This window comes from Juglans microcarpa x Juglans regia, chromosome 8S (genome assembly GCF_004785595.1).
Source record: "Juglans microcarpa x Juglans regia isolate MS1-56 chromosome 8S, Jm3101_v1.0, whole genome shotgun sequence".
Taxonomy (NCBI): Eukaryota; Viridiplantae; Streptophyta; class Magnoliopsida; order Fagales; family Juglandaceae; genus Juglans; species Juglans microcarpa x Juglans regia.
The window spans coordinates 15,900,205-15,972,293 of record NC_054609.1 but is presented as its reverse complement, the minus strand read 5'-3'; the positions used below and the strand labels follow the sequence as shown (position 1 = coordinate 15,972,293).

Here is a 72,089-nt window from a genome sequence, read left to right as displayed (position 1 = left end):
TCGCCTTCTTCAACCTTAGCTGATCTACTCTCTAATTGGTCCATCCACCAACTCCATGCGTGATCACCTTGTTACGTGCTATAGTTCGGCAAGGGATCGAAGTGAGGCGGATATGGCCGTGACATGCACTACTTCAAAAATTATAAAAAGTTCTTTAATTTTGATCCCTTCAAACTAAAATTTAAATGATCCCATTTCTATTATATATATGACTTTATTATATAATTTATAAATAGTTGTATTATTATATCTCGTCCTATTTCTTGTCTATATTGTTGCAATAATGCTTATTTAATTCAGAATAATAGACCATCATGATCCAATTGATCAATATTATATATATACTCCATAAGCTAGCCCAGAAAATTATGAGTTGGGCGTGTTTGAAAGAAATTCTAGAGTGCTCGGCATCACAGATATATTGCATGTGCACCCGTCCATGTGACATATCATACGTACGAACTTCCTAGTGGCTGCATGACAAGAGACACATTATTAAACTAAGACACGAGTACATCGATCCACATCTTTATTTGGTACGTAAGTGCTGCACGGATGCTGACCATTCATATATATATAGCACCCGTCAACGAAACAAATTACGGCGTCGATGGGAATTCATGAAACTCGCATCCAGTACTCCTGCTGATCAAAATTCTCCAAGACTTGCAGCATTCTTTCCCCATCATCAGAGAGCAATATGAGATTTCCCTGGCTCAGCACAATCCATCCGCTCTGATTATTTATCAAACGTCTGAATATGTCGCTAGCATCTACTCGCCTCCCATCTGCGTAACTTTTCGGTAATTGTGCTCGAACCTCTCTTTTGTTGTCGGATCGGACCGCAAGAACGTTTATGGAAATGTTGAGCGGATATTGTTGAAGGACCCGATGTTGAGCCACTCTATTTGCTGTCTCAGTAAATCTGCTCAACCAGTCTTCGTTTGAGCCTCCGTACAACAAAATGCAACTCTGGTTTGATTAATGAAGATGAAATAATATCAATCCGGCCTCCAATTTTTTTTTTTAATTTAAAATCTTCTCTTGCAAACATTTTAATTTAAAAGAACATAATTTTACATGTAATCAGATCAGCAAATGTCCTAATCTTGACCGTTTATAATGAGGTTGTTAAAAATGTAATATAAATAATTAAATCTATTTTTTTCATTAGCTTATGTTTTTAAGACGTACATGTGGTGATTTCACATAGCATTAAAGACTTAGGAATGAATGCCCGATCCAGATAACTGGGACGGTGTCCTCATGAATGCCAAACTTCGGAGCTAAGTTCATCTGGGATCAGGAGGAGAGTGCACCATTCTCTTACAAATCATTCACTCCATTTAATTAAATATTCTTCGTGGTGTGTGCATGGACTCTTTATTAAAGAGAAACCTAAACCACACATGAGTGGAGTATTAAGAACAATGAAACGTTTTATAGCCTTTTTTGGATAAGAACCGGTGATGGCACACATGATGAACATACTGTTGTTGAGGTGTGTACATGAATTGGCACCCAAAAGGCTAGAACCTCACTATCATTTTCTTGATAATTAATAATTTATGTACGCACAGCATGATGCATTTGAATTAGCTAGTGTGAAAATTACTCTTCCAGTGCCTGTGATAGCATAAATGCTAACATATATAAGCCGAGAACTGCACCACAAGCTCAAGACACAAGATAAATGATAACATGAAATGAACATTGGAAAAAAGAAATTGAGGAAAAAACATTATTATGTATAAATTAATTAATGTATTGCATGCAGGTTACTACAAATTAAGCGCAAGAGGTTTGAGGAAGAAATCATGATGAGGTTTGAGGAACCGAAATAGGGTGATCGATCAGAAGGAGAGAGTTGCTGATCCGGATGATGTGTATGGTTTCAAATTTACATAAAGCTATGTCACCTCATTTGTAGGCATAGTATAGTCTACTACACAGCATGAATCGTTGGAAATTCTTTGGTTGATCTAGTACTGAAGATCGAGAGAGATGTGACTTGTGAACTTTATACAAGAGCATATGGCTTAGCTTATTTATAGTTATCAGAAGTAGAATAATAAATAATTTCCCTATCTTTTATAAATCTTCATGAAGTGGCAAGAAATTTTCCAAATCCAAATCCATTAATTCAATACACAAAATTAGACATCCAACACCTGTGTCAACTCTTGTTGATGGAATAAATTAAGCACCCATCTTGATGTGTTGTGACGCCCCGACTCCCACATACAGATTCGCGAGAATCGTGATGTCGGGATGATGACAACACGGGTTATGCACGCATCCCGTAAAATAAAGTAAAAAGCTGAATACATAGGCAAAAGGAAACAAATTCCATAATTCAAAAGCAATCACAAGTCGTTCCCTTCACGGAGCCAATCCCTTAGGCTTTTTGTCCTCATCTGCATCAAAATCTGCAATACCATAAAACGATACTGCAGGTAAGTAATAATCCAAACAACCCTCAAGATAAAAATGCATTAATGCAACCAACAAACAGATCCCAAAACCTTATTTTCTCCGAAAATGATTATTTTCCAACACACGCCAAAAACTCCATTTGACCATAAACACGCCATGAATAATATCCATCATTTTCCTAGAAAATGTGCTCGTAACCGACAACAAAATCATTTATCGGACACTATAGGCGGGAATCACAAATGGGAATCTACCACCATCTCTGCTTATCACCATCCCTACCGCATGCACCGTAGGCGGGAATCACAGGCGGGACTACACCACCGTCCCTGCTTACCACCATCCCTACCACGTGCACTGTAGGAGGGGATCACAGGCGGGACTATACCACCATCCATGCTTACCACCATCCCTACAGTTCCTTTTCACACAAGAGGTACTTATTAGAGCATTGTAGGCGGGAATCACAGGCGGAACTCTATCACTATCCCTACCACGTGCACCGTAAGCGGGAATCACAGGTGGGACTACACCACCATCCCTACCGCGTGCACCATAGGCGGGAATCGCAGGCGGGACTATACCACTATTCCTGCTTACCACCATCCCTACAGTTTCTTTTCATTTTTCTCAAACCAGTCAATCCAATCATTTCAAATATACTCAAAATTATTTCTCACATAAAAACCCAGTTTTCAAATAAACACAAGAACATGTATGCAATCATGCGAAAACTCAATTTTCAGTTACAAACATGAACATGTGTGCAAATATGTAATGTACATGAAAAGACACAAATATCCAACAACCAACAAATGACAACACAATCCAATGACACAAACAACTCCATCCTCCAATCCATCTGACCCTCTTACTCCTCGGACTCAGTCCGGCATAACCAACCAGTTCACAGTAAAATGAGTTACTGCAAAAATACATTTAAATTACGAAAGTTATTTGGAAAAATACTTACAGTATTTTATTATAATTTTTGAAGGATCACGGATCTGCAAGAAGTGGCAACACAGCTACAAAACAGTGCAAAATGAACTATGGCCGTGGTTCTCAAAAACTCACTTTCAAACGTGGACAAACCAAGACCCGAAATTGATATGGTATGGCTCAGGGATGTCAGTGAAGCTAATGATGGTGGTGGTTAGCAGTGGGTGGAGGCGTAGAGGGTGGTTGAAGGCTAAAATGCTCAAATCGGAGATGAAGATAGATGGGCTTCACCGATGTCAGATCGGAGTCAAGGATGGGTGCATTAGGTAGCTGGGAGGTCGAGGATGAAGTGGTGAAAAAATGGTGGTCAGAGGTGGCGCGACGGCGGCGCGCGAACACAAGAGGTGCTGTGGCTTTGCGTCGTGCGTGGAGGAGAATGGCGGAACGAGAGGAGCTGGAATTTGGGAGGTGGGGTCGCCAGCTGGTGGGGAAGCGAATGGTAGGGGTGGTGACGGACACGAGCGGCGCAGGGTGGAGAACGATGCGGACGCGGGGAGAGAGAGGGAAGGCGTCGCACGCGGGAGAGAGGAGAAAAAAAGAAAATGAAGGAAAAAGAAAAGAGAAGAAGAAAAAAAAAAAGAGGGAAAAGAAAAATGGAGGGAAAGAAATAAGGTCCAATCCTCATATCTTAGGTCACATAAATGATCCAACGAAAAGAATTTCAAAACAGCAAGTTAATTAAAATAATTTAAACGTAGTGCTTAAATAAAAATATAATAATTAAATCCAACAATAAATTAATTTAAAATAAAGAGCAATTTAAATAATGAACAATAATTAATAACAAGAAAACACATTTAATTATCAATTAAAAATTTTAAAATAATATAACGTAAATCATCTAAAATTTAAAACAAAAAAGCTCATAATCTTAATAAATGTAATAATTTACTTAGTTAAAATACACGTAAATACGAGATATCACAGTGTGATCTTAAGCTAAAACTATTTTCACCTTTAAATATTTTATATCAAATCTCAAAGCTGAACGGCCTATCCGAAACCAAGACGTAAAATATGATATTTCGGAATGATCAAAAAGCATAAAGTAAGAATTAGAAACGCAAATTGAGAAGGCACGATAAAGCACGAGAAGGCACGATAAAGCATAAAGCTATTGATATTCTAGTGAGGCCCAAATTACAAGTAGTGCATGTTACCCACTATTCCATTGGGATGAAGCCATCGACTTTTAGCAGAAAGAGCATGCAATTGCTATCACGCGTTTATCGAATGCATCCCACTCGCACTGATAATAATGGAAATTTCGAAGCAACTTCAGTCTTCAAGGCCGGGGATGGCCGGTGTACACCACACGTGGAACCAACTCCAAAGAATAATAAATCCAAATCGCAACCATACAAAGTTTTTTAAAACCTGCACCCAAATTAAATCGTTCCGATATATATACGAAATTAAGATGGACAATGCTAGGGCATCGATAAAGGTGAACTTTAAATCGTACGGATTATTTTTCACTTTTATTTTTTTAATACATACTATTTTTAAAACAAAGAATCGATAGCTTCTTTCGGTAGCTTCTGATCTCAAGAGGAGAAGCATTTTCCAATTAAGAAATGTACCAAACCATATATGTATAAATTAACCAACCAAACCGTGTTTTTTGTGTATTTATTACGAGAAATGATATTTACAATCATAAAATATGCAAGTGTCATGCACTTCTAAAAAAAATAAATAAATATGAGATTCAAATAGAAAAAAATTATTTTAATAGTAGACTTTACTCTTTTTCAAAAAGAATATACGACGCTTACACAGCCGATAACTATATTTACCACTACTCATTTATTACTGCCCTAAATTGTTTGCTTTGAGTTGGAAAGATACACTTACTGGAGATGCGCAATTTTTCTTGAAACTAGGGCAACTTAACCTGACCGGCCGATTAATCCAGCCGGGCCGATTACGCTGATAAAATAAATATCTTTGTGACTATATATATTTATTAAAAGAGACTATAAATACAAACTGCATCGTTTGTATGCAACGACGACTGATCTAATCTTATAAAATATTATTATTAATAATCTATTCCCATGCTCCTCTTGATCTTTTTGATGATCATTTCGGAATATTATTTTTGGCACGTTGTCTCAGAACAGAATTTTCTTCTTGGTTTCGCACGGATTCGTTGAAGTTTGAAATAAAATATTTAAGAGAAATGATATTTACAATTGTGAGTGTGCAAGCGCCGTGTAATCATTTTAAAAAAATGAATAAATAAAGAACTCACATGAAAATAAATTAATTTTTTAATATTAAATCTCACTCTTTTTCAAAGCGACTGCGCACTGCACGACTGTATGTAGTACTCAATATTTAAAGGTGAAAATAGTACTGTAATTAGTTTAAGACACAAATTTAGGATAGAGTTGGTACTATGTGGAATATTGAGTACTCATATTCTCTTATTCCGGCTAAAGAAATCATGTACTGTATGTACATTAATCCAATTCTTAATTTATTTGCGGTATAGTACATGATTTATTAATTGAGATCAGACTATAATTCCTTATAATTCAAATTAGCCCTTTTATTAATTTCTAGATTAATTCTATAAATAAATTGGAATCATGGACTCCCACGGCCTCTTTAGAAGAGAATTTATAAAGAGGTGGGAACTATATATATCCTTTTAACTGGTCGTTGAACGTCTATAAAAATAAAAGAAATATTAAAAAAAAAATTAATCTCACACAATCTGGAGAAATTTCTCAAAAGTTACTTTTGTCGGTGAGTGAAATTTAGGTCCTATTGGTATATTGGATTTAAATGATTTTATATTTCATATTGTATTCAGGTCGTTATTGTACGTAATTCATTTTTTCTAACGAATGTGGATTTTTAAAATCTAATCACTGGTATTTATAGTATATTTTTTCATTGCTTTATTTATTTTTTCTTCTTTCATTTATTTGCATTTTGAGGCGTTAAATTATTATTACTATTTTCTTCGTCTCTTCAATTATGTATTCTACATTCACTCATGATTCCATGAAATCTGTATGAAGGAGAAAAATATTTTTTGACATGAATAGTGTAGACATGAGTAATATTTGACATGTTTTTCAAATGTGTAAAAGAGCGAGTGTGAATTCTGAGAATTTTTGTATATGTTATATGAAAATATTTAATTTGAATCTATTTTTTATCATATAAAAATGATATGAATATGTTCCACACTTTGTTTGATATGATATGCATCTGAAAAACCTTTGGCATGACTTTCTATTTCTATTCTAATTTTAGTACTGGTTCTGATATGATATTTCTGATTCTGTTATATAGTTGGTACCAACACTTCTAATATGATATGAGTGCACCCACTTTAAAAACAAATTGATTTTTCTGGTATTCTTTTCTATGTGCACACTCGGAGTTTCAAGAATGAATAATAAAAAGTTTCATATTCTGATACTGCCTAGTTTGGCCACCGAGGATAGCACAACTCTACCACGGGGGTTAAACATAGTATATGATATGACATGGTGATACAAGAACATGATATGAAATGATATGATAAGATGAAGATGTTCAGTCATGTTATGCCAAATGGTCTTTGAATATGAACAGTTGGTTTTTGAATATGAATACTTTGAAATGTCGCTTTGATAATCTGATAAAACATTTTTTGAGATATGCATATTGAAAATTGAAATGATTTGTTACTGCATTATGAAAAGGCACATACTTATTACGGAAGACTGCACAAAATCTGCCTAGCATTATTTCTGCCTAGTCAACAGAGATTTCCATAAATCTGCCTAGCATTATTTGTGGCGCCCCCAAACCCCCTTATATAAAATACACGGGGATCGAGACGCCGGGATGAAGACAACACGGTCACGCATCCCAACGAAAGTGCCAAGTGTGTGTACATGCAATATAGTACAATAAAAATGCAGCGGATAATTAAGTCTACTAAGTACCAGAATTTAAAATACAATCTAAATATCAGAAGAGGTTTAAAAGCATTTATACAGTCATCCCAAAATAAAGTTTAACACATGTCCCAAATACAAATGAGTAAAATAAAATAACAAAGCCAGTGATCCCAGATCACTCCTCGGGCGGAGCCGTCTCCTCAGGCTCGCCCTCCTCCTCCTCATCTGTATCAAAATCTGCGTTACCACATAATGGTACCGCAGGTAAGTATAACCCAAATAATCCTCAGGAATAAAATGCATTTAATACAACCAACATGCATGCATATGATGAAATATGCATTTTCCTCAAAACATCATTTTCCCTGAAAATAGATATTTTCTCCAACACACGCCAAAATCCCATTTGGCCCAAAAATAGTCCGTAAAACATTTTCCCAGAAAATGATTTACACAAAATCCAACGCACACTATTTTTCCAGAAAATAGACAATTAATTCGTTATTACCCTATGCACTATGGCCTCCCCTATGGACCATCCGCATGTCCTGGCTTCGTAGCGGTGCTCAGTTCCACGCCCGACGCGTACATGGCCAAGCACCCACACTACGCAACGAGCGATGCCCAGTTCCGCGCCCAGCGCGTACGTGGCCAGACATCCTCTAGTCCTCGCCAGCAGAAGGACCACAGAGTCGGCACGAATCTCTCGTCCGATCCCATTGTCGCCCGGCGATAATCTAGGGGACGTAACTCAGTATATTCCGCTCCCGAGTAACCAGAGGAGCTCCACCGAGATAATGTCCCATCTCGGCTTGGGGTCGTGATACACACGCACCCAAATTCCATACTCATATGAAAACCCAGTTTTCATAAACACATGAACATGAATGCAATACACGAAAATCCAGTTTTCCTTTACAAACATGATCATGAGTGCCAAATGCAATGTACATGAACCAACACAATATCCAAACCAACAATTACCAATCCAATCAAATCCAACCAAACAACTCCAATCACCAATCCATCCGACTCCCGTACTCCTCGGACTCAGTCCGGCAAAACCAATCAACAGTTCAAATACAGTGAAATGTGTTAGTGCAAAAATACATTAAATTCACAAGAATTCTTTGAAGAAATACTTACAGCGCTATATAGCAATTTTCGATAGATCACGAAGCTGCAAGAAATGATGTTTGAGCAACGTAACAGTGCAAAATACACTGTGGCCGTGGGTCACAAATACCCACTTTCAAACGAGGACAAACGAAGACCCAAAAATGATAGGGTAGGGCCTAAGGAGGTCGGTGAAGCTAGTGGTAGTGAAGGTTGGCCGTGGGTGGCGGCGCAATGGGCGGTAGAAGACCAAAATACCCAAATCGGAAATGTAGATGGTGGAGCTTCACCGGTGGCGGATCGGAGTTGGGGTTGGGTCCAATGGGTTGCCAAGAGGTCGAGGATGAAGTGGTGTGAAGGTGGTGGCCAATGGTGGTGCGACGGCGGCGCAGCGGCGGAAAGAGTGCCGCGGCTTCAATGGGCTCGTGGTGGCTAACGGCGGCGCGAATGGAGGTGAGGTTGGTGGGGTAAGGTTGCCGGCAACTGGGGAAGCTAACGGGCTGGGCAGTGTTGACCACCGCCGACGCACGGCGGCGCTGGGTGGTGAAGAAGGAACGGACGGAAGAGAGAGGGAGGGGGGACGAGCCTCGCGTGCGGGAAGGAAACTGAAGGAGAAATAAGGAAAAGAAAAGGAGAAAAGAAAAGGAGAGGAAAGAAAAAAATAGAGGGAAAAGAAATGAGGTCCAATCCTCATAACTTGGGTAACAAAAATGATCCAACGGAAACGATTTTAAAACCATAAGTTAAATAAAATAATTTAAACGTAATGGTAAAGTCAAATTAAATGCATAACAATAAATAAATATTAAGAAAGCACATAAAAATAATTTTCACCAAATTAAAATCATAGAAATAAACTCATTAAAAATCCAACCATTTTAAAATAAGAGGATAAATTTTTGAACAAATAAAAATAATCCTTCAGTAAAAATACACTAAAATACGGGGTGTTACATTATTTCTGCCCAGTCAACAGAGATTTCCATCCAAATTTAGAATTCTAGTTGTTACGAATCTTTTCATTCATTGTAAATTTATATTTTTCCATAATTACAGCAACGTACATATGTATTAGTTACCTAAAATAGGTTCTGCTCTTGTATATATTTTATTCAATGGTTAATGGAAAGTGTGGTGGTTTTTCCATTGAAACCGTGTGTGTGTCTTGAAATTTTATATGGTATCAGTAGAGCCTTTCTCCAACGAGCGAACAGATTCTTTTTTTCTAAAATGTCGTCTTCTGCAAATCAAACATCCCATTTCCTCCACCGAAAATGCCTTCATTGCTCTCAACATCACCATACAAATCAATGAGAAACTGACGCCATCCACCTTTCCTCAATGAAGAGCACAATTTGAAGCTCTCCTTATAGGATATAATCTCATTGACTATGTTCATGGAATTTCTCAGTGCCCCTCTCCTGCTGGCATCTCTCAAACCGAGTTGAACAAAACTCATTGGGTTCGTCAGGATAAATTAATCCTGAGCGCCATTTTGGCTTCCACCTCAACCACCATTACTCCTCTCATCGCCACTGCCAAAACCTCTCATGAGGCTTGGAAAAAACTTCATCACATGTATGCTATTAAATCTAGAACCTGAGCCATGCAACTCAAGGAAGAACTTACCTTGATTCAAAGAGGAAATCGCTCTATTCCTGACTATTTGCATGCGGTGAAAGCCCTTGCCGATGAGATCGCACTCATTGATCATCCAATATCTGATGATGATCTTACCCTTTATATTCTTAATTGATTGGGTTCTGATTTCAGAGAAATTACTGCACCAATTCGCGCCCGTGAAACATCTCTGGCCTTCGAAGAGCTTCACGACATTCTTGTGGGGCATGAAAGTTACCTGCGGCGTCTGGAGTCTTCGACTCAGCAGCTTGTGGCCTCTGCGAATTACTCTCATCGTCACAAGCAGAATGCTGGCTCCTATGGTGGGTCTCATTCGAAGGGCTCCTATAAGACTAATGGGCCTTCTCGGTCACTAGGCCAAAATAAAATTCCTCAAGGCCCATCCAAAGACAATCGCAAGTCTTCTACAAATCGGTCCACTCAGAGACGTTATCAACCGAAATGTCAACTTCGTGCTCAAATAGGCCATACGGCTAAGTCTTGCCCACAGCTCCATCAATCAGAAGTCATGGCTAACTGTGCAACTACTTCCAGTCAACAAGATCAGAAATAGCTTCTTGACTCTGCTGCTTCTCATAATATAACTGGTGACTTGGCGAATTTATCTATTCATTCTGAGTATGATGGCACTGATGAAGTTGTTATTGGTGATGGGTCAGGTTTGGCAGTCTCACATATTGGTTCTTTGACTTTAAAATCACCAACACAGACATTTATCCTTCGTGATACTCTTTGTGTTCCTAATATTTGCAAAAACTTAATTTCTGTTCATCATTTCACATCTCAAAATAATGTTTTTCTTGAGTTTCACCCCTTTCATTTTCCTGTGAAGGATCGGACTACGGGGGCGACCTTACTAAGAGGTGCATGTGAAAGCGGTGTTTATCATTTTCCGAACTCACTGGTGGGCTCCTCCTCTAAACTTGTTGCAAATGTTCATGAACGTACATCATTTGATGGGTGGCACAAGCGTCTTGGACATCCGTCCTTCAAAGTCGTTCAAAGCCTTGTCAATCATTTTTCTCTTCCTATTGTGAACAATAAAATGAATTCTCTGTATTTCTTTTTGTTCTATTAATAAAGCCCATCAACTTCCTTTTCGGCCCACGAGTTTTCAAAGTCATGCTCCTCTTGATATTATTTATACTGATGTGTGGAGACCCACTCATTGTGTTGGTCTAGATGGTTCACGCTATTATTTAATTTTTATTGACCATTACACAAAATATATGTGGTTTTATCCCATTAATGCAAAATCTTGTGTTAAGAGCATTTTTCCTCAATTCAAAAATCTTGTTGAGAAACGGTTTCAAGCAAAAATAAAAAGTCTTTACTCAGACAATGGGGGTGAATATGTCAGTCTCAAACCATTTCTCTCTCTACATGGGATTAGTCACTACACAACTGCCCCTCACACACCTCAACAAAATGGTGTATCTGAACGTCGTCATCGTCACTTAGTTGAGACTGGTCTCACCTTACTTCACGATGCCAATCTCCCTCTCTCATATTAACCTCACGCCTTTCATATTGCCACATATCTAATCAACCGTCAACCCACTCCTCTCCTTCAAAACAAATCACCCTTTGAGGCTCTTTTTGGACAAAAGCCTAATTATCTCAAATTAAAAACTTTTGGGTGTATCTGTTATCCCTTAACCAAGCCTTACAGTACACACAAAATCCAGCCCAAGTCCGTTCCGTGTGTCTTCATTGGATATTCTTTAACCCAAAATGCTTATCATTGTCTCGAGCGCACAACAAACAGAGTCTATCTCTCTCGGCATGTGCTTTTTATGAAGAAAAAACCCTAGCCTCCATCGGGTCCTCATTCTCTCTGTCTGCGCCATCTTCTTCAAATGTTGCCCAGCCCGCATACACTCCGGTGGCTCCTCCTCCTGCTGCACCAGTGGTTTCAGAATCTGCAATTGCCGAGGACCCGTCTCCTCCAGGTAATTCTCCTCCAGGTAATTCTTCTCCCTCTTACTCTCCGATTTTTTCAAATCCTTCGGATCATCTCAATACTTCATCTCTGTCGGTCCCATGTGTGATTGAAAATACTTGTGAATCTGCTCATTCCCCTCACCCTGTTACACAGTTAGGTCCGATAGCTACCCAAGTTTCCTCTTCACCTCACTCTGTTTCTCACTTAGGTCCGATAGTCATACCACCATCCCCAACTCGCCGAACCCACTTCATGACTACTCGATCCATGAATAATATTTTCAAACCCAAACAGCTCAATATTGTCACAAAACATCCTCTTCCTCAAAGTCTAGAACCAACGTGTGTGACTCAGGCCTTATCCATGCCACAGTGGCGTGAAGCCATGTCTGATGAGCTCACTGCTCTTATGAGACATGGCACCTGGGACTTAGTTCCACCTCCAGCTGGTTGTAATCCCGTGAGTTGTAAGTGGGTTTTCCGTGTTAAGCGAAAAGCTAATGGCTCAATCGATCGCTTCAAAGCTTGACTTGTTGCCAAAGGGTATCATCAAAGGCCTGGGATTGATTACACAGAAACCTTTAGTCCAGTTGTCAAACCAGCAACCATTTGGTCTGTGCTTATTGTTGCTGTCATGCAAGGTTGGATTTTAAGGCAAACAGATGTTAATAATGCTTTTTTGCACAGTGAGCTTACTGAGGATGTTTATATGAGCCAACCACTAGGGTTTAAGGATCAGTCAAAACCAAATCATGTGTGCAGGTTACGTAAGCTGGTATTCTACTCTTAAGGATGCTCTTATTCATCTTGGCTTTCATAACTCTAAGGCCGACTCTTCATTGTTCATTTATCAAAGTAGCTCACTTATATGTTATTTTTTGGTATATGTGGATGATCTTGTGTGCTCACTGGGAATGATTCAAGTTTTGTGCAATCTATTATTCAGCAACTTGGTGCTAAATTTTCCTTAAAAGATATGGGCAATCTTCACTTTTTTTTGGGAGTGGAAGTTATCCCAACTCGTGTAGGTTTATTCTTGTCACAGCATAAATATGTTCGTGACTTGCTGTCCAAAACAAACATGGTTGGTGCTAAGGATGTCTCAACTCCGTTATCTACTAGTACATCCTTAAAATTGGTTGATGGTATTGCTTCTTTTGATAGTACTGAATTTCGTCGTGTCATTGGGAGTCTTCAATATCTTTCACTTACTCGTCCTGACATTTCTTTTGCCGTTAACAAGTTGTCTCAATTTATGCACAAGCCCACAAATACACACTAGACAACAGTTAAAAGACTACTTCGTTATCTGAAGCAGACTATATTTCACGGTATTCAGCTTAAAAAGGATACCTCTTAGCATCTCACAACGTATTCTGATGCTGATTGGGTTGGGAATGTTGATGATCGTACTTCTACTTCCGCTTATATCAGCTTTCTCGACCACAATCCTATTTCCTAGAGTTCCAAAAAACAATGGGCTGTTGCATGCTCATCTACAGAAACTGAATACAGATCATTAGCAAATGCAGCCTCGGAAACAATGTGGTTATTAAGTCTTCTCAATGAACTCGGATTCCCCCTCAAAGCTCCACCTTCACTGCTCTGTGACAACCTTGGAGCCACTCATCTCAGCTTTAATCCGGTTCATCACTCTCGAATGAAGCACATCCAAATTGATCTTCATTTTGTACGTGACTTGGTTCAAAAAGGCACTCTTAATGTCAGACACGTTCATACCCAGGACCAGCTTGCGGATTTGTTGACCAAACCTTTGTCTAGGCAGCGTTCTGAAATTCTTCGATCCAAGATTGGCCTTACCGATGGAAGCTCCATCTTGCGGGGGCGTATTACGGAAGACTACACAAAATCTGCCTAGCATTATTTCTGCCCAGTCAACAGAGATTTCCATCCAAGTTTAGAATTCCAGCTGTTAGGAATCTTTTCATTCATTGTAAATTTATATTCTTCCATAATTACAGCAACGTATATATGTATTAGTTACCTAAAATAGGTTCTGCTCTTGTATATATTTTATTCAATAGTTAATGGAAAGTGTGGTGGTTTTTCCATTGAAACCGTGTGTGTGTCTTGAAATTTTATAATACTTACATACTAGTATATGTGATTTGTTTACTAAGTTGTTGATAACTCATTCCCTTATCTTCACAATACTTTTCAGATGATGTTGATGGTTTGGCGGGGGATCAGAAATAGAAAAGTGAGCAAAGCTAGATGAGGATAGGGGAGTTGAGTACCTAAGGGTACCATTGCTAGAGTTTCGTTTCATTATTTGGATTTCATTATGTTATTTGGTTTAGTGAGACTTATAGAAATTACTAGTTTATTATGTAGAAGTTATTTGGAGATTGGGGAAACGTTAATTTATGTTATTTGAGTTATTAAGTTGATGACCTTATGGAGAAAATTTGTGTACGTATTGAGTTGAAAAAGAGGAATTTATATTTTTATTGGAACTTTTGGAGATTATGTGTATTGGGGACATGATTATAGAGTGACAGGTGGTAATTCTCCCACCGGCCTTCCGGGTATGGGGCGTTACATTTACGGTACCTCTCGCGCAATTCTCGAAACAGTACTTTGGGACTCTTGCAAATTTGCAGTACCCAAAACCAAGTTGGTTGTGAGACTCTTATTTTAGATTCTTCTTACTGTTTGGCTATTCTTTGCTCATTTTCTTGATTCATTTCCTCCTTCCGAAGAGAACAATGGTTTTCGTAGAGGTCATTCTTGGTGCATCCGTTGGTGCATGCCTTCAAGTACTGTTTGACCGGTTAACGAAGCTCAAATTGCCGAACTTTGCCTGCCGAGAGGGAGTTCAAGAATGGTTGGAGGATTGGAAGGAAAAGTTTTCACAAGTTCAGATGGCGTTTGAAGATGCACCTGAGGAACATTACACTAAAGAACTAGTCAAAGCATGGCTTACTGATTTCAAACAATTGGCATACAACGTGGAAGATATTCTGGATGAGCTGTCCACGGAAGCTAATTCGCACCGCATGTTGATTGACGAAAATGGGGCTGCAGGCACGAGTAAGGTACGGAATCTTGTCACTGCTTGTGTTACTGGTTTGTCTCCAAGTACTGGTGTTCATTTGAAGAGTGTGATGAGAAAAATGAAAGAGGACATCACTCCTCGATTAGATGAACTTATGGCACGAAAAGATAAACTGAACTTAGATAAAAATGTTGTTGGGACGGCAAACACAAGAACAAAGAAAACGCCTTCAACTTCTTTGGTGCGGACCACAGATCACATGTATGGCAGGGAGGAGGATGCAGAGGCTGTACTTAAATTATTGCTCAGTGATGCTGCTTCAACTGAAGTAAACGTGATTTCTATAATTGGTATGGTGGGTATAGGCAAGACAACACTCGCCAAGTATATATACAATGATAAAAAAGTGAAAAACTTTTTTAATCTGAAAGCATGGGTTTATGTTTCTAAAGATTTTGATGTTGAGGCGATTACAAAAACAATATTACTCCAGGCGCAACCTGAAATCAACTGTAACAACATGGATCTAAATCGGCTGCAACTCAAACTCAAAGAGGCAATACGTAGGAAGAGGTTTCTAATTGTTCTGGATGATGTTTGGAATCGTGACTCTTTTCAGTGGACTCTCCTGTGTGCTCCTTTCGAAGCAATGGCTCCAAGAAGCAGCATTATCATCACAACTCGTGATCAAGAAGTCTCGTCACGGATGACCGCCTTTAAAGTTAAACCTTACAGGTTAGGATCATTGTCAAATGATGCTTGTTTGTCTCTATTTGCCCAACATGCATTGCATTCAAGAGATTTTAGTGCACATCCGGAGCTTAAAGATATTAGTGAGAAAATTGTAAGAAAATTTTACTGCTTGCCTCTAGCGGTAAAAGCAGTCGGAAGCCTCTTACACAATAAGGAAGAAAGTAAGTGGGATTTAGTTTTAAACAGAAACATATGGGATACATTGGAGGAAAGTGGAATTGCTTCAATTCTTATGTCGATTTATCACCATCTCCCCTTACATTTAAAGAGGTGCTTCGCATACTGTTCTATATTCCCAAAAGACTATGAATTTGAGAAGACTCAGGTGGTTCGATTATGGATGGCAGAAGGTTTGATTCAACAAGAAGAGAACATCGAAATGGAAGATTTGGGTATGGAGTATTTTGACAATCTGGTTTCATGGTCAGTTTTTCAACAGTCTGGCAAGGACAAATCAAGATTTCTAATGCATGAGATCGTCAATTATCTTGCTAAATTGGCAGCAGGAGATACATGCTTTAGAATGCAGGAGAGAGCTGAGGGAAATGAGCAAGATCAGGATAATTTTGAAAAGATCCGCCACCTGTCTTACTTGGGTGGTGAATACGATAGTTTTGACATGTTTGACGTAGTTTCTAGACTCACTAATTTGCGTACCTTCTTACCTCTTACTCCAGTCACTTGTTATCTGGATTTCCGTGTTCCTCTTCAATTGTACCCAAGATTACAAAGGCTAAGGGTTCTCTCTCTAAGGGGGTACGTCATAACTGAGCTATCTGATTCAATTGGTAAGTTAAAGCTTCTAAGGTACCTCGACCTTTCCAAAACTTCGATCAGAAGCATGCCCGAATCAATGACTGATCTCTACAACTTACAGACATTGCTGTTAGAGGATTGTTTTCATTTAGAGAAATTGCCTTCGATGTTTGGGAACCTGGTCAACCTTCGCCACCTCAATATTCTAGGAGCAACTAAATTGAAAGGAATGCCTAGGCAAATAGGTCAATTAAAATTTCTCCAAACACTGTCTAATGTGGTTATTGGAGACGGTGGTTGCTTCGGAATAAAAGATCTAGCATCTTTGTCACATCTTCAAGGGACACTCTGCATTTCAAACTTGGAGAAAGTGACTGAACTCCAACATGCAAGGGACGCTGATTTAATAAATAAGACCAAAATTAGTGTTTTGTCGTTGGAATGGAGTGAAAGCATGAGGGATGGAACAAATGAGTTAAATGTACTCAACGTGCTACAGCCTCACAACGGTTTGAAAGTGCTTACTATTAGCTGCTATGGTGGTACAGAATTTCCGAGTTGGTTAAAAAGTCCTTCCTTTCATGATATGGAGGTCTTGACAATTGAGAATTGTAAAGAGTGCGAGTCATTGCCACCAATTGGGCAATTACCAGCACTAAAAGTCCTTTCCATCCGCGGCATGGATAAAGTGATGAATGTTGGTCCTGAGTTTCATGGGGCTGGTGTCTCGCCTTTTAGATCGTTGGAGACTTTGCATTTCGAAAATATGAAAGAGTGGAAGGGCTGGAGTTCTTGTGAAGAATTCCCAAATTTATGTGAGCTTTCACTTAGAAGTTGTCCCAAGCTATTGGGATATATACCGAAACACCTTCCTTTGCTAAAGAAGGTTCAGATAGATGGTTGTGGGAAGTTACGGATCTTAGTTTCAAACTTTCCGGATCTCTGTGAACTAGAAGTCGAGGGATCAAAAGGAGTGGTGGGCAGAAGTATGGATGGCATCAGCTCATCAGAACTCGGGTTTCTTTCTAAAAGTTTAAGATTCACATCTCAAATAGAAGGGTTTTCAATGCAGTGGCTCACAAATGTAGAAGATCTAACTATTTTTGCATGTGAGGAGTTAAAATGTTTGTGGTCTGTCGTTGAGGAACCATTGCCACATCTCCAATTTCTTCGTCTTCTGCACATTGATAACTGTCCCAAACTAGTTTCTTTGGTGTCAGAAGAAGTAGAAGCACGCCTCCAACAGGGTACGCCATCCATGCTCACAGAAATCGTGATCAAGAATTGCATGGTCCTGAAATCCTTACCAAAGGCAATGATGTATAACAACAATTGTCTTCAGCTGATTCGAATTGTAAAATGTGATTCGCTAAAGCATATTGCAAGAGGCCAGCTACCACCAACTGTAAAGCGATTAGAGGTAAGTTACTGCCAGAACATGGAGATAATTTTGCTGGTGGATAGTGATACCAGCAGTTGCAGCAGCACCACATCTCAACTTCAATACCTGACAATTCAATACTGTCCCTCTCTCAAATCCTTGACATCATGCAGAGAGTTACCTAGATCACTCAAACACCTCAATTTGTTGGGGTGTCCACAGCTGGAGTCAATTGCGAACAGGTTTCATTATAACTCGTTTCTTGAATGCATTAAAATCTCAGATAGTGAAAACCTTCAGTCCTTACCCACTGGCATAAACGCTCTCAGCACTCTACGTGATATTGATATTAGGAATTGTCCGAGTCTTCATTTGTCCTTGGACCGAGATTTGCTCCCTGCCAACCTGAGAGTACTTCATATATCTGACTGTGTGGAGGTGTCGGCCCTACCCGAAGCCATACACAACCTCACCTCCCTTGAAAAATTGACAATGCACCATTGTTCAGTAGTTCCTTTTCCGAAACCAAATCTTCTCACCAACCTAGCATCACTTACGATATCTCATGTCAGAAACAGTACTGATGCCTCTTTTGGGTGGGGGTTGGACAATCTTATCTCTCTTAATAAACTTGAAATTAGAAAATTTGAGCCTGTGTCCTTTTCAAAGATCATGTTTCCTGCCTCTCTAAAAATCCTCACCATCTCAGACTTTCCGAATCTGAAACATCTATCTTCCAAGGGCTTTTCAAAACTCGTCTCTCTTAAAGAACTGTATATCTCTGAGTGCAGAAAGTTAGAGTTCTTTTCAAAGGATGGCCTACCTCCCTCACTTCTGAAACTTTGTCTCATTAAGTGCGAAAAGCTACGGTCCTTTCCAAAAAAAGGGTTGCCTCTCTCACTGCAGGAACTTTACGTCTTTCAATGTCCCAAGCTGGCAAAACGTTGCAACAAAGATCAAGGACGAGAAGGGAGAAAGAAAGCTCACGTCCTTCGCGTTCAATTTCATACAAATCTCAATCGAAGGCCATCCGATCCCCTTTGAATCATGTGGATATTGAAGGCATCCAGTCGCTGCTATTTATTGCTCCCAAGTCTGATTGGTTTTGCCCAAAACAGATCCAATAATTTTTAGTCATCACACCCTTAGCATTAAGGGAAAACATGAAGATAGTCTTCCTCGACTAGATATTGATGGTATTTGCTCTTTCTTCTTTTCTGGTTTGTTTCTTTGGGTAGAAGGGGGAATTATTATTACTCCTATGATTAACTGGTTACGTTTATCAGATCTCCTTTGCACCGAACTGCATGATAATGAACTGATCATGAAGCAAATGAATAAGAAGAGGTATGTTTTGCTGCTCATGCAACATCTTGTATAGTAGTCTTTAAGATTAATTATTGCTACTGGGGTCGGGAATCCAACTTTGGAGGACGGCCGGATTAGTAATCTTGCTAATAAGATTTTTTCTTTTTTTTTGCATAATAAATACTCTGTTTATGATTTTTAAAAAATTATAAATTATTTCTTCTTAATGATCTAAGGCTAAGGCTGTGTTTGGATTAGAGGTGGCAATATGTCATGACACAACCCACATGAACCTAATACGAACACGATACGAAATTAGTAGATTTGTATTTGATGTTAACGAGTTCGGGTCAAAACAGGTTGACTCATTCATACATGATTTCTAAATAGGTCAATAAAGGGTTAAACACGAAATCAATCCGTTTTGACCCATTTCGAATTTATTTCAAAATTAAAATTTATTATTGTTAAGTTGTAGTATTGATATTTCTTAGTATGCTTATGTTTTTATTGTTTTTATTGTAATTTTAGATCTATATTTATATTTATATTTGCTATTGTATGGTTTGTAATATTAGTGGTAGCCAGAAATTGAATCCTGTGTAATTTTGATTTTTTAAAATAAGTTTTTAAGGGGTCAGTGTGTATTTTATGGGCTTTTGAAACCCTGAACTCAGACAAGAAGTTGAGGATCCTCAATTTGTGTCTGTGATCCCCATGGTTACCTGTATAATGAATGCTAATTGTTATTAATTGTTTGATGCTTGTAGATGGTTCAAAACACTGGTGCAAGTGCCATCTGAAAATTGCAATACGCGGAAGTACTACACTCACCGTCTTTGCCTGAAGTGATCATAACCTTCACTTCAAATTTGATACTCAGTTGTAAATACTGTGGCGAAAGGGTGCGTATGTTTATGCATTTATGCCTATTCTGATATTGGAGGTTGCCTGTTGAGACTCGACAGATCAGACCTCTTTGTTCATGAAATAGACATCCATTTAGAACATTTCCTAAATATCCAGAGGTGTGCAACTCCAGTAGTTAATTTGCTCTGTTAATATTTGCCTATATTGTTTTGTTTTTCCTCTGTTTTTTATCTGAATGATTGCATTGCTTCGTTTTCTGCCAAATGGTGCACTAATTACGAAAGAATTTATTAGCACTTTTATTGAAAATCAGCATTGCTGATTACTGGTTCTTTTTTTGTGATTTTTAATCTAGAAGTGAACATTTTTCTCAGTGCATATATGCATGTCACGAAGTGCAAGGTGTTACGACAAATATAAATATTAAAATCTAACTCAGTGCTTCCACCATCCAGTTAATTAGCTAGCTCCAAATAATATCATGTATCATGCATGCATATGATCCATTGTTGGAAAATCTTGTTATTTTAAGTTTAAAAAGAGTACTGAAAACGGAAAACCCATGCTTTCAGTCAAGAAATTAACATTACTTAGTTATATTAATATTTCCATTCGAATAATGGAAACTAAATCTATATAGATTCACAATATAAATTTACCTGTACGTATATAATCCAATGCTCGCATGTAATCTGCAGAATCCTTGATCAACTTTGGCTACTGATCCAGCCCTGAAAGAATCATGTCCTATTCATCATGTTGCGCCCCGGCCTGGCCCCTGCTTGTGTTTTGGCTGTAATCGTGATGCCGGGATCTAGACTACTTGGATCACACACCCCTCGCTTATTGTGACAAGCGTATGCTCACATATTTAAATAATGTTTACAGTTATATCGCAACAGAAAATAAAAAAGGTAGTTTTAAAAATTTAACTAACAGTACCAAAGAAATTTTAAATTCATCACAATCCAAATAACCAAAAGCCATAAGTCTTCAAACGATAGATAAAAGATTATTACAGTCATCCATAATTAGTCCAAAGCCAAAATAACACTTAAATACATAGGGAAAATAATCTCAATCTTCACTCCTCCGATAGAGGCGAACCTCCATGCTCATGCCCCAGATCATATACGTCCTCTGTTTCAAAATCTACAGTTTTAAGGAGTGGAACCCCAGATGGATCATCACAATGAGATTTCGCAAAATCTCAATAAGTGAAATAAGTCTAACCCTCAAATACATGTAGATGGATGGGCAAAGTTATGCATACAATTTACATAAGCAAGGACTTATAGTTAATACACACTAGACCCTAGACATCTATACCCTTTGAGTCCAATCATTTCACATGGCTCGAGACATTTCTAACCTCTAGAACCATTTCAAGATACACATTGGATCCAAGACATTTATACCCTCTAATTCCAATCATTTCACATGGCTCGAGACATTTATACCCTCTAGAACCATTTCAACATATATACCAGACTCGAGACATTTATACCCTTTGAATCTAATCATTTCACATGGCCCTAGACAACTATACCCTTTGGAACCATTTGAGTTGGTCTATTCGTAGTCAGCCAAGGAAATTTCAAACATGCCCACATACACCGACCACGACCTCTAACACTAGCCAACAGCTCCACCATTTTTGGTGCCCCTTCACGACGTTCGCACTGGTCCAGTCGCGGGACTCTGCAGACCGATGCACACTCGATCATCCAGATTTCCCGTTTGCGTTGTAAGTAACTCTCCAACGCGACCCTTGAGTTTAAGATGTGGATTTATCACTAACATTGTTTGTAGTCTGGTTGTGTTGAGATGAGCCTTGGGCCCGGTGAAGTTTTCGGAATGAAAATCGTAGTAGTGGTTGGAAGTGGGCCATGGGCCGGATGAACGATGAGATTTTACGTGTAGTTGGGTTTGTTAAACTGTGCACTTTGTGACTGTTGTGATGATGTATATTGTTTGATGTGTATTATGCCATGTCATCCAATATACTGTCTGCATGCATCTGCATATTTACCTTTGAAATTACTTGAGTACCCCTAATTATGCACGTTAATGCTAAACATAAATTGTTAGCACGGATTAGTCACCAAAATAAAATATTAAAAGCATTAACACAATAATTTGGTTATGAAGGGAAACCCTTTGAAGAACTCCTCAAAGGTAAAAACCCTACAGGGCAACCAAACCCAGGAAAGCCAATTTTATCGTTTGAGAGTATTACAAGTAAAACGTTTACAAAACTTTTGTAATTCAATATGTTTACCCAAGACACGCGACCTACTTGTCTTCTACCGCTGTAGGTAGTCAGAATATCTGATACTCTCCAATCTTTGTTTTTCCTACTGGAACCTCCATTGATTGAACTTGAACATGGCAACTCCCCCTTGGAGTATGCTCTCACTCAATCTCACGGATTGAGTCTTTTCGGAAAATCATTCTCTCAAGAATTTTCTCTTGCACGATCTCTTAAAGTTCTACTCAGATCTTCAAGCTCACAAATACTTGTGAATATGTGCAGTTCAAGTGTCACCGAACCCCTCAGCCGATTCTTCTATAAATAGACAATGTTGTCATTGATTTGGAGAAGGATTCTGCTGACATGTTTATCTAGAATCCCAGTCAGATACGTTGCTAACTATTTGCGAACATTTCGGAGTGGATCACTTCTTCAAGTCTGTTTCAGTTTCTTCAATAAAGCTTGCATCTTTATCTCTTCAACTGACTCTTAGACTCGAAGCACACATAGCACTCTTGTTGACTCTTATTTTATAATACAAACAAGATTTGATAAGAGCTACAATTCAAATACTTATCCTTATCGGATCACTACAGTCCTAGAGTCCTATTAAGATTACATTTATTCCTAACAGCATACGCATCTAATCCTACCCAAGCTTAAATTACATTTACAATCTCCCCCTTTGGTTGATTGATGATGCCAACATATATTGGATGAATGTAATCTAACCTGCAAAAACAACTAACCAACCACCAGCAAATATCTCATATAGACAGTCATACTCCATATCAAGTTTTATCATAGCAAAATATGTGAAGTAACAATGCGTCTAAACCTAAACACACATATATCAGTTTAATGTAGTACGCAAAATAAAACACACAAATCATTGTTTAATGTACAAACCAAATTGAAATAAATGTAAAATAATGGTAGTGGTGATTGCTGTAAGACCTAGCTCACTGCCATCCATGCACGTGGTTCACGGGTTCACGCCTTTGTCGCTTATTCACGTTCTTATTTCCATTTTCATGCATGTACGTTTATCCTTTTCATCTATGTTTTATCTCTTTACTATTTTTATCTTATATATATGTTAAACATCCTCAACCCTAGGTGATGTGCCTCTTTTTCCCCTCTTCACAGAAGGCCATAGTTTCTCTGCAAAACACCAAACCGAAGGGCTCAATCTGTAACTAGTAAACTGCCACCCGCAAAGCCGTTTCGCGTGCCGTAACTCCACCAAACACAGTCCCATCGGTACCTCAGCCACTCTGAGTCCATCACCCCAGTCGTGCGCCACCGCCCTCCGAGTACCCCGTCCGGTTCTCAACTATTGGTAAAAACCAGCACCCCTGTTTCCCACACAAAAAAAATAGAGAAACTACAAACCTCCACCGTGTGCCATCAACCTGCCAACCCTCGCTGCAAGCTGTCGTTCCGTCAGCCCCATTTCGCCGCACGCCACCTCAGTCTCTCTGTAAGCCACTACCATCCCCTCGCCGTGTCTCCCCTTTCGGCTTTGCTCTTCCTCTGTTTCCTCTCTCACAGTATCTCCTTCTCCCTCATTTTCAGCCCTCTCTCTCTCTCTCTCTCTCTCTCTCTCTGTGCGATGCCATCGGAAAGTCATCACCACCTCTGTCCAACGTCTGTTGTGCTCCCACGGTGCCGCTGCCTCGATTTTGTTTTTCGTGTGTATGTCCTTGCCGTCTCTCGCATTTTGTCTCTTCTGGTTTTAGCTTTGTTGTTAATAACAACTACTTAAAAAGGGAATTGTGGTTGTCTCAGGTAACTGGTAGGTGTGAAGGGTGTTTTTACCCTTTTGCCCTTTTTGTTTAAAACATCAGCTAAGTTGGTATTTTTTTTAACGGAAACGTGGGCTGCATGTGATTTTTTTTTTTATGTTTACACTTAGGCACATGTGGATTTATTTTGCTAAGTTGGTATTTTCAAGAGACTGATATTTTTATCGGATTGGTTATTAAATAAATACTGATAAATTTTTGGAATGATTAGTAAGTGCAAAATATTATTTTTGAATCCTTTTAAAAGAATATATTTTTTTCATTATTTAAACAAAAGTACGAGTTTCTGCTTATAATGATTTCAATATAGTTATATTATTTAGTATTATAAATTATAGTAAGATCTCTATCGTAAATAAGTTAGAATTAAATGTTTTAGTCGAAGTTATTAAATTGGATATTGATGAGTTCAGAAAGTGATGTTGGTATTTTAGAATTAATGAAAATTTTGGGATTTTGAGGAATTTAAAATAGGTTATTTTAGAAGTTTAGGCCTAAATATCGAAATACGAGATTGATTGGGAATTTATGGAAATCTATGTGATTATCTTATTGGTGTCTGTAACACCCCGTATTTTAGTGTATTTTTACTGAATGATTATTTTTTATTGTTCAAAAATTTATTCTCTTATTTTAAAATTGGTTGGATTTTTAGTGAGTTTATTTCTATGATTTTAATTTGGTGAAAATTATTTTTATGTGCTTTCTTAATATTTATTTATTGTTATGCATTTAAATTGCTTTTAATATTTAAATTAATTACCGTGGGATTTAATTATTTCAATTTGACTTTACCATTACGTTTAAATTATTTTATTTAATTTGTGGTTTTAAAATCGTTTCCGTTGGATCATTTTTGTGACCCAAGTTATGAGGATTGGACCTCATTTCTTTTCCCTCCATTTTTCTTTCCTTCCTTTTCTTTTCTTTCTTTTCTTTTTTCTTCTTTATTTTTCCCCTCCCCCGTGCGCGCGAACCAGCTCTCTCCCTCTCTCTTCCGTCCGTCACCTTCACCCAGCCTGCCGCCGTGAGCGACACCGCCCGGCCGACCAGCTCTCCCTCCCTCCGGCGACCTCACCCCCCAAATCCCAGCCCCTACCTCATCGCTGGTAGCCCACACGCACCCCATGAAGCCGCGGGCCACTTTCACGCCAGCGCCGCCGTGAGCCAGCGGTGGCCTTCACCGCCCACCCCATTGTGTTCCCCTGCCGCCGGCAACCTCACCCCACCAACCTCACCTCCATTCGCGCCGCCGTTAACCACCAGTAGCCCTTCAAGCCGTGGCGTCACTTTCGTTCCAGCGCCGTCGTCGCGCCACCTCCGGCCATCATCTTCACACCACATCATCCTCGACCTCTTGGCAACCCATTGGACCCAACCCCACCTCCGATCTGCCACCAGTGAAGCTCCACCATCTACATTTTCGATTTGGGCATTTTGGTCTTCTACCGCCCATTTCGCCGCCACCCACGGCAAACCACCACCACCACTGGCTTCACCGACCTCCCTAGGCCCTACCCTATCAATCTTAGGTCTTCGTTTGCCTCCGTTTGAAAGTTGGTATTTGTGACCCACGGCCACAGTGTATTTTACACTGTGGTGTTGCTCAAACGTCGCCTTTTTCAACTTCGTGATCCTTCGAAAATTGTTATATTGTACTGTAAGTATTTTCCTTAAAGAATTTTCGTGATTTAAATATATTTTTGCACTAACACATATTATCTGTGAATTGGTTTGTTTTGCTGGACTGAGTCCGAGGAGTTTCGGGGGTCGGATGGATTGTGGATGGAGTTGTGTGTTTTTTTGCATTGTGAATTGTGGTTGTTGGTTGTTGGTTATGGCTTGTTCATGTACATCGCATATTGCATGCATGATCATGTTTGTAAAGAAAACTGGGTTTTCGCATGATTGCATACATGTTCATGTGTTTATTGGAATTGGATTCTCATGTGAGTAAAAGGAAAAGAGACTGTAGGGATGGTGGTAAGCAGGGATGGTGGTTGTGTCCCGCCTGTGATTCCCGCCTACAGTGCTCTGTTAAGTATTCATTGTGTGTAAAGGAACTGTAGGGATGGTGGTAAGCAGGGATGGTGGTAGAGTCCCGCCTGCGATTCCCGCCTACAGTGCACGCGATAGGGATGGTGGTAAGCAGGGATGGTGGTTGTGTCCCGCCTGTGATTCCCGCCTACGGTGCACGCGGTAGGGATGGTGGTAAGCAGGGACGGTGGTAGAGTCCCGCCTGCGATTCCCGCCTACAGTGTCCGATAAATGGGTTGTTTGTGTGAATCATTTTATGGAAAAATGACAAACTATATTTTTGGGCCAAAATGGGATTTTTGGCGTGTGTTGGAAATAATCATTTTTCTGGGAAAAATGGTATTTTATGACTAAATGTATTTTGTCATATTGTTGGTTGCATTAATGTATTTTTATCCCGAGAGTTGTTTGGTTTATACTTACCTGTGGTACTATTTTATGGTATCGCAGATTTTGATGCAGATGATGATGACGAGCCTTAGCTTGGCTCCGTTGGAGGAGTGATCTGGGCTTGCTCCTGTTTAGTGAGTTATGTTTTTATCAATTACTGTATTTACCTTTTGTATTATATTTGGGATGATTGTATATTTTTAAAGATAAATTGTGTTGAATATTTGTATTTAAATTTCTGGTACTTAGTTGACTTATTTATACTATCCGTTGCGTTATTTTATTTGTACACACACTGGTACTTCGTTGGGATGTGTGACCGTGTTGTCACCATCCTGACGCCACGATTCCCTTGTTTTTTGTACGTGGGAGTCGGGGCGTCACAGTGTCGACTAATTTTGTTCGGCATTGTTGAGGAAATCTCTGAAAAAGCTAAGACGTTCAGGTAAGTAGGGTTCCTATGCTGGATTTGCATAAAAATAAATGAACTGAGGTTGGTTTGTTAAAATGTGCATGTTATTTTAAAAAGAAAAAGTGGAAAATAACCTCAGTATATGTTTTGCATTCACTCATAAGATACGTATGAAAGAGAAAAGAAATGTTTTTGATATGAAATGTGTAGACATGAGCAATATTTGACATATTTCTAAAAATGCAAAAGAGCAAATATGATATCATTGAGATTTTTATGCATGTGGTATGAAATGATTTGGATCTGTTTTTTATGAAATGGAAATGATATAAATATGTTTCGCACGTGTTTTGATATGATATGAATATGATAAAACTTTGGCATACTTATTTGTTCTGAATCTGATTCTGAATATGGTTATGATATGATGATATTGGTTCACGTGATATGGTTGGTACCAACATGATATGATATGATATGAGTGCACTCACTTTGGAAACAAAGTGGTCTTTTATGTGTTCTTTCTTGTGTGCACACTCGAGGCTCCGAGATTGAAAACGGGGAAGTTCACCATATGATACTGCCTAGTTTGGCCACTGGGGATAGCACAACCCTATCACGGAGGTTAAACATGGTATATGATATGATACGATATGACATGATACGATAAGATGAAGAGGTTCAGTTATGTTATGCCAAAGCGATTTTGTGAAAAGGATATTTAAATATGTATAGTTGGTTTACGAATATGAAAATGGTTTTGAATGCCAAAAAGGTCTTTGATTATGAAACGGATCTTTGAATATGAACAGTTGGATGTTGAATATGAAAATGGTCTTTGAATATGAAAATGGTCTTTGAATATGGAAAGTGTATTTAAATATGAACAGATAATTTTTTAGTCTAAAAGGTTTGAAAAGTCGCTCTGGTTTTCTGATAACACGCTTCTGAGATCTGCATATAAAAAAAATGAAATATTTTATTTCTGCATATGGAATTTTCTAAAAAGGCTCATATTTACATACTAGTATATGTTCTCTGCTTACTGAGTTGTGGATAACTCATCCCCTTATTTTCATATATTTTCAGGTGGTATTGATTACCCAGCTGGGGGTTAGGAATAGAATTGAAGCTGGCTAGATATGGATGGAAGGTTGGGTACCTAAGAGTACCATTGTTAGTAGATGGATTTAACTTGAGTATTTGAAGTACTTTATGTTGTTTGGACCTATTGAGACCTAAAGATATATTGTTTAATTTTGTTGAGGTTATTGGAAGATTGACCCCCTTTGGTTTATGTTTTTGTAATGATGACTTATGGAATTTGTATTATGGTTATTTGGAAAATATGGGTTTGTGTGCTAATTATGAAGTCCTTAGAGTTTTAAGTGCTTGGAGAGACAGGTTTGTAAGTGACAGGTAGTAATTCTTCGACCCGTCCGGGTGCGGGCCGTTACAGTTGCATTCTATTAGCACTGCCCAGCTTCCTCTGCTTGCTCTTCAGCCCTTTTCCCCTATGTTTGCCAGCATCAGTCAGAGTCAGATTTGTCTTCAGCCTCAGGTGGAGTGATTGTTTTTAGAATTTGATCCACATCCAATACAATTTGTTGTAGCCTATCATTTATCTTTTATGATTCATCCTGCTGGTTTGCGAGCTTTTGGTCAATCTTCCCCATCTTTTCTTCCCATTTGTCCACAAACAAGTCAAATTTTGATTGCAAAATTTGAAGCTATTCAATTATTTCAGTGGATTGTCTTGGGGGAGGATGAGAGGATGTGGACGCCTGAACATGGCTCCTCTTCTTTCCACCAACCACATCCCATACATTTTGACTATGGCCTCGGTGCTTCTTAAAGGGACTTTAGGTATTCTGGCCAATTTTGTGATAAGGCCTCCAAATGGCAGACTTGTCTGTCTTGTTAGTCCTGGCCTTTGAAATCACATTAACAATATGGGAGGGAAGATCTATAGGTATACCTTTCACTAAAGCATACATAAATTGGGCTTTCTCAACTATCAGCTCAGTATGCCTAGAAATGGGCCAAAGATTTGTCAAAACCACTTTGACAAGGAACCTATATTCGGGGAGCATTGATTTCATAGAGAGCCTATGAATCTTTGGGGGCCATGCTGGTGCATTGCACCTATCAAACAAATCTTTCATTTGGGCTTTCGATGGGGTCCCCATGCCCTTGTATGGAAAACTTGGGTTTTTCACACTCGAGAGTTCAAATAACTCTCTAATGATCTCAGGTGTGATAATCATGTCAACTCCCCTAATGACATATGTAATGAAATTGTTGTCAACACTTAGTAAGGCATTGGCATAAAACTCCCTAACAATTTCAATATAGGGAGCAGGAGCTCCCTCAGTAATCTTCTCCCATCCTCTGTCAGTAAAAATATGGGCAACGAATTCAAACTCAGGGTCATTCAGATCATTTAACGTTACCTCTCTTTCTCCAAGTACATTCCTCTTAGAGAACACGGTTTTGTATGCAGTTTTAGCTTCCTCATTAATGAACTTGGGTGGTTTTGAGCCTTTGGAGGAAGGCTTTGATGTACTCCTTACTCCCTTATTAGGAGCTGACCCTTTGTCTATCACCTTAGACTTCTTTGGTGTTTTCTCAAGTGACTCAGATTTGTAACACTCCGTATTTTAGTGTATTTTTATTGAGGTATTATTTTTATTTTATTCAAAAATTATTCTCTTGTTTTAAAATTATTGGATTTTAATTGGATTATTTTTAGGATTTTTAATTGGTGAAAATTAATTTTTATGTGCTTTTTTAATATTTATTTATTGTTGTGCATTTAAATTATTTTTCATATTTAATTAATTACTGTGGGATTTAATTATTTCAATTTGACTTTACCATTACGTTTAAATTATTTTATTTAACTTATGGTTTTAAAATCATTTCCGTTGGATCATTTTTGTGACCCAAGTTATGAGGATTGGACCTCATTTCTTTTCCCTCCATTTTTCTTTCCTCTCCTTTTCTTTTCTTTCTTTTCTTTTTTCTTCCTTATTTCCCTTCTCTCCCGCGCACGACCCAGCCGCTCTCCCTCTATCCCGTGCGTCCGTCGCCTTCAATGCTAGCGCCGCCGTGAGCCAGCGGTGGCCTTCACCTCCCACCCCATTGTGTTCCCCTGCCGCCGGCGACCTTACCCCACCAACCTCACCTCCATTAGCGCCGCCGTTAACCACCAGTAGCCCTTCAAGCCGCGGCGTCACTTTCGTTCCAGTGCCGTCGTCGCACCACCATTGGCCACCATCTTCACACCACTTCATCCTCGACCTCTTAGCAACCCATTGGACCCAACCCCAGCTCCGATCTGCCACCGGTGAAGCTCCACCATCTACATTTTCGATTTGGGTATTTTGGTCTTCTACCGCCCATTGCGCCGCCACCCACGGCAAACCACCACCACCACTAGCTTCACCGACCTCCCTAGGCCCTACTCTATCAAATTTGAGTCTTCGTTTGTCACCGTTGAAAAGTGGGTATCTGTGACCCACGGCCACAGTGTATTTTACAGTGTTCGACAGCTATTTTTCCACTTCGAGCGCACCCGTGATCCTCGGAAAATTATTATATAGCATTGTAAGTATTTCTCCAAAGAACTTTCGTAATTTAAATATATTTTTGCACTAACCCATTTCACTGTATTTTTGCCATGCCGGACTGAGTCCGAGGAGTTCGGGGGTCGGATGGATTTGTGATTGGAGTTGTTTGGTTGGATTTAATTGGATTGGTAATTGTTGGTTTGGATATTGTGTTGGTTCATGTACATTGCATTTGGCATGCATGATCATGTTTGTAAAAAAAACTGGGTTTTCGTGTATTGCATTCATGTTCATGTGTTTATGAAAACTGGATTTTCATGTGAGAATGGATTTTGGGTGCGTGTGTGAAACGACCCCAAGCCGAGATGGGGTATTATCTCGGTGGAGCTCCTCTGGTTACTCGGGAGCGGAATATACTGAGTAACGTCCCCTGGATTGTCGCTGGGCGACAATGGGATTGGACGAGATGGTCTCGTGCCAACTCCGTGGTCCTTCTGCTGGCGGAGACTAGAGGATGTCTGGCCACGTTCGCGCTGGGCGCGGAACTGGGCATCGCTCGTTGCGTAGTGTGGGTGCTTGGCCATGTACGCGCTGGACGTGGAATTGAGCACCGCTATGAAGCCAGGACGTGCGGATGGTCCATAGGGGAGGTCATGGTGCATATGGAATTAATGCATGGTGCATATGGAATTAATGCATAGTGCATATGGAATTTATGCACTATTTTCTGGAAAAATAGTACGAGTTGGATTTCTGGGTAAATCATTTTCTGGGAAAATGTTTTACGGATATTTTGGGCCAAAATAGAATTTTGGCGTGTGTTGGAAAATTATCATTTTCTGAGAAAATAATGTCTTGTGGAAAAATGCATATTTCATCATGTGCATGCATGTTAGTTGCATTTAATGCATTTTATATTACGTTGTTATTTGGGGTCATACTTACCTGCGATACCATTTTGTGGTAACGCAAATTTTGATGCAGATGAGGAGGAAGAGGGCGAGCCTGAGGAGACGGCTCCGCCTGAGGAGTGATCTGGGATCACTCGTTTGTTTATCTGAAACTATTGTAATATATTTTATGGATGACTGTATAACTGCTATTTAAATCTTTACTAATGTTTGATTGTAAATAAATTCTGGTACTTAGTTGACTATCTGCTGCGTTATTTTATTTGTACACTGTTGCATGTACACACACTGGCACTTCGTTGGAATGTGTGATCGTGTTGTCACCATCCTGGTGTCTCAATCCCTGTGTATTTATATAAGGGGGGATTGGGGGCGCCACAGGTGGTATCAGAGCAGTTCAGCTCTGGGTAAAACCACATGTCCCTTAGGATAGTACCAGAAAATTATTTTTATTATTATTTTAAAATAATAAAATTTTTGTTTAAGTGGTGTAAGTTAAGTTATTTATTTTAGATTATGAGTTTATTGGTATGTTATTTTATGTTAATTGATGTTATTTGAATTATTTTATTTATCGCTTTAATTAGTGTTTATTTTTGGTTGAGTATGATTTATTTGGATTTAAGCGGGGTTGGAGAATGCTTTATGACAGGACTATGGTGAGACCAAGAAGGCAAGCTGATGTGCCTGAAGATGAGTTACCTAGAGGTGATGGAAATTATGCTATGGCAAGAGCATTAAATAGAATGACAGAATTTCTTCAACAGAATTTCCGACCGCCGCAAGGAGATTCAAGTAGAGGAGTCCAAGTGGGGTGCCCCTATGAGCGCTTCCTAACGCATAGGACTCCTGCCTTTACTGGGGAGGAGGACCCAATGCGAGCTAGGAGGTGGATTCAAGATTTCATTTGAAGTTTGTGGATGCACGGAGGCTCAGATGGTATTATATGGAAGTTATATGCTGCAAGGTGAAGCGGCAAATTGGTGGGAGACCAAGCGGACATTATTAGAAATGGAGTTGGGTTCCTTGGCTATTGTGTCTTGGCAGCGTTTCAAGAAAGAGTTTGATGACCGGTTCTTTCCTGTTTCAGTGAGAAGGCAAAAGGCTCGGGAGTTCAATAACTTTGTTCAAGGAGGCATGACTGTGGAGCAATATGCAAAAAAATTTATGGAGCTTGGACGGTTCGCTCCTCACCTCATTACTACGGAGGAGTTGCGGGTCGAGCGCTTCCAGGAGGGTCTGTGCCATGAGGTACGTAGACAAGTGGCCTGCCTTCGGATTAAGGACTTTCAAGAGTTAGTGGATTTAGCCAGCATTGCAGAACGGGAAAATAGTTTTGGAGTAGGCTCCCCTCCGGGTCAGAAGAGGCGGAGTTACGTTGGTGAAAGGAGTAGTTCTGGGTCGCCTCATAAGTTTGTGCAAAGGACTAGTGCCCGTTCGCAGACGACCACCGGTGTTCGTGCTGGAGGTCGAGCTCCAGTTTGTAACAGGTGCAATAGAGCCCATGAGGGTGACTGCGGCCAGAGAGGAATTCAGTGTTTTAGATGTGGCCAGCCGGGTCACTTTGCTCGGGAGTGTCCTGGTCAAGTTCAAGGAGGGCAAGGAGCGCGAGGAGGTCGACGAGGTGGAAGGGGCAACCAGAGACAGTTGGTACAAGCTCGGGTTTATGCAGTGACCCTTGGTGATGTGGATTATGGAGCTCCAGAGACCCACGATGTTGGGGTTGTTACTGGTATGCATTTAATTATTTTAATTTGATTTAATGTTTGATATGGTTGGATTTTTTGGAATTGTCTGGTGGATGTGTTTGCTTCAGGTAGAGTTCGCCTATATGATTTCTATGCATGTACTTTGTTTGATTCCGGGGTGTCTCGATCTTTTGTGTCTGCCACTTTTGCACGGATGTGTAATATGGTCACGGAGCCTTTATCGCAATCTCTAGTAGTGGCACTTCCAAATGGTGAGATGGTGTGGTGCTCTAAAGTTGCTTTAGGCTGTCCTTTGGATTTGGAGGGAGGACACTGGATGCAGATTTGATTGTATTCAAGTTGCTGGGATTTGATATAATTTTGGGAATGGATTGGCTATATCGATATTCAGCAAATATTGATTGTAGAAGTCGGGTAATTGGTTTTCAACTCTCGGATGATGATTATTTGGAATTCGCGGGAAGTAAGTTGAAGGCAAAACCAACAATTATATCAGCAATTCAAGCTAGGAGAGATATAGCTTGTGGAGCAGATGCTTTTTTGGTCCAAGTCGTGTCTACGCCATCGGAGAAGAAGTCGTTAGTAGATATTCCAGTTGTGGGCGAGTTTCCTGATGTGTTTGTAGATGATTTGCCCTGATTGCCTCCCGTTCGCGATATGAAATTTTGTTATTGATTTGGAACCTGGTGCGGCTCTTATGCATAAAGCACCTTATCGCATGGCACCGGCTGAATTAAAAGAGTTGAAGACTCAATTGCAAGAACTGGTCGACAAGGGATTTATTCAGCCTAGTACTTCACCATGGGGAGCGCCCGTGTTGTTTGTCAAGAAGAAAGATGGTACCCTCAGAATGTGTATAGATTATCGGGAGCATAACAAGGTGACTATTAAGAACAAGTATCCTCTACCGAGAATTGATGATTTGTTTGACCAACTTCAGGGAGCGGCTATCTTTTCGAAGATTGACTTGAGGTCAGGGTACTATCAGTTGAGAATAAGAGATAAGGATGTGCCCAAGACTGCTTTCAGGAGGAGGTATGGGCATTATGAATTTAAGGTGATGTCTTTTGGGTTAACTAATGCCCCTGCTGCTTTTATGGATTTGATGAATAGGGTGTTTCGGCGTTGCTTGGATTCTTTTGTGGTGGTGTTTCTCGACGACATTTTGATTTATTCTCGAGATTTGGAAGAGCATGCTTGTCACCTTCGTCTGGCACTTGGGAAATTAAGGGAGCATCAATTGTACGCTAAGTTGAGCAAGTGTGAATTCTGGTTAGAAGAAGTTAAGTTTCTTGGATATGTGATTTCTCAAGAAGGGGTGGCTGTAGATCCTAGTAAAGTAGAAGCTGTTTTGTCGTGGCCTCGCCCATCGACAGTTCGTGAGATACGAGGTTTCTTGGGACTTGCCGATTACTATTGAAGATTTGTGGAAGGTTTTTCTCGACTATCAGGACCTCTCACTGCCTTGACTAGGAAGAATACTGAGTTTGTATGGTCTGACAAATGTGAGAGAAGTTTTCAAGAGTTGAAGAGAAGATTGACAACGACACCTGTTTTGGCACTTCCGGAGCCACACAAGCTATTTGTGATTTTTAGTGATGCATCCAAATTCGGGTTGGGATGCGTTCTTATGCAAGAGGGACGGGTTGTTGCTTATGCATCTCGTCAGCTGAAGATTCATGAAAGGAATTATCCCACGCATGATTTGGAGTTGGCGGCAATAGTTTTTGCGCTTAAGATTTGGCGGCATTATCTGTATGGCGAAGCCTGTGAAGTTTATACTGATCACAAGAGCTTGAAGCATCTGTTTACTCAGAAGAATCTAAACATGAGGCAGAGACGGTGGTTAGAGCTAATTAGTGACTATCAGTGTGAAATCAAGTATCATCCAGGAAAGGCAAATTTAGTCGCTGATGCCTTGAGTAGGAAGTCACAAAAAGTGGATGAAGCGGAATCATCAGATGTGGACTCTCTCCTTTGTGGAATGAGGAGACTTCTTATCGAGAGTTCACAGCAAGAAGAATTATTATCTTTAATCTTGGATGTCCGAGTAGTGGATTTTTAAGAATTAAAGACTCTTCAAAGAAAGGACCCTAATTTGTTGGCTGTCAGGAAAAGAGTCAGAAAGTCTAGAGGACCCTTGCATTACAGCTTGGATAAGGATGGCATTCTTCGGTTTCGGGATCGTAGAGTGATTCCCCGAGATTCTGAATTTAACGAGCGGATTTTAGCAAAAGCTCATGCGGCTCCTTATTCGGTTCATCCAGGAAGCACAAAGATGTATAGAGATTTAAAGAAGAATTTCTGGTGGGAAGGAATGAAGTTGGACATCGCTTTGTTTATTGAGAAATGTGACACATGCCGACAGGTGAAGGCTGAGCATCAGAGACCTGCTGGTAGACTCCAACCTCTCCCTATTCCGGAGTGGAAGTGGGATGATATTTCTATGGATTTTGTGGTAGGTTTGCCGAGGACTCCTAGTGGGAAGAACTCCATTTGGGTGATTGTGGATCGGTTGACCAAGAGTGCCCATTTCTTGCCTGTTAATAATACTGACTCGTTGGGTAAGTTGACTCGGTTATATGTCAAGGAGATAGTGCGTTTGCATGGAATACCCAAGAGTATCGTGTCAGATCGGGACTCGCGATTCACGTCCCATTTCTGGAAGAGTTTGCAGGCAGCATTAGGCACTAAATTGAAGTTTAGTTCGGCATATCACCCCCAAACGGACGGCCAATCAGAGCGTACTATTCAGACTCTGGAGGATATGTTGCGGTCTTGTGTCATGGAATTCCAAGAAAGTTGGGAGAATCACTTACCGCTGATTGAGTTCTCTTATAATAACAGTTTTCATTCCTCCATTCAGATAGCCCCGTATGAAGCTTTATATGGACGGAAGTGCAGATCGCCTTTATGTTGGGATGAAGTTGGCGAGAACAAATTGTTTGGGCCCGAGATAATTCAAGAAATGAAGGATCAAGTTCAGTTTATCAGAAAGAAGATGGCTGAAGCGCAAAGTCACCAGAAAAGTTACGCAGATACAAGAAGAAGAGACTTATCCTTTGAAGAAGGTGATTGGGTTTATATTAAAGTCTCTCCTATGAAAGGCGTTAAGCGCTTTGGTAAGAAAAGAAAGCTTAGTCCAAGATATGTTGGCCCTTTTCAGATCGTAGAGAAGGTTGGGCTTGTTGCTTATAGAGTTGCCTTGCCAGATTATTTTGGGGATGTTCATGATGTGTTTCATGTGTCCTCATTGAAGAAGAGTTTTGGACAGCAAGAGCCACATTTTGGGGATCCCGAACACATTCAACTGCGGCCCAACCTTACTTATGAAGTTGCCCCAACACCGATCGTGGATTGGAAAGAGCAAGAGTTAAGGTTCCAGATAATACCTATGGTGAAAGTGTCATGGGGTGATCCGTTGGCTCAAGATTTCTCTTGGGAGAGAGAAGCCGACATGAGGGAGCAATATCCGTACTTGTTTGATTGATTTTGACGGTATGTTCTAAGTATTCTCTCGGTTGAATCTTGATCCTGTCTTGGTTTAATGTTTGACCATGCTAATTTCGAGGACGAAATTTTTTTTAAGGGGGGGAGGATGTAACACCCCGTATTTTAGTGTATTTTTATTGAAGTATTATTTTTTATTTTATTCAAAAATTATTCTCTTGTTTTAAAATTATTGGATTTTAATTGGATTATTTTTAGGATTTTTAATTGGTGAAAATTAATTTTTATGTGCTTTTTTAATATTTATTTATTGTTGTGCATTTAAATTTTTTTTCATATTTAATTAATTACTGTGGGATTTAATTATTTCAATTTGACTTTACCATTACGTTTAAATTATTTTATTTAACTTATGGTTTTAAAATCATTTCCGTTGGATCATTTTTGTGACCCAAGTTATGAGGATTGGACCTCATTTCTTTTCCCTCCATTTTTCTTTCCTCTCCTTTTCTTTTCTTTCTTTTCTTTTTTCTTCCTTATTTCCCTTCTCTCCCGCGCACGACCCAGCCGCTCTCCCTCTCTCCCGTGCGTCCGTCGCCTTCAACGCCAGCGCCGCCGTGAGCCAGCGGTGGCCTTCACCGCCCCCCATTGTGTTCCCCTGCCGCCGGCGACCTTACCCCACCAACCTCACCTCCATTCGCGCCGCCGTTAACCACTAGTAGCCCTTCAATCCGCGGCGTCACTTTCGTTCCAGCGCCGTTGTCGCACCACCATTGGCCACCATCTTCACACGACTTCATCCTCGACCTCTTAGCAACCCATTGGACCCAACCCCAGCTCCGATTCGCCACCGGTGAAGCTCCACCATCTACATTTCCGATTTGGGTATTTTGGTCTTCTACCGCCCATTGCGCCGCCACCCACGGCAAACCACCACCACCACTAGCTTCACCGACCTCCCTAGGCCCTACTCTATCAAATTTGAGTCTTCACTTGTCACCGTTGAAAAGTGGGTATCTGTGACCCACGGCCACACTGTATTTTACACTGTTCGACAGCTATTTTTCCACTTCGAGCGCACCCGTGATCCTCGGAAAATTATTATATAGCATTGTAAGTATTTCTCCAAAGAACTTTCGTAATTTAAATGTATTTTTGCACTAACCCATTTCACTGTATTTTTGGCATACCGGACTGAGTCCGAGGAGTTCGGGGGTCGGATGAATTTGTGATTGGAGTTGTTTGGTTGGATTTAATTGATTGGTAATTGTTGGTTTGGATATTGTGTTGGTTCATGTACATTGCATTTGGCATGCATGATCATGTTTGTAAAGAAAACTGGGTTTTCGTGTATTGCATTCATGTTCATGTGTTTATGAAAACTGGGTTTTCAAGTGAGAATGGATTTTGGGTGCGTGTGTAACACGACCCCAAGCCGAGATGGGGTATTATCTCGGTGGAGCTCCTCTGGTTACTCGGGAGCGGAATATACTGAGTAACGTCCACTGGATTGTCGCCGGGCGACAATGGGATCGAACGAGATGGTCTCGTGCCGACTCCGTGGTCCTTCTGCTGGCGGGGACTAGAGGATGTCTGGCCACGTATGCGCTGGGCGCGGAACTGGTCATCGCTCGTTGCGTAGTGTGGGTGCTTGGCCATGTACGCGCTGGACTCGGAACTGAGCACCGCTACGAAGCCAGGACGTGCGGATGGTCCATAGGGGAGGCCATGGTGCATATGGAATTAGTGCATGGTGCATATGGAATTTATGCACTATTTTTTGGGAAAATAGTGCGAGTTGGATTTTTGGGTAAATAATTTTCTGGGAAAATGTTTTACGGATATTTTGGGCCAAAATGAGATTTTGGCGTGTGTTGGAAAATTATCATTTTCGGAGAAAATGATGTCTTGTAGAAAAATACATATTTCATCATGTGCATGCATGTTAGTTGCATTTAATGCATTTTATATTACGTTGTTATTTGGGGTCATACTTACCTGCGATACCATTTTGTGGTAACGCAGATTTTGATGCAGATGAGGAGGAGGAGGGCGAGCCTGAGGAGACGGCTCCGCCTGAGGAGTGATCTGGGATCACTCGTTTGTTTATCTGAGACTATTGTAATATATTTTATGGATGACTGTATAACTGCTATTTAAATCTTTACTGATGTTTGATTGTAAATAAATTCTGGTACTTAGATGACTATCCGCTGCGTTATTTTATTTGTACACTGTTGCATGTACACACACTGGCACTTCGTTGGGATGTGTGACCGTGTTGTCACCATCCTGGTGTCTCAATCCCTGTGTATTTATATAAGGGGGGATTGGGGGCGCCACAAGATTCCTCCTTACTGGAAGAATTTTCCAGAGGTACCTTGCGGTCAAATTTGGCTTTCTTTGCAACTATTTTGAATTTCATCTAAAAAAAAAAATTATTCATTTCTGAGTATGATAAATACACAGTGTACAAAGGTACCCAGATTCACTTTTCTCTACAAATGTTGATGTAACCAGAGCCTAAGAGGAAATAATACCTCCTCAAAAGTTAATCCAATCATACACGTATTTCTAGTATTTCTAGTAACTTTTTAGAAATCAATATATGTTTAGCAGTTTTTATCAGATGGGAAAAATATCTAGCCCAAACCATAGAGTCATTGCCGTACAGAGTGGAGGAAAACGACATTGATACTAACCAAACAGACTCAACATCCAAATTTTAATCGTCATATTTCTTAACAAAAATCACCATGCATGTTTTTCAAAGCAACATCTAACCCCTTCCAATATATTTTCAAGTCCCAAGCCAGCTAGATTTTCGAAAACTTCAAACATTTCAAAGAACTCTTAAGGATTCAAGGACATCAAAACCCTAAGCAGAGTTTCCAAGTAACGTAAAACAAATTTCAGAGAGTGTATCCGAAAGAGAAAACTTACCTTGAGGTTGTGTTAAAAGATCAACACAACTTTCTTTGAGATGTACAGAATGATTTTGGGGTTTTTCTCCCTCAATGAGTAGCGGAGAAGACAACAGAGTGATTGGGAATGAAAAACAGCGCTTAATGATGGATTAGAGGTGATGGCATGTAGTTAATGCTACATAGCAGCTTTGTTTCTGATTTCCCGCCCAAGGTCTCGAACGTGCCATGCACGCGGGCCCCTTTTTCTCTCAGCACGTAGAGTATGCCTTAGAGGCAACTCTCCACATTAATTCCAGTTATTCATGCTCCTCTTTTTATTTTATTTTATTTTTTTATAAATTTTGGAAAAATAAAACACTTTTACAGACCCACAAAACAATATGTATGTTTCATCCACAAGGCTTGAGCCTTTTTGAGTAATTTCTTTGTCCTAACCTTTGTTCCACTCAACACTTTTTCATTTATTTAGGAGAACTATTTCTAACTGGTCAGTCTTCACCATTGAGCATTTATTCTTAATAGATGACCTCCCAAGAATTCGTGTGTGTGTGTGAGTGAGGCAAAGAAATATATCCACTGTTATTGTTTCCTTCCACTTTTTATTTTTCTTAGTCCCTCTTTCTTTAAAATGTTCCAATAAGGAAGGGATTTCCTTGAAAGTCAAACTTTATGCTAGGGCCTATATACTCGAAAAAGCATTTCCCTCCAAGCACAAGGTCATAGGGCCTATATGTCCATTTTGTATTGCTCATCTTTTTCCATAATGAATAAGGCAATGATTTTTTCTTACAAGGACAATTAGAACTTAGATCCATGCATGAGTGTTCGTCTCTTTCCGCAATGACTTTTGAACACCCAATTTTTTCTATAAGGATCGACCTGTGTGGATGGCAAGAGGAGACCTTTTTCTATTTGGGCAATAGGTTCAACTAGTTTTAGTCAATTCAAATGCATAGACTCCCCCTTTCTTGGTGCATTATATGAGTATATGCATGTTGTCACCAATTTGTAAGAGGTCAGATTTAACTCCTCACATTGCAGAGAATTGAATTCTTGAGTGATCTTTCTTAGGAGTTGTGCATCAAAAGTAAGAACACATACCAGAGAAGATCTACCTCGATCCCAACAAAATGAATTGGTGAAGTCACAAAGCTCACGGACTCGGTATACACAGAAAACCTATACCTTACACATGATAGCAACATAAAGATTTTGAAAAAAAAAAAAAACAAACAACCCCCTTTTTTATTATTATAATGAAAATAAAGCGAAAATTAGGGCATTCACACACACCAATGGCCTTCCTTAGAAATTCAAACCATAGACCATCTAAAGGTTTGGTAAACAAATCTACCAGTTGGTGTTCGATATCAACATGTTCTAGTGATACTACCTTTGTTTTAACCAATTCTCGTATGAAATGATGCCTTATATCTATGTGTTTGGTTCGTGAGTGTTGCACAGGGTTCTTCGAGATACTAATGGCACTTGTATTGTCGCAATTGATAGTCATAGTATCTTGAGAGAACTCATAGTCCTCAAGTATCTTTTTCATCCAAAGAAGTTGAGTGCAACAACTGCCAACCACAATGTACTCGGCTTCAGCAGTGGATAGGGAGATGGAATTTTGCTTATTGCTCATCCATGCTACTAGATTGCTATTGACATAAAAACAACCACCGGTGGTGCTTTTTCTGTCGTCAACATTGCCAGCCCAGTCAGCATTAGAATAGCCAACCAGACTTAGATTTGAATCTCTGGAATACCAGATGCCATAGTCAACCGTAGCACTCAAGTATTTCAGGATTCTTTTTACTGCTGTAAGGTATGATTCTTTAGGATTTACATGAAATCGTGCACAGACACCTACACTAAAAGCAATATCAAGTCTGCTAGCAGTAATGTAAAGAAGATTCCTATCATGCTTCTATATAGAGTAGGATCAATGCACTAAGGTGCTCATTGGAGTGCGAGCATGTGTCTTCCCTTCCATGCCAAATTTCTTAACAAGATTTTTAGCATATTTAGATTGTGAAATAAAAATTCCTTCTTCAATTTGTTTAATTTTAATCCCAAGAAAGAAATTTAATTCCCTAATCATACTCATTTCAAACTCATGTGAAAGTTTATCAAGAGTCGATCTGAACACAATATCATCTACATATATCTGAGCTATAAGCAGATGCTTACTAGATTTTCTTAAAAACAGTGTTCGGTTAGCTTGACCTCTTACAAAGTCATTTTCAAGTAAGTATTAGACTCAAATTTCATACAGCACAACAACAAATGTCCTCCAAGAGGATTATATAGTCATCCAACAGATAAATAAATAAAAGAAGAAAAACATAACATGGGGGAAGCAAACCCATATCCCCAAAGCAACCGTAATATCAGCAAGTCACACCTCCGGTAGAGCCGATCCCTCAAGGTCATACTCATCCTCTGCGTCAAAGTCTACAGTTCCATAAGACAAAACCGAAGGTGAAAATACCACAATGAGATTATGAAATCTCAACAAGTAAGCAACCAACAATATCCAAGAGATTAAAACATATTAATTCAACCTACACGTCCACATCCATACAATAAAACATAGACGAACAATTCCACCCCCTTTTCCCAAAAAGACACATTTAATTACCACGTCAAAAAAACCCCATTGGCCCAAATTTAACCATTTATTTTAGTAAGCATGTGTCATGGTCTCCCCTATGGACCATCCGCACAACCTAGCTCTCATCGTCATACCATGGGTAACATCAGTGTATGTGACTTTATACCCAGCGAGTCCTAAGAAGCTCCGAATCTCTTGCACCGATGAAGGATGTGGCCATGCTAAAATAGCTTCTGCTTTACTGGGATCTACCGCTACACCATCCTGGGATATGACATGTCCAAGAAATTTAACTTATTCCAACCAAAACTCACACTTACTGAGCTTCGCATACAGCTGATGCTCTCTCAACTTTCCCAAAACCAATTTGAGGTGACAAGCATGCTTATCCAATTCTCCATAATAGACAAAGATTTCATCGATGAAGACAACCATAAACGAATCCAGATACAGTCGAAACACTCTATTCATCAACCAGCGGGAGTTTGTTGTTCCTGTTGGAGAGCCAACAGGAACAACAAACTCTCGCTCTGTAATGGCAACCACCTTAACCAGCTGCTGGATGGTCGAAATCTGCAAACAAGCAACCTGTCTACGAATCTCCCGCCACAAACCCTCTTGGAAGCGTTCGGTTCACATTTCTTCAATGGCAATAAGGTGCATCGCAAACCTTCCAAGCTCCATGAATTTTCAGGCATACTATTCTATAGTCATCTCTCCTTGCACAAGATTGTTGAATTCTCGTGCCTTATGTCGCCTCATAGAGTTCGAAACAAAGTGATCGTCGAATTCTTTCTTGAAGCGCTGCCAAAACATAGCTGCAAATGATCCCAGTTCCATTACTAGGAGCTCTCGCTTGGTCCCCCCACCAAGCAGCAGCCTCACCTTGCAGCAGATAACTTGCGTAGAGCACTTTTTGGGCCTCAGTGCACCTGCAGACCTCGAATGTCCTCTCGAGATCATTGATCCATCGCCCAACTCGAAGTGAGTCCTCTTCACCAGAAAAAGCAAGAGTCTGATGGGCTAAAAATCGCTCATAAGGGCACTCGACTTGTTGCTCCCTATGTTGCGGCCAATAGTTTTGTTGAAGGAATTCAATCATCCAATTTAACGCCCTAGCCATGGTGTAGTTTCCGTCACCACGAGGCAATTCGTCCTCAAGTTCAGGATGCGACATTCTTGGTCGTACCATCTTTCTGCCAAAACGCATCTTTTAAACCTAATATTTCATTCAAGCAAACAAATTAAAATGCAATAAAATTTCTGGTACTGCACCTAGGTATCATGTGGTTTTACCCAGAGCCGAACCGTTTTGATACCACCTGTGGCGCCCTCGACCCCCATGTGTGATTTGGTGGAAGTCGTGACACTGGGATGATGACCATATAGATCACGCACCCCATCGCCAAGTGCTCGGAGTGTGTGCAACATGCAATAAGTGTGCAGTTATAAATATCGCAACAGAAAAATGAAAGAGATATTCATACTAAGTACCAGAAAAATTTCATACAGCACAACAACAAATGTCCTCCAAGAGGATTATACAGTCATCCGACATATAAATAAATAGAAGAAGAAAAACATAACATGGGGAAGCAAACCCCATATCGTGAAAGCAACCATAATATTAGCAAGTCACACCTTCAGCGAAGCCAATCCCTCATCGTCATACTCATCCTCTGTGTCAAAGTCTACGGTTCCATAAGACAGAATTGTAGGTGGAAACACCACAGTGAGATTATGAAATCTGAACAAGTAAGCAACCAAACAATATCCAAGAGATTAAAACATATTAATTCAACCAACACGTGCACATGGCAAGGCTTGAAAGAACTTAAAATTGAGGTCATAGTTATTGCAAAACTTCAGCATAGAAACCTGGCTCTGATACTAATTGTTATGAACCTCACAGATTGTATAAACCTAATCACAATAAAATATAGAGAAAACTATGAACAGAGAAGGAGATGATAGAAATGCTATTGAATTCATACGATTTGGGGTATTCGAGGTCCCCAATTCCTCCAAATGAAAGAACTACAAGTTTCAACAGATTTTTCAGAACATCCTTTTACACTCCCTAACTGTAACAACCAAGCCAGCCCGAGTCTGTTAAATATTTTTGGTCTTATGTAAGAAAAGCCCATTTGAGTTTTAATGAGTAATTTCAGAGCAACTCACGGGGTCAAAAAAATTTATTTTAGCAGAGTATGAATTTTTGATTGGGCACAATGATTGGATGAAGGTTCAAATAATAAATCACAGACCAAGGTGGAGCCGGAATAATTAGATTTGGCCTAATAAAAAAGTTTTCTAAAGATTGAAGATATTGTTGGATGAGAGATTTTTTTTGGTAGTTATGGTCTAGATTATTTATGAGTCCGACCCGTTTTATTTATGAGTCCGAGCCCATTAACGGGTCCTGGAAATAAGCACAACAGCTAATTTCCCACCGCATGCACATCTTTATCCCTCTACATTCTTGACAACTGTTCCTATATACATACAACACATACCCATCTTCTAAACTAGGGTTTCCATCGCTTGGTTTTTTGGTGAAAAACTCTTTTTATATAGCCGCCAACAGTAGCACTAGCTTCACTGCCCATTGTGGAACAACAGCCACCGCAACCTGTTGCCATCGGGAACATCCTTCCCTTGTGAAGCCCAGCAGCGCAGCACCCCCCCAGCTCAGCCACGGACTTTGCATGAATTGCTGGCGGCTTATAGACAGATGTTGTATGGTCTCTTCCAGGTTCTTCTTTTGCATTGGAGGTGTGTGAGTCGCATACTGTGAAGGTCTTGGGGCTGTTGGTGCTGAATAGGAAGCATATTGAGTAGATCCTGGGGCTGTTGGCTACTCATTTCTGCAACCAAAATTGTGATCGTTTCTCCAACCTGAATTATAGGTGTTAGAATATGGTCCAGAAAAATTTTTAGAGATAATATTTACAGCATTAGATTGGTCAAGTAAGACTTCTTTAAAAGCAGGAATGATTGGGCATGCACTAGTTACATGCCCTAGATCTTCACAAATGTTACATTTTTCAGAGGTAGATGGTAAGACTTGCAACTCATTGACTTTCTTAAGCTCTATAGATTCTACCTTCTTAGAGAGTAATGCAAGTCTAGCATGTAAATCATCAGATTCTTTCATATCATACTTTCCACCCCCATTTAAAAATTTTTAATTTTCAGAACTGTCATATACTTCAAAAACATCCCAAGACTGAGCATTTTCAGACAAATAGTCAAAGTACTCAAATGCCTCCAAGGGTTCTTTGTTAAAAAATTCACTATTGCACATATGGTTTCCACAAATTATCTCATTTTTTGTTGTAGACCCTCATAAAAAAACTTATGACCCTCCAATTCTCATATCCATGATGAGGACATGCATTTAATAAGTCTTTAAAACGTTCCCAGTAGTGGTAAAATGTTTCTACATCCTTTCGACCAAAATTCATAATTTGTTTTTTTGAGGCGTTGGTCCTATGCATAGGGAAATTGTTTTAAAAAAATTCAGTTTGCATTTCCTGCCAAGTCCCAATAGATCTTGGCCTTAAGGAGTTTAACCAGGTTTTAGCCTTGTCCTTTGGAGAAAATGGGAACAATTTTAACCTAATGACTTCTTCAGTGTATGTTCTATCAATGAAAGTTGAGCAAACTTCTTTAAACTCTTTGATGTGCAAATAAGGGTTTTCTGATTCCATGCCATGAAAATGTGGTAGCAATGGAATCATTCCGGGTTTAAAGTTAAAATTATTTGCATTCAAAGGTTGAATGATACAAAAGGGTGGGCTAGTCCTAACAGGCTGCAAATATTCTCTGTGTCCTGTTAGGATTTACCATTTCCCTATCATTTTGATCATTTTCAGCCATGTTGCTATGAGTGTCAAATGATGATTCAAATGCTGAATTATGAGAAACAGATGAACCTGAAGATGAGGCTGATGATTTAGTCCTAGCAAGTCTATATGTGCTATCTCTAGCCCAACCAGTCATGCAAATTCAGCAAAATAAAATAAAATGAAAGATAAAGTAAAATAAAAACAAATAAATGGAATGAGAGGAAAATATATCACCCAAACTGTGAAGAGATTCACAGCTCCACAAACACCCACTTAGCAATAAGATAATGTTCTGAAAACACCAGTTGTCCCCGGCAACAGTGCCAAAAACTTGATGGTTTCCAAAACTATTACTCCTAAGTGTAGAAGTTGTAACACCCCGTATTTTAGTGTATTTTTACTGAAGGAATTATTTTTATGGATTCAAAATTTATTCTCTTATTTTAAAATTGGTTGGATTTTTAGTGATTTTATTTTTATGATTTTAATTTGGTGAAAATTATTTTTATGTGCTTTCTTAATATTTATTTATTGTTATGCATTTAAATTTATTTTCATATTTAATTAATTACTATGAGATTTAATTATTTTAATTTCGCTTTACCATTACGTTTAAATTATTTTATTTAACTTGTGATTTTGAAATCGTTTCCATTGGATCATTTTTGTGACCCAAGTTATGAGGATTGGACCTCATTTCTTTTCCCTCCATTTTTCTTTCCTCTCCTTTTCTTTTCTCTTTATTTTCTTTTTCCTTATTTCTCCTTCGGTCTCTCCCTCCCGTGCACGACCCAGCCTCTCTCCCTCTAGCACTGCCGTCGCACCACCATTGGCCACCATCTTCTCACCACTTCATCCTCGACCTCTTAGCAACCCATTGGACCCAACCCCACCTCCGATCTATCACCGGTGAAGCATTTTTAACAACATTTCCGTTTTGGGCTTTTTGGTCTTCTACCGCCGCCCACGCCGCCACCCACGGCCAACCTTCACCACCACTAGCTTCACCGACCTCCCTAGGCCCTACCCTATCATTTTTGAGTCTTCGTTTGTCTCTGTTGAAAAGTGGGTATTTGAGCCACACGGCCACAGTGCATTTTGCATTGTTGCGTTGCTCAGACGTCACTTCTTGCAGCTTCGTGATCCTTCGGAAATTGCTATATTGCACTGTAAGTATTTCTCCAAGGAACTTTCGTAATTTAAATGTATTTTTACACTAACCCATTTCACTGTATTTATTTGGCATGCCGGACTGAGTCCGAGGAGTTTGGGGGTCGGATGGATTTGTGATTAGAGTTGTTTGGTTGGTTTGGTTTAATTGGTTTGGTTGTTGATGAGTTGTTTTGATTGGATTTGTTGGGATTGGTTCTGGATGGATGTTGGATCAGTGTTGGTGCATGTTCATATCATTATTTCATGCATGATCATGTTTATAAAGAAAATTGGGTTTACGTGCATTGCATTCATGCTCATGTGTGATTTGAAAAGCTATGATTTTATGTGATAATAATTTTGGGTGCGTGTGTATCACGACCCCGAGCCGAGATGGGGCATTAACTCGGTGGAGTTCCTCTGGTTACTCGGGAGCGGAATATACTGAGTAACGTCCCCTGGGTTGTAGCCGGGCGACAATGGGATCGGGCGAGATGGTCTCGTGCCGACTCCGTGATCCTTCTACTGGCGGGGACTAGAGGATGTCTGGCCACGTATGCGCTGGACGTGGAACTGGGCATCGCTCGTTGCGTAGTGTGGGTGCTTGGCCATGTACGCGCTAGGCGCGGAACTGAGCACCGCTACGAAGTCAGGACGTGCGGATGGTCCATAGGGGAGGCCATGGTGCATATGGAAATTAATGCATGGTGCATATGGAATTAATGCACTATTTTCTGGAAAAATAGTGTGAGTTGGAATTTTGGGTAAATCATTTTCTGGGAAAATGTTTTACGGATATTTTGGGCCAAAATGGGATTTTGGCATGTGTTGAAATAATTATTTTCAGGGAAAATAATGTGTTGAGTAAAATGCATATTTTTCATGTACATGCATGTTAGTTGCATTTAATGCATTTTATATTACGTTGTTATTTTGGGTCATACTTACCTGCGATACCATTTTGTGGTAACGCAGATTTTGATGCAGATGAGGAGGAGGATGGCGAGCCTGAGGAGACGGCTCCGCCTGACGAGTGATCTGGGATCACTCGCTTGACTACTTTATTTTAATACATTGTTTAGTTGAAACTATTGTATTATATTTTTATGGATGACTATATAACTGCTATTTAAATTTTTACTGATGTTTTGATTGTAAATTAATTAGAGTTGGATGATATGTCAAGTGGGAAAAGGATTTTGTATGAAAATAAGTAAACAAACCAGGAAATGTTATATTCACAAGGGAGGATCTGTTGTTGTTGACATGTATGGATGATTTTCTAGAGTGCCTTGGTTTTGAATATTTTTTGTAACACCCCGTATTTTAGTGTATTTTTACTGAAGGAATTATTTTTATGTAATCAAAATTTATTCTCTTATTTTAAAATTGGTTGGCTTTTTAGTGAGTTTATTTCTATGATTTTAATTTGGTGAAAATTATTTTTATGTGCTTTCTTAATATTTATTTATTGTTATGCATTTAAATTGGTTTTAATATTTAAATTAATTACCGTGGGATTTAATTATTTCAATTTGACTTTACCATTACGTTTAAATTATTTTATTTAACTTGTGGTTTTAAAATCATCTCCGTTGGATCATTTTTGTGACCCAAGTTATGAGGATTGGACCTCATTTCTTTTCCCTCCATTTTTCTTCCTCTCCTTTTCTTTTCTTTTCTTTTCTTTTCTTTCCTTTCTTTTTTTTCTTCTTCCTTATTTCCCCTCCCCCGTGCGCGCGATCTCTCTCTTTCTCTCTCCCCGCGTCCGTTTCTTCTCCTCCAACCAGCGCCGCCGTGCATCGGCGGTGGTCGACACCGCCCAGCCCGCTAGCTTCCCCAGCCGCCGACGACCTCACCCCACCAATATCACCTCCGTTCGTGCCGCCGTTAGCCCCCACGAAGCCCACGAAACCCACGAAGCCGCGGCACACTTTCCGCCGTTGCGCCGCCGTCGCACCGCCATTGGCCACCATCTTCCTACCACTTCATCCTCGACTTCTTGGCAACCCATTGGACCCAACCCCAGCTCCGATCCGTCACCGGTGAAGCCCCACCAAGACCATTTCCGATTTGTGCATTTTTGGCCTAAAACCACCCCTTGCGCCGCCACCCACGGCAAACCACCACCACCATTGGCTTCACCGACCTGTCTAGGCCCTACCCTACCATTTTTGGGTCTTCGTTTGTCCTCGTTGAAAAGTGGGTATCTGTGACCCACGGCCACAGTGTATTTTACACTGTGGTGTTGCTCAGACATCACCACTTGCAGCTTCGTGATCCTCCGGAAATTATTATATTGCACTGTAAGTATTTCTCCAATGAACTTTCGTAATTTAAATGTATTTTTGCACTAACCCATTTCACTGTATTTTTTGGCATGCCGGACTGAGTCCGAGGAGTTCGGGGGTCGGATGGATTTGTGATTGGAGTTGTTTGGTTAGATTTGATTGGATTGGTAATTGTTGGTTTGGATATTGTGTTGGTACATGTGCATTTCATTATTTCATGCATGATCATGTTTGTAAAAGAAAACTGGGTTTTCGTGTATTGCATTCATGTTCATGTGTTTATAAAAACTGGGTTTTCATGTGAGAATGGATTTTTGGTGCGTGTGTATCACGACCCCAAGCCAAGATGGGGTATTAACTCGGTGGAACTCCTCTGGTTACTCGGGAGCTGAATATACTGAGTAACGTCCCCTGGATTGTCGCCGGGCGACAATGGGATCGGACGAGATGGTCTCGTGCCGACTCCGTGGTCCTTCTGCTGGCGGGGACTAGAGGATGTCTGGCCACGTACGCGCTGGGCGCGGAACTGGTCATCGCTCGTTGCGTAGTGTGGGTGCTTGGCCATGTACGCACTGGGCGCGGAACTGAGCACCGCTACGAAGCCAGGACGTGCGGATGGTCCATAGGGGAGGCCATGGTGCATATGGAAATGATGCATGGTGCATTTGGAATTAATGCACTATTTTCTGGGAAAATAGTGCGAGTTGGTTTTTGGGTAAATCATTTTCTGGAAAAATGTTTTACGGATAATTTGGGCCAAAATGGGATTTTGGCGTGCGTTGGAAAATTATCATTTTCGGGGAAAATGATGTTTGTGGAAAAATGCATATTTCATCATGTGCATGCATGTTAGTTGCATTTAATGCATTTTATATTACGTTGTTGTTTTGGGTTATACTTACCTGCGATACCATTTTGTGGTAACGCAGATTTTGATGCAGATGAGGAGGAGGAGGGCGAGCCTGAGGAGACGGCTCCGCCTGAGGAGTGATCTGGGATCACTCGTTTGTATATCTGGAACTATTGTAAATTATTTTATGGATGACTGTATAACTGCTATTTAAATCTTTACTGATGTTTGATTGTAAATAAATTCTGGTACTTAGTTCACTATCCGCTGCGTTATTTTATTTGTACACTGTTGCATGTACACACACTGGCACTTCGTTGGGATGTGTGACCGTGTTGTCGCCATCCTGGTGTCTCAATCCCTGTGTATTTATATAAGGGGGATTGGGGGCGCCACAGGTGGTATCAGAGCAGTTCGGCTCTGGGTAAAACCACATGTTCCTTAGGATAGTACCAAAAAATTATTTTTATTATTATTTTAAAATAATAAAATTTTTTTTTAAGAGATGTAAGTTAAGTTATTTATTTTATATTATGAGTTTGTTGCTATGTCATTTTATGTTAATTGATGTTATTTGAATTATTTTATTTATCGCTTTAATTATTGTTTATTTTTGGTTGAGTATAAATTATCTGGATTTAAGCGGGTTTGGAGAATGTTCTATGACAGGATTATGGTGAGACCAAGAAGGCAAGCTGAGGTGCCTGAAGATGAGTTACCTAGAGGTGATGGAAATTATGCTATGGCAAGAGCATTAAATAGAATGACAGAATTTCTTCAACAGAATTTCCGACCGCCGCAGGGAGATTCAAGTAGGGGAGCCCAAGTGGGGTGTCCCTATGAGCGCTTCCTAACGCATAGGACCCCTGCCTTCACTGGGGAGGAGGACCCAATGCGAGCTAGGAGGTGGATTCAAGATTTGGAAAGAACATTTGAAGTTTGTGGATGCACGGAGGCTCAGATGGTATTATATGGAAGTTATATGCTGCAAGGTGAAGAGGCTAATTGGTGGGAGACCAAGCGGACATTATTAGAAATGGAGTTGGGTTCCTTGGCTGCTGTGTCTGGGCAGCGTTTCAAGAAAGAGTTTGATGACCGGTTCTTTCCTGCTTCAGTGAGAAGGCAAAAGGCTCGGGAGTTCAATAATTTGGTCCAAGGTGGCATGACTGTTGAGCAATATGCAAGAAAATTTATGGCGCTTGGACGGTTCGCTCCTCACCTCATTACTACGGAGGAGTTGCGGGTCGAGCGCTTCCAGGAGGGTTTGCGCCATGAGGTACGTAAACAAGTGGCCTGCCTTCGGATTAAGGACTTTCAAGAGTTAGTGGATTTAGCCAGCATTGCAGAACGGGAAAATAGTTTTGGAGCAGGTTCCCCTCCGGGTCAGAAGAGGCGGAGTTACGTTGGTGAAGGGAGTAGTTCTGGGTCGCCTCATAAGTTCGTGCAAAGGACTAGTGCCCGTCCACAGACGACCACCGGTGTTCGTGCTGGAGGTCGAGCTCCAGTTTGTAACAGGTGCAATAGAGCCCATGAGGGTGACTGCAGCCAGAGAGGGATTCAGTGTTTTAGATGTGGCCAGCCGGGTCACTTTGCTCGGGAGTGTCCTGGTCAAGTTCAAGGAGGGCAAGGAGCGCGAGGAGGTCGACGAGGTGGAAGGGGCAACCAAAGACAGTTGGTACAAGCTCGGGTTTATGCAGTGACCCCTGGTGATGTGGATTATGGAGCTCCAGAGACCCACGATGCTGGGGTTATTACTGGTATGCATTTAATTATTTTAATTTGATTTAATATTTGATATGGTTGGATTTTTTGGAATTGACTGGTGGATGTGTTTGCTTCAGGTAGAGTTCGCCTATATGATTTCTATGCATGTACTTTGTTTGATTCTGGGGTGTCTCGATCTTTTGTGTCTGCCACTTTTGCACGGATGTGTAATATGGTCACGGAGCCTTTATCGCAATCTCTAGTAGTGGCACTTCCAAATGGTGAGATGGTGTGGTGCTCTAAAGTTGCTTTAGGCTGTCCTTTGGATTTTGGAGGGAGGACACTGGATGCAGATTTGATTGTATTCAAGTTGCTGGGATTTGATATAATTTTGGGAATGGATTGGCTATATCAATATTCAGCAAATATTGATTGTAGAAGTCGGGTAATTGGTTTTCAACTCTCGGATGATGATTATTTGGAATTCGCGGGAAGTAAGTTGAAGGCAAAACCAACAATTATAGCAGCAATTCAAGCTAGGAGAGATATAGCTCGTGGAGCAGATGCTTTTTTGGTCCAAGTCGAGTCTACGCCATCTGAGAAGAAGTCGTTAGTAGATATTCCAGTTGTGGGCAAGTTTCCTGATGTGTTTGTAGATGATTTGCCCGGATTGCCTCCCGTTCGCGATATGGAATTTGTTATAGATTTGGAACCTGGTGCGGCTCCTGTGCATAAAGCACCTTATCGCATGGCACCGGCTGAATTAAAAGAGTTGAAGACTCAATTGCAAGAACTGGTCGACAAGGGATTTATTCAGCCTAGTACTTCACCGTGGGGAGCACCCGTGTTGTTTGTCAAGAAGAAAGATGGTACTCTCAGAATGTGTATAGATTATCGGGAGCTTAACAAAGTGACTATTAAGAACAAGTATCCTCTACCAAGAATTGATGATTTGTTTGACCAACTTCAGGGAGCGGCTATCTTTTCAAAGATTGATTTGAGGTCAGGGTACTATCAGTTGAGAATAAGAGATAAGGACGTGTCCAAGACTGCTTTCAGGACGAGGTATGGGCATTATGAATTTAAGGTGATATCTTTTGGGTTAGCTAATGCCCCTGCTGCTTTTATGGATTTATTGAATAGGGTGTTTCGTCCTTTCTTGGATTCTTTTGTGGTGGTGTTTCTCGACGACATTTTGATTTATTCTCGAGATTTGGAAGAGCATGCTTGTCACCTTCGTCTGGCACTTGGGAAATTAAGAGAACATCAATTGTACGCTAAGTTGAGCAAGTGTGAATTCTGGTTAGAAGAAGTTAAGTTTCTTGGACATGCGATTTCTCAAGAAGGGGTGGCTGTAGATCCTAGTAAAGTAGAAGCTGTTTTGTCGTGGCCTCGCCCTTCGACAGTTCGTGAGATACGAAGTTTCTTGGGACTTGCCGGGTACTATCGAAGATTTGTGGAAGGTTTTTCTCGACTATCAGGACCTCTCACTGCCTTGACTAGGAAAAATACTGAGTTTGTATGGTCTGACAAATGTGAGAGAAGTTTTCAAGAGTTGAAGAGAAGATTGACAACGGCACCTATTTTGGCACTTCCGGAGCCACACAAGTCATTTGTGATTTTCAGTGATGCATCCAAATTCGGGTTGGGATGCGTTCTTATGCAAGAGGGACGGGTTGTTGCTTATGCATCTCGTCAGCTGAAGATTCATGAAAGGAATTATCCCACGCATGATTTGGAGTTGGCGGCAATAGTTTTTGCGCTTAAGATCTGGCGGCATTATCTGTATGGCGAAGCCTGTGAAGTTTATACTGATCACAAGAGTTTGAAGCATCTGTTTACTCAGAAGAATCTAAACATGAGGCAGAGACGGTGGTTAGAGCTAATTAGCGATTATCAGTGTGAAATCAAGTATCATCCAGGAAAGGCAAATTTAGTCGCTGATGCCTTGAGCAGGAAGTCACAACAAGTGGATGAAGCGGAATCATCAGATGTGGACTCTCTCCTTTGTGGAATGAGGAGACTTCTTATCGAGAGTTCACAGCAAGAAGAATTATTATCTTCAGTCTTGGATATCCGAGTAGTGGATTTTGAAGAATTAAAGACTCTTCAAAGAAAGGACCCTAATTTGTTGGCTATCAGGAAAAGAGTCAGAAAGTCTAGAGGACCCTTGCATTACAGCTTGGATAAGGATGGCATTCTTCGGTTTCGGGATCGTAGAGTGATTCCCCGAGATTCTGAATTTAAAGAGCGAATTTTAGCAGAAGCTCATGCAACTCCTTATTCGGTTCATCCAGGAAGCACGAAGATGTATAGAGATTTAAAGAAGAATTTCTGGTGGGAAGGAATGAAGTCGGACATCGCTTTGTTTATTGAGAAATGTGACACATGCCGACAGGTGAAGGCTGAGCATCAGAGACCTGCTGGTAGACTCCAACCTCTCCCTATTCCGGAGTGGAAGTGGGATGATATTTCTATGGATTTTGTGGTAGGGTTGCCGAGGACTCCTAGTGGGAAGAACTCCATTTGGGTGATTGTGGATCGGTTGACCAAGAGTGCCCATTTCTTGCCTGTTAATAATACTGACTCGTTGGGTAAGTTGACTCGGTTATATGTCAAGGAGATAGTGCGTTTGCATGGAATACCCAAGAGTATCGTGTCAGATCGGGACTCGCGATTCACGTCCCATTTCTGGAAGAGTTTGCAGGCAGCATTAGGTACTAAATTGAAGTTTAGTTCGGCGTATCACCCCCAAACAGACGGCCAATCAGAGCGTACTATTCAGACTCTGGAGGATATGTTGCGGTCTTGTGTCATGGAATTCCAAGGAAGTTGGGAGAATCACTTACCGCTTATTGAGTTCTCTTATAATAACAGTTTTCATTCCTCCATTCAGATGGCCCCGTATGAAGCTTTATATGGACGGAAGTGCAGATCGCCTTTATGTTGGGATGAAGTTGGCGAGAACAAATTGCTTGGGCCTGAGATAATTCAAGAAATGAAGGATCAAGTTCAGTTTATCAGGAAGAAGATGGCTGAAGCGCAAAGTCGCCAGAAAAGTTACGCAGATACAAGAAGAAGAGACTTATCCTTTGAAGAAGGAGATTGGGTTTATCTTAAAGTCTCTCCTATGAAAGGCGTTAAGCGCTTTGGTAAGAAAGGAAAGCTTAGTCCAAGATATATTGGCCCTTTTCAGATCGTAGAGAAGGTTGGGCTTGTTGCTTATAGAGTTGCCTTGCCAGATTATTTTGGAGATGTTCATGATGTGTTTCATGTGTCCTCATTGAAGAAGAGTTTTGGACAGCAAGAGCCACGTTTTGTGGATCCCGAACACATTCAACTGCGGCCCAACCTTACTTATGAAGTTGCCCCAACCCAAATCGTGGATTGGAAAGAGCAAGAGTTAAGGTCCAAGGTAATACCTATGGTGAAAGTGTCATGGGGTGATCCGTTGGCTCAAGATTTCTCTTGGGAGAGAGAAGCCGACATGAGGGAGCAATATCCGTACTTGTTTGATTGATTTTGACGGTATGTTCTAAGTATTCTCTTGATTGAATCTTGATCTTGTCTTAGATTAATATTTGACCTTGCCAATTTCGTGGACGAAATTTTTTTTAAGGGGGGAGGATGTAACACCCCGTATTTTAGTGTATTTTTACTGAAGGAATTATTTTTATGTAATCAAAATTTATTCTCTTATTTTAAAATTGGTTGGATTTTTAGTGAGTTTATTTCTATGATTTTAATTTGGTGAAAATTATTTTTATGTGCTTTCTTAATATTTATTTATTGTTATGCATTTAAATTGGTTTTAATATTTAAATTAATTGCCGTGGGATTTAATTATTTCAATTTGACTTTACCATTACGTTTAAATTATTTTATTTAACTTGTGGTTTTAAAATCATCTCCGTTGGATCATTTTTGTGACCCAAGTTATGAGGATTGGACCTCATTTCTTTTCCCTCCATTTTTCTTCCTCTCCTTTTCTTTTCTTTTCTTTCTTTTCTTTTTTTCTTCTTCCTTATTTCCCTCCCCGTGCGCGCGATCTCTCTCTTTCTCTCTCCCCGCGTCCGTTTCTTCTCCTCCAACCAGCGCCGCCGTGCATCGGCGGTGGTCGACACGCCCAGCCCGCTAGCTTCCCCAGCCGCCGGCGACCTCACCCCACCAATATCACCTCCGTTCGTGCCGCCGTTAGCCCCCACGAAGCCCACGAAACCCACGAAGCCGCGGCACACTTTCCGCCGTTGCGCTGCCGTCGCACTGCCATTGGCCACCATCTTCCTACCACTTCATCCTCGACCTCTTGGCAACCCATTGGACCCAACCCCAGCTCCGATCCGTCACCGGTGAAGCCCCACCAAGACCATTTCTGATTTGTGCATTTTTGGCCTAAAACCACCCCTTGCGCCGCCACCCACGGCAAACCACCACCACCATTGGCTTCACCGACCTGTCTAGGCCCTACCCTACCATTTTTGGGTCTTCGTTTGTCCTCGTTGAAAAGTGGGTATCTGTGACCCACGGCCACAGTGTATTTTACACTGTGGTGTTGCTCAGACATCACCACTTGCAGCTTCGTGATCCTCCGGAAATTATTATATTGCACTGTAAGTATTTCTCCAAAGAACTTTCGTAATTTAAATGTATTTTTGCACTAACCCATTTCACTGTATTTTTTGGCATGCCGGACTGAGTCCGAGGAGTTCGGGGGTCAGATGGATTTGTGATTGGAGTTGTTTGGTTAGATTTGATTGGATTGGTAATTGTTGGTTTGGATATTGTGTTGGTACATGTGCATTTCATTATTTCATGCATGATCATGTTTGTAAAAGAAAACTGGGTTTTCGTGTATTGCATTCATGTTCATGTGTTTATAAAAACTGGGTTTTCATGTGAGAATGGATTTTTGGTGCGTGTGTATCACGACCCCAAGCCGAGATGGGGTATTAACTCGGTGGAACTCCTCTGGTTACTCGGGAGCGGAATATACTGAGTAACGTCCCCTAGATTGTCGCCGGGCAACAATGGGATCGGACGAGATGGTCTCGTGCCGACTCCGTGGTCCTTCTGCTGGCGGGGACTAGAGGATGTCTGGCCACGTACGCGCTGGGCGCGGAATTGGTCATCGCTCGTTGCGTAGTGTGGGTGCTTGGCCATGTACGCACTGGGCACGGAACTGAGCACCGCTACGAAGCCAGGACGTGCGGATGGTCCATAGGGGAGGCCATGGTGCATATGGAAATGATGCATGGTGCATTTGGAATTAATGCACTATTTTCTGGGAAAATAGTGCGAGTTGGTTTTTGGGTAAATCATTTTCTGGGAAAATGTTTTACGGATAATTTGGGCCAAAATGGGATTTTGGCGTGCGTTGGAAAAGGGGAAAATGATGTTTGTGGAAAAACGCATATTTCATCATGTGCATGCATGTTAGTTGCATTTAATGCATTTTATATTACGTTGTTGTTTTGGGTTATACTTACTTGCGATACTATTTTGTGGTAACGCAGATTTTGATGCAGATGAGGAGGAGGAGGGCGAGCCTGAGGAGACGGCTCCGCCTGAGGAGTGATCTGGGATCACTCGTTTGTATATCTGGAACTATTGTAAATTATTTTATGGATGACTGTATAACTGCTATTTAAATCTTTACTGATGTTTGATTGTAAATGAATTCTGGTACTTAGTTGACTATCCGCTGCGTTATTTTATTTGTACACTGTTGCATGTACACACACTGGCACTTCGTTGGGATGTGTGACCGTGTTGTCGCCATCCTGGTGTCTCAATCCCTGTGTATTTATATAAGGGGGATTGGGGGCGCCACATTTTTCGAAAAGGAAATGGACAAAACCAGAGTAATTCAAATCTCAAGAAAATAAACTATTCGACTTAAGACAACCAACTGAAATTTAAACTTCACCTTAATGTAAATAGAGAGAGTTGAATGGACAATAAAGTAACTACAGATTTTATAGAAACAATTTGATAAACACCTGGGTTGCGATTTTAGAACTTCTTTTATAGAAAAAGCCCACGTATTGTTCGCTGGTCTATGCCTAGTTCGTGAAGATTTAAATTGAATGTTGATGGATGTAGCATTGGGAATCCTGGAGAAAGTGGTGGAGGAGGTGTCCTGAGGGATGATACCGGTAAGTTGGTATTTACTTATTCCAAATATTTTGGTTGTTGTTCTAACAATGCAGCTGAGCTCATAGCAGTGTTAGAAGGATTGTGTTTATGCAAACAAATGGGTTTTAGTAAAGTTGATATTGAATGTGATTCTTTGGTGGTTGCAAATTGGATTGCTGATAAGATATGTAATGTTTGGTACCTCTGGGATTTTTGGGACAAATTAATGGCTCTTTTAGAGGAATTTGATTTTTCTATTAGCCATTGTTTTAGAGAAGCTAATAGTGTTGCTGATCTATTGGCGAAATCTGGGGCTCGAAGAGTGAATAATGTCGTTCGGAGTGTTGCTCTTTTGGATATAGAAATAAGGGGCTTGTACAGATTGGATAAGTCGGGTATGGCTTGTATACGGGGTTAGTCTGGTTTAGCAGCTGCATGGTGGATATAGTTTTTTTGTCTTGATTATTTATTTATTTGTTGAAATAAATTGGTTCTGGTTTTTTGGATACTTGGGTTTTGGTTTTTGATGAATATTGTAACCCCCAAGTATATAAGTTGTAGCCATGGTTTTCCTCCACCATAGGTGAGGATTTCTTAATAAACTTGGGATGGAGCCACTATGTGTGGGGCTTCCGGCTCTTTTTCTTTTTCTTTTTTTTTTTAAATATGCAATCTGAAGAACGTAAACTAAGAGTTCATATACCAAGGCTTTAAAAGAATTTATCACTAATCATCAACCAATTTTTACTTTATCACTTGGCGGAGAGATACCTCGATTGATTCAAGATTCTGTTGTGCCTAGTATCAACAATAGAATAGGAATAAGAACGAGAGCATTTAACGAAAAAAACCATTCATAGAAACTTGATTTTAGAAATAGTGAAGTATGTAAATCGAGGCCTATAGAGATCCAACCAACATAAAGAACAAAGTGAAGTTTTACCGCAACCCAAGCTACAGATTTAGCCTAAATTTACCATCATCAACATCAAATCTCAGCAAAATGAAAACCCTAGAAATTCTTAACAGTTTAAAAAACGTGTAAGAGGAGAAAAATAAAACCGAATCTTGACACCCCCCCAATTCCAACTCTCTTTCCTATTTATCAACCCTTCCATAGTCATCTTCTCTCTCTTCGAAACTGCTGCCTCCATCCTTTGCTACGGACGTCTCCTTCACTTTAACCATACTACCCCTTTTGCTCTTTACCTTCTCTTTCTCTATTTTCTTTCTGCCTCTCGAATGTTCCTTTCTTTCTTCTCCTGTTAGTAGAGGCGGGCTTCAATTCTCTAGTGTTGTGTTATGAGTCATGGGAGATTGCAGACGTGGGCCTCAATTCTTTAGTCTTGTGTTATGAGTAATGGGAGCTTTATTGCATACGCGGGCCCAACCTACCATATGCACAAAGTGAATTAAACCCTTGCAAGTCTAAGTTAAATAAAACTGGGCCAAGTCTATTTTTACTGTGTAATCAGTTTTTTTACATGTCAACAGCCCAACTGTTATGCATTGTTTAATAAATACTTTTTTAACAAATAAAACTTATTTAATCAAGTATAATAAGAGTATTTAAAACAACATTATTTCCCTTTTATCAAGCAGCATGGGTCTTCATGGAGGCTGCCGGACTTCGCATAAGGGAGCTTCATAGTGGAACTACTTGTGCAACAACAAATATATGTTATGTATATATGTGCAGTACTAAGTACCCTAGGGCAGCGAAAGGAAACGGCATGCATGCTATGTGGTTATAGCATGAGTTGGTAGAGGTTAGGAATTATAATGGGAAGAGGACTCTAAATTGTAATCCTAGAGGAAAGAGGGTTGCGGAGTGCGATATTTATCTATATGCGCATAGTTGGAAACCTTAACGAAAGAAAAGGAAGAAACAACGTGAAGGGAGTTATGCATGGGTTTCACGAAGTGCTTCTGGGCTTTAACTCGTGCGTTTTAAATTTTGGGTCCATTTCCAAAATGTTAGGGGCCCACATCTTGGGTAATGAATGGTCTTAGCAAATACGTTACGCCGGTTAAGGCACTCTAAATAATTTATTTGGTTTATCTGTATTTTTATAGGTTGAGAAATAAATACATACTAATGGGCCTGGTATTCGATAAATTCCCATGACCTCATCTCAAATTCTAAAAATAATACAACTAGTCCCAAAAATTTCTTGGATCATTTTCCACTTGCTCATTAGAAGATTTTAACCTAGTTATTAAGCCCAATAAAATCCATCTTCTGCCAAAATAAATTTTGAACTCGTAACCTACTTTAAAATTACTCGATAAAACTCAAATGGCATTTTCATACATAGTAACCCAAAAGAAAAATTTTATAGCACTCATGCTTGGCTTGGGCTTGGTGCTAGGCTTGGGTGTTACAGTTATAAACCACCATTATATCCGTGGCGGAGCCGTATACTACTATTATAACCGTGGCAGAGCCTTAACGAAAACAAAATAGAAACAACATCGAAACCAGATTATAATCCGATACTGAATCAGAAATTCATACCAAGGTTTTCAGATGCTACATCATATCAAAACATGGTACTGAACATATTCAGATCATTTCACATATTCAAAAACAGATTCAAAACATCTTTGCATCACATGCACAAATTTTCATAAATTTTATATTCCCTCTTTGCAGAGTTCATAAACAGAAGTGGCACAGTGGCACGGGGTGACTAGAAGTGGCACGGACGACGGTTTATGTGGCTTTTCTTGGTGCTCCACGCCTGTTCTGTCGTGGGCTTCAAGCCTGAACTAACTGGGCGGCAGCGGAGGAGTTTTCCATGTTTCAGTGGTGTAAAAACAGAGGTGGTTTTCCTTCGGTTGTTCCCATGGTGGTTCACGGTGGAATTGACGTGGAGGAGCATGCAGTTGGAATGGGTGCGTGGTGGTGCAAGGGAGTGGCTGGGTAGCTTGGGTGGAACTGCCGTGCATGGTGAGGAAGAGAAAATGTGCTCTGTTTTACGTGCTTGAAACAGGGGATGTGGAGGCTTGATGGCCAGTTGGGACACGACGGCTGGGCTGTTTTCATGGTTGTTCAAGGCTGGCTACGGTGGTTAGACATGGGGCTTCGCGGTGCACTTTCCTTGCGGTGCCACGGCGTGCTCAGTTGTCTCATGGTGCAGCGGTTTTTCGTGAGAAAGGGTGGTGGCACACGACGGGACTTCTTCTTCTTGATCCCATGCAACGATGGCTGAGTAGCTGGGCGTGTTAGGGTGCTGTAGCAATGAGCGATGGCCTTTTGTTTTATAGTGGTGGGAGGAAAATTTGATGGCGTCCTTGTTGCTAAGTGTGGGATTTAGTGGCTATGAAAGAAGAAAATATTAGAGGGAAGGAAAATTGGGTTGTGTGCGTGAGTTTGGTGCTGCCTGAACGTGGAGACGTGGGGAGTGAACGTGCGGCAGCCCTAGCTTGGGGAAGTTTCTACGTACGTGAGGATATGCATGTATTTATATAGGTAACCAAAACCCTAGAGCAGTAGAACAATGTAACACCCCGTATTTTAGTGTATTTTTACTGAAGGAATTACTTTTATGGATTCAAAATTTTATTCTCTTATTTTAAAATTATTGGATTTTTAATTGGGTTACTTTTATGATTTTTAGTTTACGAAAATTATTTTCGAAGTGCTTTCTTTAAATTAATTATTGTTATGTGTTTAAATTTCTTCTCGAATTAAATTAACTTATTATTGGGTTTAATTATTTATTTTTATGTTAATCACTGTGTTTGAAATATTTTATTTCACTAGCTGTTTTAAAATCGTTTCCATTGGATCATTTTCGTGACCCAAGTTATGAGGATTGGACCTCATTTCTTTTCCCTCTATTTTTCTTTTCCTTTTCTTCTTTTCTTTTCTTTTTCTCCTCCCTGGTTTCCCTTCTCGTGCGCGACACACTCTCTCTCTCTCTCTCTCTCGCCGTGCATTCATCTCTCTCCCAGCCCTCCGCCATGCGCCGGCGGTGGTCGACACCGCTCGGCTCCTCCGCTCCCCCTGCCTCCGGCGATCACCCCCCTCCATTTCCAGCTCCTCTATTGCCACCGTTAACCACCACGAACCCATTGAAGTGCGGCGTTCCATGCACCACTACGCCGCCGTCGCGCCACCTCCAGCCACCATCTTCCTACCACTTCATCCTCGACCTCTTAGCAACCCATTAGACCCAACCCCACCTCCGATCCACCATCGGTGAAGTTCCACCATCCACTTTTCCGATTTGGGTATTTTGGTCTTCTACCGCCCATTGTGCCGCCACCCACGGCCAACCTTCACCACCACTAGCTTCACCGACCTCCCTAGGCCCTACCCTATCATTTTTGGGTCTTCGTTTGTCTCCGTTGAAAAGTGGGTATCTGTGACCTACGGCCACAGTGTATTTTACACTATTCTGTAGCTGTTTTTCCACTTCTTGCAGCTTCGTGATCCTTCGGAAATTGTTTTATAGCGCTGTAAGTATTTTTCAAAGAATTCTTGTGAATTTAATGTATTTTTGCACTAACGCATTTCACTGTTGATTGGTTTTGCCGGACTGCGTCCGAGGAGTACGGAAGTCGGATAGATTTGTGATTGGAGTTGTTTGGTTGGTTTGGTTGAATTGGTTATTGGTTGTTGATGAGTTGTTTGATTGGATTTGATGGGACTGGTTATTGATGGACGTTGGATTGGTGTTGGTACATGTGCATTTCATTATTTCATGCATGATCATGTTTGTAAAGAAAATTGAGTTTTCGTGTATTGCATTCATGCTCATGTGTGATTTGGAAAGTTATGATTTTATGTGAGAATATTTTTGGGTACGTGTGTATCACGACCCCAAGCCGAGATGGGGCATTATCTCGTTGGAGCTCCTCTGGTTACTCGGGAGCGGAATAAACTGAGTAACGTCCCCTGGATTGTCGCCGGGCGACAATGGGATCGGACGAGAGATTCGTGCCGACTCCGTGGTCCTTCTGCTGGCGGGAACTAGAGGATGTCTGGCCACGTACGCGCTGGGCGCGGAACTGGGCATCGCTCTTTGCGTAGTGGGTGCTTGGCTACGAACGCACTGAGCGCGGAACTGAGCATCGCTACGAAGCCAGGACTTGCGGATGGTCCCTACGGGAGGCCATGGTGCATAGGGTAATAACGGATTAATTGGCTATTTTCTAGAAAAATAGTGTGTGTTGGATTTTTGTAAATCATTTTCTGGGAAAATGTTTTACGGATTATTTTTGGGCCAAATGGAATTTTGGCGTGTGTTGGAGAAATTATCATTTTCGGGGAAAATGATGTTTTGAGGAAAATGCATATTTCATCATATGCATGCATGTTGGTTGCATTAAATGCATTTTATTTCCTCAGGATTATTTGGGTTATACTTACCTGCGGTACCATTATGTGGTAACGCAGATTTTGATGCAGATGAGGAGGAGGAGGGCGAGCCTGAGGAGATGGCTCCGCCCGAAGAGTGATCTGGGATCACTGGCTTTGTTATTTTATTTTACTCATTTGTATTTGGGACATGTGTTAAACTTTATTTTGGGATGACTGTATAAATGCTTTTAAACCTCTTCTGATATTTAGATTGTATTTTAAATTCTGGTACTTAGTAGAATTAATTATCCGCTGCGTTTTTATTGTACACTATTGCATGTACACACACTTGGCACTTCATTGGGATGCGTGACCGTGTTGTCATCATCCCGACGTCTCAATCCCCGTATTTTTTTTATAAGGAGGATTGGGGGCGCCACAAACAAAACACAAAATGAAGAAATGTGCATGAGATATTGAGTAGTTGTGTTGATCTTTTAGATTAAATCTTGTGCCACTATAAAGGAAATGCACACTTGGTCTATTAATTGATAAATGGGCTTTAACCTAATTACACGCTCAATAAATATTCATATTCTACCAAAATAAAAATAAAAGAAATTTTAGGTCGGTAGTGTATTTTAAATTACTTTTTAAATCTCAAGTGGACTTTTCATCCATATTAATCTAAAACAAAATTTAGACGCGAGCTTCATGCTAGACCCAAATGTTACAATTTAAAAACTTGAAACAAAATATTTACTAAGAAATAAAAAATGAAGGTAATTGCGCGGGTCTTTAACTAGTTTATAAAAATTGAAGCACCATTTCATGAGAAAAGTCACAACTTTTCAACTATATACCCTTAGAATATTAAAAAGGTACGAAATACTTGTCATCAGATGACCATATATATTGTTCTAGTGGTCCGTTACATGATCATTTGAAACATTTTAGACAATGAATTATCAAAAAACCAACACTAACTGTGGAGAACTGATCTTTAGTTCTGATCACTAGTTCTGAGTCGTCTTATTAGCTTCACTACTGCAGGAAAATGATTCTTGATGAAAGTAGCTGTAAATGATCCGAATGGATATATAATCTTTAAGACCTCGTGAAGTAGTGATCTATAACTTGGAACTTGGAACTTGGAACAGATCCTTATGTGAATCTGTACGTTGGGAGTAAATATTTAATTAGCTAGCTAGCCTGCCCCGGGGAACCAAGCAATTTCAATTGAACACTAGGGCACAAACCGTCACAAAATATTCATATATTTTTAATTTATTATACAAGACACGATAACATATTAAAACGTACGAGACTCAAACTAAATCATTAAGCCACGAATCACAACACAAACAACATTGCCGACATAATTGATGATACTTCATACGTAGTACCATTACACATGATTATTGATGATACTTCATACTACTAGCTAGTTGCACAAGCTGCAAATTAATAAAACTTAGATCGAGGACCACATGATCATCTTTATTTTGTAGTGAAGTAGTATATACTAGATAGCCATCATGGCCTCATGAAGTAGTAGTACTACTGCAATGCAATCATGGCGCCGTCTATCAATCTAACTAGCTACATCAAATATTCTCATAGCTCTCCAAGAAACTTCTTGCAAAGCCTTTTTTTTCAACTTCCTTCTTCCATTGCTCGCCAAAACGCTCCAAGACTTCCAGTATTTTATCCCCAGGACCAGACAGCAACACTTTATCTTCCTCTCTCAGCACAACAAATGATACGCTCACATCATTCGAAAATATTGGATCATTTACGGCCTTTAAACGTTGTTTAGCCTCTTTTATTTCCATCTCCGATGAAACCCTGAACGACTTTACAGAAAGGCCTTGCTGGATTATGAGCACATCTTGACCCACTTTATTTGCTTTCTCAAAAAATGTATCGTTCCATTCCTCGTTCGTGCCTCTATAGTAGAATTCGTAATTTCTTTTCTGATTGAACAAGATATATATGTTATGTCAAACTCCATTTTCTATTTGAATGCAGATTATAAATTTTACTTTAAACTGCATGCACATGCATGATCAATATTTATATTATATACTTAGATGTCATGTATATTTGTCACCCGAAAGTCCTTTCGAAGTACACCATCCTTAATTTATAAGTAATTTACGTACGTATGGTTTTAAGCTGTGAAAATAACACTTTACCTTTGGTTCTTCTGGTCCTTCAGAAGACACAATTACACTACTTTTCTCCTTATGCTTTTTAGGTTTTTGCACCTTTTCATCTGGGTTAGTGGAAGCTGAGGCATTCATTTCAGTCGTTGGCATTGTAATCAGGCGGAATGCATTTGTGACTTTATCCTTACCTTTTAGGTCCATCACCATCATGATAAACTCATTCTTGAACTGCCACTCCTTACTCATGATCATGAATTGGCTGCCTGATGCAGCTAGTGATGAAGAGCACGGCAATACATACCACGGTTTCTCAGTTATTAGCATATTCCACACGTCTACGGTCCAGGCGCTGATCTGCTCCACCATTGGGATCCATACAATTTTATAATTGTCCTTCCTCGACGTTGCTCCTTCATAGATTGACTTCAGCTTCAAGATATCGTCGTTAGAGAAGCCCGAAATGATTAATAGAATATTCTTATTTTTCAGCACGTCGGCGCCAACCTGTTTGTGCAATGCAATAATGAAAGTCGACAACTCGATCAACTGCTTAATTAATAGTTTAAGCTGTATATTATTGTAAATATTACACATGGATGCAGTGTCAGAATATTCAGTTGTGATCACTAGTATTAGACGGTGATGCGTTGACTTATATATAAATGAAGGAAACATTACAGACAAGCTCATATATATATATATATATATATATATATATATATATATCTAGACAGAGAGAGAGATGCTTACAGACGTACTGAAAAAGTAGAACTCAGCAGAATTAATGTTAGAGATCAGAGTCTTGGCGCAATTAGATTTTGAGTCAGGCAGCTTGGCCTTTATTGTAGAAGCGGACCACAAATGACAATGGGTGGCTCTACAGCCCTGCTGGCAGCTCCGCCGGGCTTCCGCTAGTGTATTTTATGTAAGTTTTTATTACTTTCTTTTTTTAAATATATTTTTTAACACCTTTTATTTTAAAAAAAAAATGCACAACAAAAATAATTTTTTAATCATTAAGTAAAAATAAAAAATAAAAAATGCCACCATGTGTCGGGGCGGGTTGACCCCAGCGGCACCTCCCGGGGGCAGGGGACGGGATATGAAACCCTCCCACCTACATGGTGTGCCCCCGCCCAGCACCATGCGGATAACACCCCTAAGCTCGAGTACACTTCCTATTAGTTTATTTATTTTTATAAATATTTAAAGATATATTGTCTTTAATTAAGCATATAGCTAGCTAGCATAAGACCACCAATATTAATCTATAATATGGTGCGAAAATGAGAATATATATATTTTTTAAAGGTGTCTTCCATTGCAGAAATTTGCTATCGTTTTCGCGAACAGAAAAAAAAAATTACAAAATTGTTGTGTTTGCTACAGTTTGAGGAAGGGAAAAAATTTACATGCCTCCTTTTTGGTAGAACCGTCAATAAGCTTCCGGAGATTAACTTTTGCAGATCTCAGCGCATTGAAAGCCTTCACTATCTCCTGAACCTCTGAAAGCTTCTTCCAATAATATGCCTTCGCATAGTCTGCTGTGAACCAGAATGTTTGGCTAGCATTAATGCTGCCACTTTCGAATTGACCATATAATATTGCATGTACGTACTACAAATGTTTCGTGCATGAATGGCTTAGGAAGAGTAATTAAGCAAAAGGCCCAAAATAGGTTTAGCGCTTCAAACAATGCTCACAATAGACCAAAATCTAATAAAACATGTTTGCGACTAATAACAATACTCCAAATACATGGATTTGAGACAAAATATGGTTGAACGCCAGATGAAGATTCCTTGAGAGGTAAAACTAGAGGATCAAGAGGTCTAAAAGAAACTGTCAACATGATCGAGTTTGGCGTTAACCTAGCTCTAATAAATTGAAATATAATAGAAAATGAAATAGAGAAGAGAGAATGAGGGAGAAAGTCTTTGAGTGTTGCATCTTGCTATTCTCAGTTGTGATTGAATGCAAAGTAGTATAGGTCCTATTTTTAGGAAAATTATATGGTAAATATCATAATAATTATGAAAATCAAATCTCTTAATTTAATAATTATAAAAATAATCAACTTACTTGATTTGATAGTTATACATGAAAATCAAATCAGGATAATAATCAAGTCAAATTTTTTATTTGATTATATTATCTCTAATAGGTCTAAGATTAATTACCAATTCAATAACTAGCTATTGGTAATTCAATAAAAGATAAGTATGGTATCATCCCTTAGTTTTGTCTAATCTATTTATTGGTTTATCTTGTATGCCTATTTAACAAAAAGGCAAGGTTGAGTTTATTATGAACCAAACACTTTGTTAATTGGGAGGCCTAGGGTTGTTTGAACTGATCTAAGAAGTCCATGCAAGCCGATTTCTCGAAATATCCTTACGCCAACAGGCCGCGCGGGTTGAAGTTAGCATGTTTTCTAATCATCAAAGAAATGAGATCACCAGAACTGGCTAACCTTTTTGTTGATCATGACAAGGTTCAAATTTCATCGTTCGGAAGTTGAAGGTCATGAGGTCGTTCTTTTTGGCTGACATGATGATCGATTGTTCCTGTAAAATATTGATCATCAGCTGATTATGAAAAATAATGCGAATATAGATATATGAATATATATTAAAATGAAAATATTGGATAAGGGAAAGTGAGAAAAAGGATGTGTATATTGCACGTATATTGGCTTCTACAAAACGCGAGAGGTTTGTAGCAGTGTACGCTGAAAAATTGCGCGGCCAATTCATAGCTAGCTATTAGTTGAACCAAAAAATGCTGAGAAGAAGACAGTTTCTGAGGGTATGGTTTCAAGTTTACTTGCAGCACACCTTAATGGCAGCCATAGAATAGAACTCTACTGCACAGCGCGAGACTTTGGAAACTCTTTGCTTTAGTGAAGATTGAGAGAGATGTTGACTTGTGACCTTTGTACAATAGTTAGTAGCATGCATTATATAGACAAGAAATTAACGAGTGGTAATAATGGTAGGGTCTATTCAAATTTTTATTTGGATTCCTAATTCAATTATTATTTGGTATATATGAGGTTGATCACATACGATTACAATTTAGTACTTATGTAAACAATTTTAATGACATGGTATTTCGTGATAGGATGAGTGTAATTGGGCGGAACCAGGAAACTGAATTTGGTGGGACTAAACTATAAAAATAATTTTTTGCAGGACAAAGTTAATTAACTGCTTATTTGTGACTAGTAATTTTTAACAAAAATAATTATTTCTTTTTAAAATAAGTTTATTTTTGTTGTAAATAGTCGTTATCGTCACAAATAATCTGTTACAAATGTTTTTTTTTTTCTTATAGACGTTTATTTTTATAAAATTCTTAACAGACAAAAGATTTTGGGGGCTTTTTCAAATCTTGGGGACTTCAATAGTTAATTTCGCGGCCAATACAATCATTTTTATAATTGAGGAACGCTTCAATATCCGTAAGTAGTTTGTCATATATCCATACTCGCATAAAATTATGTTGCACATTTTAAGCAGTTTTTTATGACAATCATTCAATCAAAATTTATTTAAAATGTAACACATCAACCAACTTAATTAAGGATAACAAAATCAAGGATCAAGAATAGTTCAAGCGGCATTGTCTTTCTTAATCAAGGCGGTTGATGTGACACATTTTAAATAGTTTTTTTATTAAGTGATTAACATATATAGGTGACACTTAAAATATTGTGTAACATAATATTGGGTGTGAGTAAGTACTAAGGATGAAAATAAAATATAAAAAATAGTTGTGCTCAATTTCTTTTTTCAATTAACTGCATTAAGTTTTGAGATTTAGGTTGCGTTTAAGTATTAAGGTGATTTATTTTTTGTTCTTATAGGGGCAAGTGATGCTTAATTAATTAAAGGAAATAGGAGAAGTTAACTTATTATAGCCGGCCGGTGGCAACTCTTACGTACTAAAATTAAGGTTACGTTTAGATGTTGAGCTGAATTCAGTTCTTTATGAATAGTAATAAGTTGAGTAGTAAAATGAGTTATGTAAGACCAATCTAAACTGAGTTTAAAGTATGTTTGAATGTTAAAATGAATTTAGTATAAATTTTTTATGAGAAATTGAAAAAGGTTGTGGATCCCACATATAAATATGTGTTAAGTTGAAAAATATTGTGAATTTCATATATAAAAAAGTTTTAAATTGAGATGAATTTAATAATTTAAGAATTAGATATTTAAATTTTAAATTCAATTTAAAATTAAACTAAACTCAACAAATTTTGTAATTAAACGCAGCCTAAAATTCAATTTGCAAACTCATACAGAGGACATCTTCTTTTTTTTTTATTTATTACTGACATGATTTATTTGATTTGAAAGAAAGACATAAAAGATTCATGTGGAGGGTGCACGCGTCCTAGCTAATTAATAATCATATAAACAGACAAAGCTGTAACGCTGTTTTAAGATTAGATCAAGATGATGCATGCATGCTGCATGGCTGTCATATTGAAATTAAGTAGTAATTAATGGAGGTGCCATCCTTTCTGATAGGACATGTGATCATGCATTAAAAAAACCGTAAATAATAAGGAATCAACTTTGGTAAACTAATACACTCTGTAATTAAACTTGTGTGATTTCACTCTTTGAATTAAAAAAAGTTGAGACAGTGTTCATCTCTCTAAAACATTTCTTGTCATTTTCTTAAAATGATATTGAACCATGCACGTGAACGGCAGCTTAATTATTTTTTAACATTCAGATCTAGATCTAAACTTGTGGTAGATGAAAATCGTGAACAACTCTTCGCCGTAAATATTATTGGTATCCTCAATAATCATACTTCTTAAAGACAACTTAAATGGTAGTCACTTAAAATATATGAGAAAGTATTTATTTATACAAGCTCCAAATAGCTAGACAAGTCCTGCACGGATATTTGTAAAAAGGTGGACTCCATCTTGAAAAAATGTAAAAAAAAAAAAAAAAAAAAAAAAAAAAACTAATTTTTTTTTTAAAAGATACTGTAACCACAAAAAGGATTATACAAAAGCAATATCATAAATTAACATATATAATTTGATATGGTTCATTAGATTGTAAAATTATTTTTATTATAAAATAAATCTAACGGATCAGATAAAGTCATATCAATTTGTGAGATTATTTTTGTATAATTCATTTGTAGATGTAGCAGTGAGGCTCGTGTTAGGTGTATGTGGAGACTAGTTTTAGAGCTGAAAAAGGTGTTTGCTGAAAGTGCGTTCAACAGTGTGCTCGAGCGAATTTTGCTCGACATGCGCTCGACACTGGGCTCAAGCAAAGCTCAAGTCCCGCTTGACAATGAGCTCGAGCGAAATACAAACCCTAATATTCGCTCGACACTTCACTTGAGCCAATGTTGATTTGGCCGTTCATCCAAGGCACGCTCAACAAGCTGCTCAAGCGAATTACATAGATTTACTTTATTTGTCATCGTTGGTATGTGTGTTTTGCATAACATTTCACAACTACTTTTTTTTTTTTTTTTTTTTTGCAAAAGATCTACGAAAGACTTGTCTATTTAGAGCTTGTACATAACATTACTCTAAATAGTTATTTTTCTTTTAGCATTTCATATCAATAGCCACATCTCTTGGACACTAATTTCTTCTTCTTTTCTGATGGAGCCTAGTTAATTATATTATAATGTTATTCTTTATTTTGAATTCAAATATGATCAGTACTTGATGTAGCATACAACCTGCTAAAGGTAACATTTTAATTTTGACTATAAGATCTTGACAACGGGTTCAAAGTATCAGTTTTTGTTGTAGTTTGATATAATCCAGCGCTATCAACATAGCATCTGTCAACTCGATCGGAAACATGATCGGACCCGGGTCTTTCTGCATCAATAAAGAAACCAACAAAGAAGAAATTTCGACGAGAACAAAGACAGAGACGTGTGAGAAAGTATATAAATACAGTTTCTGCCATAACAAAACAGGGACATCTCATGATCTTTATGGTAATCCAATATCTCTTACTACTTTGTCCCAGATTGAGGCAGAGGGGAGAGATGCATTCGATTAAACAAAGTTTAGAATCTAAGCCTCTTAATAGTAGTTGGTGGAAGCACATTGCTCACGAGAGCCAATGTTCTACAACTGGATTATGCATGACTCACCTTGCCAAAGTTTGGAATCTTTATTCTGAAATTTAAATCAATCTCGAGATGATCAAGTCCATCTGCTTAGTTCCTTTCTTTAATTGAATTGAAAAGTTCTCTTTTGACTCTATTAAAACTTGATTACTATTAATTAATAGCAGATTCTAAACTTAATACAACTAGTTGCCTCCACCCGCAAATCATTAAGAATACTTGTCCTGTTTTGGTTCTCTCTACCGACGAACATGGTACGATGAAGGAACGTCGT

The 72,089-nt window shown here is 39.6% G+C and overlaps 2 protein-coding genes, 1 long non-coding RNA gene and 1 other non-coding gene across 4 annotated transcripts; 3 read left to right on the top strand and 1 right to left on the bottom strand.

The window, feature by feature from the left end:
- The first annotated feature begins 14,669 nt into the window (after positions 1-14,669).
- LOC121244002 (putative disease resistance protein At3g14460) lies at positions 14,670-20,459 on the top strand. The gene is made up of 3 exons (XM_041142052.1): positions 14,670-19,152; positions 19,243-19,303; positions 20,035-20,459. Exon 1 carries the CDS (start codon positions 14,777-14,779, stop codon positions 18,998-19,000), a length of 4,224 nt encoding a protein of 1,407 aa, XP_040997986.1. The 5' UTR covers positions 14,670-14,776; the 3' UTR covers positions 19,001-19,152; positions 19,243-19,303; positions 20,035-20,459.
- Positions 20,460-45,596: 25,137 nt separating this feature from the next.
- Positions 45,597-45,704, top strand: LOC121245134. The gene has a single exon (XR_005936547.1). It is a non-coding gene; the product is annotated as a small nucleolar RNA R71 (small nucleolar RNA).
- A 10,941-nt stretch (positions 45,705-56,645) lies between these two features.
- On the top strand, positions 56,646-63,807 carry LOC121244659. The gene is made up of 2 exons (XR_005936470.1): positions 56,646-56,676; positions 63,609-63,807. It is a non-coding gene; the product is annotated as an uncharacterized LOC121244659 (long non-coding RNA).
- Positions 63,808-65,119: 1,312 nt separating this feature from the next.
- LOC121244265 (protein SIEVE ELEMENT OCCLUSION B-like) lies at positions 65,120-68,535 on the bottom strand. The gene is made up of 5 exons (XM_041142277.1): positions 68,521-68,535; positions 68,157-68,250; positions 67,100-67,227; positions 65,711-66,187; positions 65,120-65,488 (listed from the first exon to the last, which is right to left on the bottom strand). Exons 1-5 carry the CDS (start codon positions 68,533-68,535, stop codon positions 65,120-65,122), a joined length of 1,083 nt encoding a protein of 360 aa, XP_040998211.1.
- Between the last annotated feature and the right edge of the window lie 3,554 nt (positions 68,536-72,089).

Bases quoted from the DNA above. Each gene is read 5' to 3' on its own strand.
- LOC121244002 (XM_041142052.1), top strand. From the start codon at position 14,777: ATGGTTTTCGTAGAGGTCATTCTTGGTGCATCCGTTGGTGCATGCCTT.
- LOC121244265 (XM_041142277.1), bottom strand. The intron at 67,228-68,156 runs GTTAGCCAGTTC...TCTGGTTCACAG, and splicing joins TTGTCATGATCAACAAAAAG to CAGACTATGCGAAGGCATAT. The intron at 65,489-65,710 runs GTAAAGTGTTAT...TTGTTCAATCAG, and splicing joins AAGGACCAGAAGAACCAAAG to AAAAGAAATTACGAATTCTA.